This window comes from Hypanus sabinus, chromosome 16 (genome assembly GCF_030144855.1).
Source record: "Hypanus sabinus isolate sHypSab1 chromosome 16, sHypSab1.hap1, whole genome shotgun sequence".
Classification (NCBI taxonomy): domain Eukaryota; kingdom Metazoa; phylum Chordata; class Chondrichthyes; order Myliobatiformes; family Dasyatidae; genus Hypanus; species Hypanus sabinus.
Genome location: NC_082721.1, coordinates 82,918,268 through 82,984,253, shown reverse-complemented (window position 1 = coordinate 82,984,253; position 65,986 = coordinate 82,918,268). Strand labels below are relative to the sequence as shown.

At 43.9% G+C, this 65,986-nt stretch overlaps 1 protein-coding gene and 1 long non-coding RNA gene across 3 annotated transcripts; both read right to left on the bottom strand.

Annotated features, from left to right (window-relative positions):
• Positions 1-23,451: 23,451 nt before the first annotated feature.
• Positions 23,452-40,738, bottom strand: LOC132406508 (vascular cell adhesion protein 1-like). 2 transcript variants are annotated; one of them, XM_059992275.1, is made up of 6 exons: positions 40,480-40,738; positions 29,994-30,269; positions 28,940-29,251; positions 27,070-27,363; positions 25,236-25,517; positions 23,452-23,867 (listed from the first exon to the last, which is right to left on the bottom strand). In XM_059992275.1, exons 1-6 carry the CDS (start codon positions 40,544-40,546, stop codon positions 23,758-23,760), a joined length of 1,341 nt encoding a protein of 446 aa, XP_059848258.1. In that variant the 5' UTR covers positions 40,547-40,738; the 3' UTR covers positions 23,452-23,757. The 2 variants fall into 2 exon arrangements, with proteins under 2 accessions (XP_059848258.1, XP_059848259.1); XM_059992276.1 differs by lacking the exon at positions 29,994-30,269.
• Positions 40,739-44,193: 3,455 nt separating this feature from the next.
• Positions 44,194-58,941, bottom strand: LOC132405881 (uncharacterized). Its single transcript, XR_009515991.1, has 3 exons — positions 58,260-58,941; positions 50,031-50,312; positions 44,194-46,079 (listed from the first exon to the last, which is right to left on the bottom strand). It is a non-coding gene; the product is annotated as an uncharacterized LOC132405881 (long non-coding RNA).
• Positions 58,942-65,986: the final 7,045 nt, after the last annotated feature.

Below are 65,986 nucleotides of genomic sequence, written 5' to 3'. Positions count from 1 at the left end.
TGCGTCACCTGGGAACTTTCCTAGCGCCTTGCAGAATTTTCCATTTATGACGTCCAGTCAGCTCTCAAAACAATTTCATGTTTCGGAGGTTCTCAGAGTTTGGAATTTCGTATAAGGGGTACTCATCCTGTGGTTGGTTAGAACTATACTGCCATTATGCAGAATGGGAGGTCACTCTGTGCTTGGCATGTCAAGACTGTATGCCGCTCTTTCTCCGACTTCCTGTCAGTGTGGTCTTTTAGCTCCAACCATGCATACTTTACTTTTCCCCCTCACTTCTATATTCTGGCTATCTTCACTCTGTTTTCTCAGTCCTACTGTAAGATCTTGGCCTGAAATGATGACCATCACTTTGCCTGTTGAGTTCTTTTAGTACTTTCTTTTATTTTTGCAACCAACCTGCTTAAAGTTCTCAATTTCCTTCAATTTTCAGTTTGTCATGATAGATCTTCTCTTGTTTCATGATCAGCGTACCGTTAAGTGGTGAATGTTCACTGTGACACTGATGAATCCACTCTTTCAATACCCGATCAAGATCTTCATATGTTGGGGAGGGTTTAAACTAATTTGGCAGCGGGTTGAGAACTGGAGTGAAGGGACTCAGGATAGGACGGATGGTAGAAAAGGCAAAGATAGCATACAGTCAGACTGTCAGGAAGGGCAGGACGTAATTGTATCCAGCAGGGATGCAGAATCAAAAAGGGTAGCAAATGCAGTACTCAATGCGCGTAGTATAGGATGATCTTGTTGCAATGTTATAGATTGCTAGATATGATGTTGTGGCCATCACAGAATTGTGGCTGAAGGATGGTTGTAGTTGAGAACTGAATGTCCTAGGTTACACATTGTATTGGAGGGACAGGAAGGTAGGTGGGTGGTGGTGGGGGGGGGGGTGGCATGGCTCTGCTGGTAATGAATACCATCAAATCAGTAGAAAGATGTGACATAGAATCAGAAGATGTTGAATCCTTGTGGGTTGAGTTAGGAAACTGCAAGGGTAAAAGGACCCTGATTACAGTAATATATAGACCTCCTTACAGTAGCTGGGATGTGGACCACAGGGAATAGAAAAGGCACGTCAAAAGGGCAATGTTATGATAGTCATCGGAGATTTCAACATGAAGATCGCTTGGGGAAAATTAGGTTGGCAATGGATCTCGAGAGAGAGTTTGTTGAATGCCTAAGAGGTGGCTTTTTAGAGCAGTTTGTTGTTGAGCCTCCAGGGGATCAGCTGTACCGGACTGGGTGTTATGTAATGACCTGGAGGTGATTAGGAGTTTGAGGTAAAATAACTCTTATGTGTCAGTGATCACAATACGATTGAGTTCAGCTTGAAATTTGATGGGAGGAAAGTAAATTCTGAAGTAGCAGTACTTCAGTGGAGTAAAGGAGATTACAGTAGCACGAGAGAGGAGTTGGCCAAAGTAAATTGGAAAGAGATGCTGGCAGGGATGATAACAGAGCAGCAATGGTGTGAGTTTCTGAGAAAAATAGGAAGGTATAGTATAGATGTATTCCAAAAACAAAGAAATATTCAAATGGCAAAATAGTACAACCATAGTTTACAAGGGAAATCAAAGCTAATGTAAAACCAAAAGAGAGGGCATACAACAAAGTAAAAATTAGTGAGAAGACAGAGGTTGGAATGCTTTTAAAAAACTACAGAGAACAACAAAAAGAATTATTAGGAGGGGAAAGGTGAAATATGAAAGCAAATTAGCAACAGTAAAAGCTTTTTCAAGTATGTAAAAAAATGAGAGATGAGTGGATATATATCCGCTAGAAAATGAGACCGGAGAAATAGTAACCGGACAAAGAGATGGCAGATGAACTAAGTGAGTACTTTGCATCACTTTTCACTGTGGAAGATACCAGCAGTGTTGAAGTGTGTGAGGGAAGAGAAGTGAGTACCGTTACATTACAAGGGAGAAGGTGCTTTAAAAGCTGAAAGACCTAAAGTTGCATAAGTCGCCTGGACCAGGTGAATTGCACCCTAAGGATCTGAAATAGGCAGTGGTAGAGATTGTGGAGGCATTAGTAATAATCTTTCAAAATCATTAGACTCTGGCATCCTGCCACTCCACTCTTTAAGAAAGGAGGAAGGCAGCAGTTATAGACCAGTTAGCCTGAGCTCGATGGTTGGGGAGGTGCTGAAGTCAATTGTTAAGCATAAGGTTATTGGGTACTTGGTGACACAGGACAAGACAGGACAAGACAGGACAAAGTCAACATGGTATCCTTAAGGGAAAACCTTGCCTGTTGAACCTGTTGGAATTCTTTGAGGAGATTACAAGTAGGGTAAATAAAGGAGATGCAGTGGATGTTGTACATTTGGACTTTCACAAGGCCTTTGACAAGGTGCCACACATGAGGGTGATTACCAAGTTAAGAGCCCATGGTATTACAAGAAATTTACTGGTATAATTAGAACATTGTCTGATTGGTAGGAGGCAAAGAGTGGGGATAAAGGATCCTTTTTCTGGTTGGCTGTCAGTGACTAGTGGTGTTGGGACTACTAGCCACTATATCAATGAATTTAATCATGAAATATATGGCTTTGTTGCCAAGTTTGCAGATGATACGAAGATTGGTGGAGAGGCAGGTAGTGTTGAGGAAACAGGTAGGATGCAGAAGGTACTTGGACAGATTAGGAGAATGGGCAAGAGAGTGGCAAATGAAATACAATGTTAGAAAATGCATGGTCATGCACTTTGGTAGTAGAAATAAATGTGCAGACTATTTTCTAAACAGGGAGAAAATCCAAAAATCTGAGATGAAAAAGTACTTGGGAGTCCTTGTGTAGAACATCCTAAAGGTTAACTTGTAGGTAGAGTCAGTGGTGAGGAAGGTAAATGCAATGTTAGCATTCATTTCAAGAGGTTTAGAATTCAAGAGCAGGGATGTGATTCTGAGGCTTTATAAGGTACTCACCTTGAGTATTGTGAACAGTTTTGGGCTCTTCTTTTAAGAAAATATGTGCTGGCACTGGAGAGGGTTCAGTCTGTAGTTAAGAAAGCATATGTTGCATTGGCCTTCATCAATTGTGGAATTGAGTTTAAGAGCTGAGAGGTAATGTTGCACTATATAGGACCCAGGTGGCATAGTGGCATTAGCACCAGACTTCAGAGCGAAGGCTCATGAGTTCGAATCCAGCTGGCTCCCTTGCACGCTTTCCATCCGTGCTGTGTTGAGCGTGGAGCTAGCAACTCGGCCTTGTAAAAACAAGAAAGCCTGCTTAAAAAAATGCTGTCATGACAGTGTCCCGATGATTCCACTTGGAGCTAAGGGCTTTCTTCTTCTTCAGACCCCACTTGGATTACTGTGCTCCTTTCTATGTGGAACCCAAAGAAAGGATGCTGCCTGTATTGGGGAGCATGTTATGAGGATAGGTTGAGTGAACTCAGCCTTTTCTCCTTGGAGTGACAGAGGATGACCAGGGTAATGAAACAGTCTATTGTGCACGTTGGACATAACGAGTTTCCCGTCCGTTCCTTCTCCAATGATTTCTCCCTAGGTGCCATCGACTCCCAACCCCATTCCACGTCCACTCAGTCCCGCAATCTATGACCTCTCCATTCTGGTATCTTCTCCATCCCTTTTCCGCTGAACAAAAACTCACTCTCGGGTACACAAGAAAGAAAAACATTCCCTTCCTTGGGCGCGCACATTCTAAAGCCCCTGTTATGATTTACCAAGGGTAAATCATGCTTGACTAATCTATTGGAGTTTTTCGAGGATGTAACCAGGAAGTTAGACGGGGAGATCCAGTGGATGTAGTGTACCTCGATTTTCAGAAGGCATTTGATAAGGTCCCACATAGGAGATTGGTGGGTAAAATCAAAGCTCATGGCATTGGGGGGAAGACATTGACATAGATAGAAAACTGGTTGGCAGATAGAAAGCAAAGGGTAGCGGTGAATGGGTGTTTCTCGGATTGGCAGGTGGTGACTAGTGGGGTGCCACAGGGCTCGGTATTGGGACCACAGCTGTTTACGATTTACGTCAACGATTTAGATGAAGGCATTGAGAATAACATCAGCAGGTTTGCTGATGATACTAAGCTGTGTGGCTGTGTGACATGTGATGAGGATGTTAGGAGAATTCAGGGTGACTTGGATAGGCTAGGTGAGTGGGCAGATACTTGGCAGATGACGTTTAATGTGAATAAGTGTGAGGTTATCCACTTTGGGAGTAAGAACAGGAAGGCAGATTATTATCTGAACGGTGTAAAGTTAGGTAAGGGAGAAATACAAAGAGATCTAGGAGTCCTTGTTCATCAGTCACTGAAGGTGAATGAGCAAGTGCAGCAGGCAGTGAAGAAGGCTAATGGAATGTTGGCCTTTATTACAAAGGGAATTGAGTACAAGTTCAAGGAAATCCTCTTGTATTTGTACAGGGCCCTGGTGAGACCACACCTGGAGTATTGTGTACAGTTTTGGCCTCCAGGGTTAAGGAAGGACATCCTGGCTGTAGAGGAAGTGCAGCGTAGATTCACAAGGTTAATTCCTGGGATGTCAGGACTGTCTTACGCAGAGAGGTTAGAGAGACTGGGCTTGCACACGCTGGAATTAAGGAGATTGAGAGGGGATCTGATTGCAACATATAAGATTATTAAGAGATTGGAAAAGATAGAGGCAGGAAATATGTTCCAGATGCTGGGAGAGTCCAGTACCAGAGGGCATGGTTTGAGAATAAGGGGTAGGTCATTTAGGACAGAGTTAAGGAAAAACTTCTTCTCCCAAAGAGTTGTGGGGGTTTGGAATACACTGCCTCAGAAGGCAGTGGAGGCCAATTCTCTGGATGCTTTCAAGAAGGAGCTAGATAGGTATCTTATGGATAGGGGAATCAAGGGATATGGGGACAAGGCAGGAACTGGGTATTGATAGTAGATGATCAGCCATGATCTCAAAATGGCGGTGCAGGCTTGAAGGGCCGAATGGCCTACTTCTGCACCTATTGTCTATTGTTATCTCTAGTCATAACGCAAGCACTGCTGCTACAGAGAAGCCATTATAGTTTTGTCTTGTTTGTGTTAAGGGAGCTCTTGGAACCTGTGTTGTGCAGTTTGGAACTCAATTGAACAATCGAGCACTCTGCTGTGTCCTGACAGCAGAGATCAGAGACAGAGACCCAAAAAGGACCGAGAGTAGGAGCTGACTCACGGAAAAGACCAGAGACGGGGCTCGGGGTCATGAATTTCTCCATCTCAAAGCAGTGAGGAAGACTGAAGCACCAAGCTGAATGCGGTGGTTGCCGGCGATCGTTCCCAACAGAAGCCACTGAGGCGACCATGTCAGACGCAGCGTGGTCACCCTTCATGGAAGGACTGGATTTGTGTGGCCGCTTGTCTCCTATGCTGATGGAAAGATGCGAGTGAGGGGGTGGGATTGTAACTGTGGTTGCTTTTTTTTCTGCAGGAGCTGTTGGGGATTTGTGTTGGGGATTTGTGGCTATTTTATTTCCTGTGGGGGAGGGGTGGGTTTTTGGAGTTTTGCTCATTTTCTTTCATTTTCTTTCTCGTGCTGGGGATGGGGAAGATGGAGTTGATATCTTTCCCTTCAACAGCTTCCACGGTCTTCCTGCATTTCACAGCTATCTGGAGAAGACAAATATCAGAGTTGTGTTGTATATACATACTTTGACAATAACATTAACCTTTGTACCCTTTCAACTTTTGAACCTCTGACCACGTGAGTTTCCTCCGGGTGCTCTGGTTTCCTCCCACAGTCCAAAGGTGTTCTGGTTGGTAGGCTAATTGGTCATTGTAAATTGTCCCATGCTAGGCTAGCATTAAATTGAGGGATCGATGGGAGGTGTGGGTCGAAGGGCTGGAAGGGTCTCTTCCATTCTGTAGCACAATAAATAAATAAATACTCTCTCAATGTCGTTATGGAGAGGCTACCGAAATGAAACAGTAGGACGTTTTGAGGTGGACAGAAACTTTCAGGCGTTGATGCTTCCTGCTTCCCTTGTGGTTGAGATCAAGGATTTGAAAAATCCTGAGGATGGAATAGAAGGTTATATTACCAATGATGTGCAGTAACAATTATGGTGATTCGACAACTTTTTTTTTTGGAAATCCTGATACTCCACTATCTGGAATGCAGTGTATTTGGCCAGGGGCAAGGGTTGGGAGTGCAGCCCAAGGTAGTGGTCCAGGTCGACCCACTATGGGAATGATGTTTAGGCTTTGGGAAGGGTGCAGAAGAGGTTTACCAGGGTGCCTCCTGGTTTATGGGGCATGTACTATCATGAGAAGCTGGATAAACTTGTGTGGCTTTCTTTGGAGCGGCGGAGGCTGAAGGGAGATCTGATAGAGGGTTACAAGGTTATGAGCAGCATGGATAGAGTGGACAGGGAGTATCTGTTCCCCAGAGTTGAAATGTCTAATACCAGAGGCCATGCATTGAAGCTGAGAGGGGGTAGATTCAAAGGGGAAGTGAGCAGAAAGTTTTTCACTCAGAGAGTTGTGGATGCCTGGAATGCCCTACCTGGTATGGAGGCAGAGACAAACACTTTAGTGGCTTTTAAGGGAGATTTAGATAGGCACAAGGAGGTAAGGAAGATGGAGGGATGTGGACATTGTGTAGATAGGAGGGATTAGTGTTTGGGTGTTTTTGATTTGCTCTTTAGCTGGTTTGGCACAACACTGTGGGCTGAATGGCCTCTTACTGTGCTGTACTGTGCACTATTAAGTTCACTAGAAAAGATATTATATTATTGTGTAAATATATAAAAGCTGAAATAAAATTGTTTGGATATTAGGAGTAATATCCAATAGCCCAGCAAATTAATTTGCCTGCCACCACCAAATTCCTGAAGGTGCCAAATTATTGGAATATTTACTGGAGTTTCTGTATGCCAGAGGTGGAGGAGGTGAATGTTTTATACATCAGACAATGTTGTGTGAACCTAGCAAACTGGGTTGTTCTGATGACGTTGGAATTTCTTTCTTTCTTTTTTATTAATTTTTGGGATCTGGGTGCTGCTGGAAAGTCCAGAATTTAATATCTTTTTCTAATTAACCTTGAGAAAGTGTTACAAGACACCAACTGAAGCCACCGTGATTTTTCCAATAAAGGCATCCCTTGACACCTATTTCAGATTGATCACTTCGAGGGACAGTTGAAGAGAGCAGTGTTTATATATGCCTGCTCCCCTTGTTCATCTTGGTACAGGGGTTGCTGTTTTTGGAAGATGATATTGAGGTAGTGTAGGCGAATTAGTGCAGACAGCGCTAATCATGAATGATACGACAAATAACAAACAAATAGATCATGAACATCTAGTAAACAAGAAGACAAAAAAGAATTATTTCGTTCAATTTTCTGGATCTGTGGAGGAGCTGTTGTATTAATTTTCTCTAGATCTAGACCAGCAATGCCAGCATTAATTGTGCTTACGAATGTGGTGTTGAGTCGACTTCTTGAACCACTGAAGTCCCTCTGGTGAAGATACTCCCAGAATTCTGTTGAAAAAGATTCGAGGACTTTGACCCAGTAACAATGATATCTCTTCTGTGGCCACTTTATTAGATGCACCTGTACACCTGCTTTGTTCATACAAATATCTGATCACCCTATCACGAGGCAGCAACTCAATGCATGAAAACATGCAGATATGGTCAAGAGGTTCAGTTGTTGTTCAGACCAAATATCAGAATGGGGAAGAAATGTGATCTAAGTGACTTTAACAGTGGAATGACTGTTGGTTTGAGTATCTTAGAAGCAGCTGATCTCCTGGAATTTTCATACACGACAGTCTCCAAAATTCATAGAGAATGGTACAAAAAACAAAACAGAAAAGAAACATCCAATAAATAGTAGCTCTTAAAGCAAAGACACGTTGTTAATGACAAGAGAATAACCAGACTGGTTCAAGCTGATGGAAAGGTGACAATAACCCAAATTACCACTGCACCAGGATGCCACCTGTACATCACTGTAACTCTTCTGTACATCACTGTAACAAGGTTATGAGCATTACAGTGATGTACAGAAGAGTATCTCTGAATGCACATCACTTTGAACTTTGAAGTGAATGGGCTACTGCAGCAGAAGACCACAAACATACACTCAGTGGCCATTTTATTTGGAAATTCCTGTACCTAACATAGTGGCCAGTGAGTGTACTTCCAAATCAGATGGAGTGTGACTTGACAGAGGGGTTGGGTATCATCCTGCTGATTGTGTTCCCAAGCCCTAGTGCCATTATCTGCTTGGTAGCAGTCAGGGTTGGGAGGTGACAGAATAGCTCAGGCATTTTGTAGATGGATCAGTCTGTGACTGGTGGGGAGAGTATCAGTGTTCAGAGTGGTGAATGTGTGGCATTCAGGTGCACTGCTGCATTTCCTTTCTGTTTTGTGGAGATCTGTGCAGTGTAACAATATCAGGTTAAATATTCTCTGATATTAAGTTGAAACATGTGAACCATTTCTCAAAGTCTTTAACACAATACTCAATACAAAGATATCTTGATGTTAATCGCTGACTTTGTCTTTGAAAATTAGCCCTGAAGTGCATATTTGGACCAAGTCTTTTACAAGGGTTGAAGCATTGCAACATGTGATACTGGAGAGGAAAAAACTGTGAATTACATTAAGTATATGTTTACTAAACAATTAAATTAAATAAGTAGTGCTAAACTAGAAATATAGAAAGTAGTGAGGTAGTGTTCATGGGTTCAATGTCCATTCAGAAATTGGATGGCAGAGGGTAAGAAGCTGTTCCTGAATCATTGAGTGTATGCCATCAGGCTTCTGTACCTCCTTCCTGAACAAGGTATGACCTGGGTGATGAGGGTCCTTAGTGATGGACACTGCCTTTTTGAAGCATTGCTCCTTGAAGATGTTCTAGATACTACGGAGGCTAGTGCCCATGATGGAGCTTACTCAATTTACAATTCTATAGCTTATTTTGATCCTTTGCAGTAGCCATCCCCCACCCCACCCCACTCCCATACCAGATGGTGATGCAGCCAGTTAAAATACTCTTCATGGTGCATCTATAGAAATTTTTGAGTGTATTTGGTGAGAAACCAAACCTCCTTAACCTCCTAATAAAATATGGCAGCTGTTGTGCCTTCTTTGTAGCTGCATGGATGTATTGGGCCCAGGTTAGATCTTCCGAGATGTTGACACTCAGGAATTTGAAACTTACCACTCTCTCCACTTCTGATCCCTCTGAGGACTGGTCTGTGTTCCTTCTTCTGACCCTTTCTGAAGTCCATAATCAGTTCTTTGGTCTTACTGACTTTGAGTCCAAGTAATTCTTAGTGGTTTTTACAGTTTAGGCAGTAATTTGATGGATTGGATTTGTTGGAGTGTTGACAGGACAGTGTTGTAACTCTACTAGAACAGTTTGACTGGAGACACAGCTAGTCCAGAGATGAAACACTCAACATAACAATCAGGATGTTATCTGTTCCATAACCTTTGCTACATTCAGTCTTCTTGGCCATTTTATACAAAAAGGACTGAACCAAATTAGGTAAATCTGGATCTCAGGAGGAAGGTGAAATCCATTTGACACTATGGATTAAACATGGGAGCAAATATTTCAACCTTGTCTTTACCACTCACACACTGGACCCTACCATATCTGCCCATGGGAATATTCTTGAAGTCTCTTTGCTTTAGATAGCTGATTAGCGGCCACCATTATTCATGGTTAAGACTGGTAGGATCACAGAGTTTAATCTAGTTTGTTGGTTGTAAAATAGACTAATTCTGAGTAGGCCACACTTGTCTTTTGCTTAGCGAGGTCGAGGTCTTGCTTTTAGCTATGCCAAGTGCTGCCCTTCTGCATTCCCCACTGAAATCCTGAATTCTTAGTAATGTTGGAGTGAAGGATATGCTGGACTGTGTCGTTACAGATTGTGTTGGTGGAATCTGTTGCCACGTGGAGGCCAAGTCATTGGGTATGTTTAAGGTAGAGTTTTGTAGATTCTTGATTAATCAGGGAATGAAAGGATATGGGGAGAAGGCAGGATTTTGGGGTGGAAAGGGATAGTTGATCAGTCATGATGAAATGGCAGAGCAGACAAAAATGTCAGGGTGCTTGACGAAGCAGTCCCCCCAATTTACAACGTGTTTCACCAGTGTAGAGGAGGCCATATTGGGAGCACTGGACACAATAGCTGATTCCAGCAGATGAGCAGGTAAAGTGCTGCTTCACTTGGAAGGACTGTTTTGGGGCCCTGGATAGAGATGAGGGAGGAGGTGTAGGGGCAGGTGCAGGACCTCGGCCACTTTCAGGGAAAATTCTTGGGAGGGATGTATGGACAAGACAATAAGGGAGACAGAGATCCCTGTGGAAAGCAGAGGGGGGAAGGTAAAGATATGTTTGGTGGTTGGATCCCTTTGGACGTTGTGTAGAGTAACGTGTTGGATGCAGCCACTCATGGGGTGGTGGGTAAGGGCAAGTGGAACTATCTTTGTGAATGTGGTGGGTGGATAGGGTGCACACAGATGTTTGGGAAATGGAGGACATACAGGCGAGGGAAGCATCAATCGTGGAGGAAGGGAAGCCCTGTTCTTTGAAAGAGGAGAATACCTCTTACGTCCAGGTCATAGCTGGGGCAGAGACAAAGGAACTGAGAAAAGGGAACAGTATTTTTCACAGGTTCAGAAGTGGTATGGTCAATATAAGTCGGTAGGTTTATAAAAGATGTTGGTTGACAGTTTGGCTCTAGAGATGGAAACAGAGATCAAGAAAGGGGAAGTTGGTGTGGGTGGAGTTTGGAGGCAAAGCTGATGAAACTGATGAGCTCAGCATGGTTGCGTGAAGCAGCACCAGTTCAGTCATCAATGTAGTGGAGGAAGAATTGGGGAGCATTAACAGGGAAGGCTTGGAACAGGGACTGTTCAACGTGACCAATGAAAAGATTGGCATAGCTGGGGCCCATGTGGGTGCCCATGGCAATCTCCGATTCTGAAGAAACTGAGGCAAGTTGAAGGAGAAATTGTTGAGGCTGATTAGTTGAAACAGTTTAATTTTCTCGGCCCAAAACATTGACTCTTTATTGATTTCCCTGGATGCTGTCTGATCTGCTGAATTCCTCCAGCATTTCATGTTTTTCCTTGGATTTCCAGCATCTGCAGATTTTCTCATGTTTGCTGTTCAAGAGGGAGCTGTGCCACATGACAGCGACCTTCGCTGTGCTGCAGAAGGAGAGACTGAACGACCAAAAGTCCCAACCACTAACCACAACCACTACTTGCTCGTGTGTACACTGCACCAGAACATGTGGATCCCAGATCGGCCTCTTTAGGCACCTGAGGAACCAGCAAGGAGAACTTCTTGCTTGACTCGAGTGATCACATAACTCCTCTGTCTACAGTTTGCTCCGTACACTAATCTTGAATCAGTTCGCAACCTCAAGCCCTCTCCTGCAGTGTTCAAACCCAGACACTCTGTAGCAGTGAGGAACTTCTCTGCCTGATGAGCAATGCAGGCAGGAAGGCTCCAGGGGCACAGGCAGAAAAGCCCTGGGATGAGTTACAGATCAGCCCTGTTAGTGTTCTACTTCCTGTGCACGAAAATGGAAGATAAGGAAAATATGGGTCAAGGAGAACTTTGTAAAAACAGCTCAGCTCTCCGGATTGATTATGGTGAATTGTGACTTACTTACTGCCCATTACACCACTGGTGTTTAGGGCAGCAATGAGGGTTTTTCACCTCTGGCGGTGTTCAGGGCTTCCTTCATCATGTCAGGAGTTTCCTCTCGGTTTTCTCTGCTGTCGGTCACGCAGGTCCTGGGTGGTGACTCAGGAATACCGTTGGACTCAGATGTAGAAGGATTCTTCACTGCTGTCTCTGGAACAGTTTTGTTTTACAAGTCAGGGTTGTTGGCCCTGAGCTGAACCCCTGAACCTGGAGAATCAGTGGACCACTCTTAGTCTGGCCTCTACCCTTTGACCTGTTTGGCTTGGGTGGCCGACCAAGAACCAAAACATAAAGCCCTGACTCCTGCCAATGTGGCAGACTGCATTATTAAGGCACAGAAACCTCAAACTACGACAAGATGTGTGCATTGTGAATAAGATATCAACATAATAGATCTTCACTAATTTGAAAATATAATTCCACTTCCTTCACACAAGTTTCCTGCCTAGACATGTACATTGCTCAGGAAATGTGAAGAAATCAGGTAGGTCAGCCTCCATGATGCTGCCCTGAACAGGAGAGGGGTGTTTCTGCTGGAGCTGTAGGCCTCTGTAATCTCATCATTAAATTCATCACTTTTACTGGAAATCATGACACAGTCTTGTGGTTTTTCTAAGAAAAGTAAAACGGATACAAAAAGAGCAGCCCTTCTCAACGATACCTCACGACATATGTCCTCTGATAAACATGAAACCCAAACTAACAACATACTGATTCATCTGTCAGGAGGGATTTCAGAGCAGGTCTGGTGCCTTTGTTGCATTGTAGTCCAAGTTCAGGTAAAATTTGGTTTACCCAGTGAAGTGTTATTTTATACAGTCAAGTGAGAGGCTGTGTCAGGACGCTGGAGCAGGGATCCAATCGCAGACCCAGTACTGTGCACACAGTGATATAAATGAGTAACAAATCCCAAGATACAAAGTTGGAGTCAAAGTTTAGGCAGAGATCAAAACATCCAGAGAAATCCAAAACCCAGAATTGGGAAACAGGCAAAGTTAATATTCAGATGGCTAGAGCACAGATACAAATGTTGAAAGGCCTCAGGAAAATTCACTGGCACAATCTGGCAACAAATAGGTGAAAACACAGGACTGAAATACACGGAGCAATGAACAGAGAGACAGGTGACAGGTGGAGCACAATGAGACACAGGTGGCAGCGATACAGGTAATAATGAGAAACAGGTGAGAGACGGATAGTCAGTAATACAGGGGCTGGAGTTGAGCAGGAGCGGGGACAGGAGCACATGGGGCATGAAAACAAATGAGCACATGGCAATAAAACCCACAGACTGACGGTTGGGGGAGACACACGAAAAGATAAAGATCAACTGGAGGTACTGACAGGCTGCCTCAAACTGTAAGAAACTCAGCATAATTCCTCTTGGCTGTGACTGCTTAAGGTTCCTCCAGAGAGAGAGCTTTCATAACTGTCAGATCCAGGTTTCGATCCATTCGTTTATCACATGTGAAACGTGGCAGTGAAACGTGTAATTTCTGTAAACGATCAACACAGCCAAAGAACATGCAGGGGGCAGTCTGCAAATGTTAACACACATTCCGGTGCCGATGAAGAACGGCCGCCATGTTCCACAGCAGCAGACAAGCAACAAGAACAACACAAGAGAAACAACAAAACAAGCTCTTTGCTCACCCTCAATCCACCCACTCTCATACACAAACCTTCAACGTCTGATACCTAGCCTGGACTTGCAGTCGTCAGGCCTTTGAGCTCTAGGCATGCTGACTTTCGTATCTTGACTATTTGACCTTCGAAATCCAGACTGTTGCACAAGAGCAGGAAGAGTGAGTTCCCGTGCAACTCCATTTTTCAGTGTGGAGGGATTCTTAAGCCACTTTTCTGCCTAAACGTTGTTCTACCACAATGTTCCTGACTGGGTCCAATGAAGATTCATCCGCTTTCATCCACAAGCTGGGGAAGCAGGATTCTACGAGCTGGGGAAACAGGTATACTCAGTAGACTAGGCAGCAGCTTGTTTATTCAAAGTTATAATCAACAAGAATAAAGACCACAATTCCCTTCAGCTAATGGATCAAATAGTACATCTACAATGTTCTCAACTTAAAAATAACTAAAGCAAAGACTCCGCAAGAACACAGCTCACTACTCTGAATTAAAATAGAAGGTTTTGGAAACCTTCAGAAGATGAGACAACAGTTATCATTTTATTGTGAAGATCCTTCTTTAGAACAGTTCGGTCAAATGGTCTGCGGTCTGAATTGTTGGCATTTCTCCTTCCATAGATGCTGCCTGACCTGATATTTACTGTCTCTATTTCAGATTCCTAGCAACACCCCCCTGAACAAGAAGTCACAGCAGCGTCTCCACTTCCTGAGAGGATTCAGGTTAGCATGGCTCCCTACCCCCATCTTAACTGAATTTTACAGGAGCACCATTGAGAGCATCCTGACAAGCAGCATCCTGACAAGCTGCATCTCCATCAGGTATGGGAGCAGCCGAGCATCGGACCAGAAGTTTCCACAAAGGACTGTGAGAACAGCTGAGAGGATCACAGGGGTCTCCCTACCATCCATTGGAGACATTTATCAGGAGCGCTGCATACACAGGGCCCTTGGCATTATTAAGGAGCCCACAATCCATCCAGCATCCTCTTTGCCTTTCTACCATCAGGCAGGAGACTCTGATGCACAAAGACCAGAGCAGTGAGATAGGAAACGGTTTCTTCCCTCTGACCACTGGGTTGATGCTTTGCTGCTGGAAGGGGGAAGGTTTTTTGGAGTTCTAGCATTTTCCGTCATTCATTCTTTGGGTTTAGTTCTGTTTCGTAGGTGTCTGCGTATAGTAAGAATCTCAGGTTGTTTATTGTATACATTCTCTGATATTAAATTGAAACATTGAAATAATATTTAAATCTTGAGCTTTGAAAACAGAATCATGGTTGACAAAAGTTTATATTTGAACAGACCTTGCTGATTCAGGTGGTGTATTTTCTCTCAGTATTCGGTGTGTAGGGTTGTGCATGTGATATGAATGACTAATACTGGGGGTACTTTTAAGGTGATTGGAGGAAATTATAGGGGGATGTAAGAGGTTAGACTTTTACAGAGAGACTGGTGGGTGCATGGAATGTGCTGCCAGGGGTAGTGATAGAGGCAGACACATAAGGGGCATTTAATAACATCTTAGGCCCATGAATGAGAGGAAAATGGAGGGATATGTAGGATGGAAGCAGGGATTCCTACTGTGGGATCTACAGACCTCTTGCTTACTGCTATTGATGCCTGGCATAAAAAATGTTGGGAACCCCTGGAATGAAGGATGGGATTAATCAGAGTAGGATAGAGGATCGGCACAACATCGTGTGCTGGTGTTCTGTGTTCTATAGTCTATGACCAGCAAATATAATCCCAGTGATAAATGTGACTGTGATACTTTATGGCAATTAAAATTTTACTGATTCTCCCGAGCTCACACTAAAAACGAACCTGCACCTTGGACCCCAAAACCATAAGACGTAGGAGCAGAATTAGGTCATTCAGCCCATCGAGTCAGCTCCGCCATTCCACCGTGTCTGATCCCGGATCCCACTCAACCCCATACACTTGCCTCCTCGCCATATCCTTTGGTGCCCTGACTGATCAGAAAACAATCAACTTCCATCTTAAGTATACACACAGACTTGGCCTCCACCATAGACTGCGGCAGAGCATTCCACAGATTTACTACTCTCCGGCTAAAAAATCTCTCCTTACCTCTGTTCTACAAGGTTGCCAGTCAGATTTGAGGCTGTGTCCTCTAGCTCTGGATACATCTACCATAGGAAACATCCTCTCTACATCCACCCTATCTCGACCTTTCAACAGTCAACACACACAAAATGCTGGTGGAACACAGCAGGCCAGGCAGCATCTATAAGGAGAAGCACTGTTGACGTTTTGGGACGAGATCCTTCGTCAGCACTAACTGAAAGGAAAGATACTAAGAGATTTGAAAGTAGTGGGGGGAGGGGGAAATGCTAAATGATAGGAGAAGACCGGAGGGGCTGGGATGAAGCTGAGAGCTGGAAAGGTGATTGGCGAAAGTGATACAGAACTGGAGAAGGGAAAGGATCATGGAACGGGAGGCCTAGGGAGAAAGAAAGTGGGGGGGGGGGGGAGAGCACCAGAGGGAGATGGAGAATAGGCAGGGTGATGGGCAGAGAGAGAGAGAGAAAAACACAAACAACTAAATATTGTCAGGGATGGGGTAAAAAGGGGAGGAGGGGCATTAACGGAAGTTAGAGAAGTCAATGTTCATGCCATCAGGTTGGAGGCTACCCAGCCGGTATATAAGGTGTTGTTCCTCCAACCCGAGTGTGGCTTCATCTTGACAGTAGAGGAGACCATGGATAGACATATCAGAATGGGAATGGGATGTGGAATTAAAATGTGTGGCCACTGGGAGATCCTGCTTTCTCTGGCGGACTGAGCGTAGGTGTTCAGCGAAACAGTCTCCCAGTCTGTGTCGGGTCTCACCAATATATAAAGGACCACACCGGGAGCACCGGACGCAGTATACCACACCAGCCGACTCACAGGTGAAGTGTCGCCTCACCTGGAAGGACTGTCTGGGGCCCTGAATGGTGGTGAGGGAGGAAGTGTAAGGGTAGGTGTAGCACTTGTTCTGCTTATGATAAGTGCCAGGAGGGAGATCGGTGGGAAGGGATGTGGGGGGGGGAATGAGTGGACAAGGGAGTCGCGTAGGGAGCGATCCCTGTGGAAAGCAGAAAGAGGGGTGAGGGAAAGATGTGCTTTGTAGTGGGATCCTGTTGGAGGTGGCGGAAGTTATGGAGAATTATATGTTTGACCTGGAGGCTGGTGGGGTGGTAGGTAAGGACAAAGGGAACCCTATCCCGAGTGGGGTGGCGGGCGGATGGGGTGAGGGCAGATGTGCGGGAAATGGGAAAGATGCGTTTGAGAGCAGAGTTGATGGTGGAAGAAGGGAAGCCCCTTTGTTTAAAAAAGGAAGACATCTCCTTCGTCCTGGAATGGAAAGCCTCATCCTGAGAGCAGATGCGGCGGAGACGGAGGAATTGTGAGAAGGGGAATAGCATTTTTGCAAGAGACAGGGTGGGAAGAGGAATAGTCCAGGTATCTGTGAGAGTCTGTAGGCTTATAGAAGATATCAGTAGATAAGCCGTCTCCAGAGATGGAGACAGAAAGATCAAGAAAGGGGAGGGAGGTGTCGGAAATGGATCAGGTAAATTTGAGGGTAGGGTGAAAGTTGGAGGCAAAGTTAATGAAGTCGACGAGCTCAGCACGCGTGCAGGAGGCAGCACCAATGCAGTCGTCGATGTAGCGAAGGAAAAGAGGAGGACGGATACCCGTATAGGCTTGCAACATGGACTGTTCCACAAAACCAACAAAAAAAAACAGGCATAACCAGGACCCACGCGCATGCCCACGGCTACAGCCTTGGTTTGGAGGAAGTGGGAGGAGCCAAAGGAGAAATTATTGAGAGTAAGAACTAATTCCACTGGACGGAGGAGAGTGGTGGTAGAGGGGAATTGGTTAGGTCTGGAATCCAAAAAAAAAAGCGAAGAGCTTCGAGACTATCTCGGTGGGGGATGGAGGTATAGAGGGACTGGACGTCCATGGTGAAAATAAGATGGGGGGGGTTCAGGGAACTTAAAATCATTGAAAAAATTCAAAGCGTGTGAAGTGTCATGAACATAGGTGGGAAGAGATTGAACAAGGGGGGAGAAGACAGTGTCAAGATATGCAGGAATGAGTTCAGTGGGGCAGGAGCAAGCTGAGACAATAGGTCTACCTGGACAGGCAGGTTTGTGGATCTTGGGTAGGAGGTAGAAACAGGAAGTGCGGTGTGTGGGAACTATGAGGTTGGCGACAGTGGATGGGAGATCCCCAGAGCTGATAATGTTGGTGATGGTATAGGAGACAGTGGCCTGGTGCTCCTTAGTGGGGTCATGATCAAGGGGTAAATAAGAGGAGGGATCAGAGAGTTGTCACTGTGCCTTGGCCAGGTAGAGGTCAGTACGCCAGATAACAACAACTCCCCCCTTATCAGCTGGTTTTATAGTGAGGTTGGGATTGCTGTGGAGTGAGTGGAGAGCAGAGCATTCGGAAGGAGTGAGGTTGGAATTGGAACGGTTGGTAAAGTCAAGACGGTTGATGTCCCGTTGGCAATTAGCAATAAAGAGATCCAGAGCAGGCAGAAGACCAGAGCGGGGTGTCCATGAAGAGGAGGAGGGTTGAAGATGGGAGAAGGGGTCATCGGTGGGGGTAGGAGAGTCCTTGCCAAAGAAGTAAGCTCGGAGATGGAGCCGGCGGAAGAAGAGTTCAGCATCATGGCGTATGCAGAACTCTTACTTCTTTGGCAAGGACTCTCCTACCCCCACCGATGACCCCTTCTCCCATCTTCAACCCTCCTCCTCTTCAGGGACACCCCGCTCTGGTCTTCAGCCTGCTCTGGATATCTGGATCAGCCAAAATATCTTCCTTGGGAAATCCAGAAAAGAGTGCATTACAGCAGTCTGATCGGCTGAAAACAAAAGCCTCTATCAGTTATTCTGCATAGAAACATAGAAAACCTACAGCACAATACAGGCCCTTCAGCCCACAAAGTTGTGCCAAACATGTCCCTACCTTAGAAATTACTAGGCTTAACTATAGTCCTTATAACATCTTGAGATGTTATAAGAAATCAAACTTTTGCAATGTTTCTTCACCCAAAGAATGCAGTCTTAATAATAGGGCTAATATGTGATTTGAAATTTAGCTCAGAGTCAATAATAACACCCAAATTCTTTACTTCTGGCTTGATTTATTTCTAAGCTTCATGCTTTTTATTGCTACCAACAACCAAAATTTCTCCTTTTTGTTGAAATTCAAACTCATCCATTCTTTAATGTTAAGGCACCAGAGCAGCAGGTTTGGACTACAGCCTCGGGGTCTTCGGGCGCAGTTGTGTGTTCATGTGGTCGCGAAGGTTCTGTTTATTATCAGAGAAAGTATATGGTATGCAACCTGAAATATTTAGTCTTTGCAGATATCCACGAGAAACAGAAGAACCTCCAAAAGAATAAACAACAGAAAAACCAAAGCCCCCTCTCCCCCTCTCCGCACAAGCAACAGCAAAGCATCAACACCTCCCACCCCCAGCACCCATTCCAGCAAAAATCATCAGCACCCCCCACCCCCAGCACCCATTCCAGCAAAAAGCATCAACACCCCCCACCCCCAGCACCCATTCCAGCAAAAATCATCAGCACCCCCCACCCCAGCACCCATTCCAGCAAAAAGCATCAACACCCTTCACCCCCAGCACCCATTCCAGCAAAAAGCATCAACACCCCCCACCCCCAGCACCCATTCCAGCAAAAAGCATCAACACCCTTCACCCCCAGCACCCATTCCAGCAAAAAGCATCAACACCCCCCACCCCCAGCACCCATTCCAGCAAAAATCATCAGCACCCCCCACCCCCAGCACCCATTCCAGCAAAAAACATCAGCACCCCCCACCCCCAGCACCCATTCCAGCAAAAATCATCAGCACCCCCCACCCCCAGCACCCATTCCAGCAAAAATCATCAGCACCCCCCACCCCCAGCACCCATTCCAGCAAAAAGCATCAACACCCCCCACCCCCAGCACCCATTCCAGCAAAAATCATCAGCACCCCCCACCCCCAGCACCCATTCCAGCAAAAAGCATCAACACCCCCCACCCCCAGCACCCATTCCAGCAAAAATCATCAGCACCCCCCACCCCCAGCACCCATTCCAGCAAAAATCATCAGCACCCCCACCCCCAGCACCCATTCCAGCAAAAATCATCAGCACCCACCACCCACCACACAACAGCCAAGCACCCAAACAGAGACCATGATCTACAGTCAACACAAACTATTGTTTCCCAACACTTCCACATGCCTCTGTCTCTCTGTCTGTCTCGACAGAGCGATGCCACCGATTTCACAGCAAATGGGAGACAAACCTGAATAGCTTTTGTAATTCATTTCGCGTTTTGAAATATTCTGGCATACTGGGAGCATGAAGAGTGGGAACAGCAATGGCCCAAGAATCAATCTTTGTGGCACTCAAAACACAATCTCATGGATTTTGGACGCACAATCACCACAACTAACAAAGAATTTTCTTCTTGTTATATAAGATTGAAACCAGCTTAAGACAGCATGAGAAAGACCTGCCCATTAATTAAGATGGTTTATGAGAGCGCTGTGATCTATGGTATGAAATGCTGTGCTCTAATTGAAGAGAACAAGACCTGATGTTACCTGTGTCGGCATTATGCCATTGGTCATTGACCACTTTAAGCAATGCAATTGCTGGACTATGATTTAATCTAAAACCTGATTGTCACTCAGACCATGGCAGATGCCTGGAATACGCTGCCTGGTGTGGTGGTGGAGGCAAATACATTGGATGCTTTTAAGGGACATTTGGATCAGCACATGGATGTACTGTAAAGAAAATGGAAGGGTATGAACATTATGTAGGTAGGAGAGGTTCGTGTTTGGGTGTTTTTGATTTGCTCTTTAGCTGGTTTGGCACAACATTGTGGGACGAAGGGCTTGTTCCTGTGCTGTACTCTTCTCGGTTCTATAACACAAGTGGGTAGTTTTAGCTGAGTGATTATTTCTTGAAGTTGAGGTGAACTTATTTTCATAAAGGACTTTCGCTCACCGTGATGACGTGTTTGAAGTTCAACAAGGTTTATTCTTGAGGACTGTGTTACATTACATCTTATTTGTTTTTTTTGTGTAAAAAATGCAGCAAAAGACTCACTTTTAGCCTCATCTGCTTTCAGCAACCGTTCCCTCAAAGGAGCTGGGTTTAACAGATGATCAGTTGAAAACAATACTCTTGGATTACCCGGACTGTCATTAATAACTTTAGAAGAGTACGACTGCCTCTCAAGATGAACTGCTGTGTTGTATTTCACTAAATGAGCTGTCAAGATTTCATAGTGAACTGTTAGTTTAGTTCACGGTCAGCCTTAAGAACATTCTCTTTTGAATTGACAGACTACTTGAGTCTCCCATGGTATGATGACAGTAGATGATATTTCACAGCAAACTCTGTCGGCCACTGCCCTCGGTTTGGCATTAAAATTTTCTACCTTATTATTTACAAAGCAGGCTGGATTCAGGTAAACACTAACTTCAGACTGACTTAAGAATATTAGAAAGTCAAGAAGCAGTTGTGATATTGTACAGAATGTCTCTTTAATACTAAATAGCGAGCACAATCCAGTCTGTTAATTCTAACGTCTGCAGACTGTGATCTTGTGGTATTTATTCCACTGATCAGAACACCAGGTAAATTCAGAGACTCTCTCCATTCTCTATCTTGTCCACTGGCTCACCTGGCAGAGTGCCTTAAGGATAACATTCTCTACAGTGGGGTGACGAGCCTTTCTGAGAACATGAGGCTCAGATTGGTAATAGTCTTCTAAACAAAATTTCTCTTCTGCCATGGTAATTTTGAGCAGAGATTATCAGTGATTAATGAATTTGTAACAACAATTATGGACCAGCGTCCATCATTAAGGTCCCCCATTACTGAGGACATGCCTTATTCTCATAACTACCATCAGGAAGGAGGTACAGGAGCCTGAGGGCACACACTCAATGATTCAGGAACAGCTTCTTCCCCTCTGCCATCTGATTTTTGAATGGACATTGAACCCATGAACTCTCCCTCGTTGACTTATTTTGTTTCATTTTTACGCTACTTATTTAATTGATTAATACACTTACCGTGACTCACGTTTTTCTCCATTATTATGTATTGCATTGTACTGCTGCCACACAGTCAACAAATTTCACAGCATTTGCCAGTGATGTTAAACCAGATTCTGATTCTTTTTAAGGAAAAACTGAGTCATTTTTGTTATTTATATACATTCATCATTTTACTCTTAATAAAAGTATAACAGGCATTGAATTAAAAGAAGCATTTTTAAAAACCTGTTCAGAAATTTTGAATATTAACTATTTAAAAAGACAATTGAAAGATAACAGAATTCCTAAATGGTATTGCATTTGTAACTGTTTACTGATGTGTTCACCAGGTCTGCGAAGAATTCAAAATGAATCCTCCATCGTCACGTGTTCCTGCAAACAAACTGGTGTGAGACAATTCCTGTCAAAGCATCTCTCTGCTCTTGGGTTGTAAAACATCATTTGCTGCTTCATTTCGCAGTGAAGATAATCATTATGCATCTTTTTTTTATAATGAGCGGGGTTTGAAAGATCAAGGGGCAGCGCAGCATCATGTATTGTAAAGTTCATTGTACTCAATTACAGAGTTCCATTGTCGATGAGCAGAGGGGACAGGTGAATGCGCCAACAGGCAGTGAAGGAGCCACAGCCTGCTTTCCGAAAGAGAAAATTCTCTTTTCAGTAGCAGTAATAAGTTTTAGTTGAAGGGGATAACTCAAAAATGGACATCATGTGCCTGAACTGATTGGTCAGTGAATGGCTGGACCTTTCTTCTTCCAGATTCTTCATGTCCTTTTGTCAGCTCACTCTCGCAAATAACTTTTCATAATCTTTACATCAAGCAACAGCATTTTTCACAGAACATCTGGAAATCCAGTATTCCTATTATGTATACTTACTGCTCCTTCCCCTCAGTTACTCTTATATTCTCAAATGAGTTGATGGATGACGTAAGCTTTAGTTCCATCTGTAGGCTTCTACATTGTTGGATTCTAACCACCAACCAAAGCGATCCATTAGCCAGTCCTCAGTGAAGGATCGGAGGTGGAGAGGGTCAGTACCTTTAAATTCCTGGGTGTTACGGTCTCAGAAGACCTGTCCTGAACCCATCGTGTAAATGCAATTGCAAAGAAAGCACAGCAGCTCCTCTGCTTCGTTAGAAGTCTGCAGAGGTTTGGAATGACATCAAAATCTTTGACAGACTTCCATAGATGTGTAGTGGAGAGTGTATTGACTGGCTGCATCACAGCCTGGTATGGAAACACTGATGCCATTGAATGGGAAATCCCACAAAAGGTAGTAGATTCAGCCCAGTAGATCATGGGCACATCACAAACATTGAGCACATCTACATAAAAAATTGTCGCAGGAAAGCAGCAACCATCATCAGAGATGCTCACCACCCAGACCATGTTCTTTTCTCACTGCTTCTATCAGGTAGAAGGTTCAAGAGGCATAGAAATTGCACCACCAGGTTCAAGAACAGTTGCTATGTCTCAAGCAACAGGTTCTTGAACAAGAGAGGATAACTACACTCATTTGAAAGGTCTCGGTCTGAAACGGCGACTGCACTCATTTCCATAGATGCTGCCTGGCCTGCTGAGTTCCTCCAGCATTTTGTGTGTGTTAAACAAGTTAAGAAGTGTTTAAGGAAGTTGGAGATGCATTAGGATGTGGGAAAGTGAGAGGTTAAATATTTCGAAGGGAATTGATGGATGTGAGGGTTACGCATCACCCACCCTTGCGATTTGTGGGCAGTGAGCTCAGTCTGAGGAACGGAATGGTCACCTGCTTGAATTCCTTGGGCTCTTAAAGTTAGATACCATTCCACACAAGGGGAAATTACTTGCAGTGATAAGGCCTTTGTCAAGAAGATGGGTTTAAATGAGAATGTTAAAACAGGAGAGGGAGGTACAGAGACTTAAAACATCAGCAGCTGAAAGCCTCCTTGTGGAAAAGTGGCAAAAACCAGGACTTGCAGTTTTTCAAGTTCAGAGACCAGAATTTGAGCAGGAGTGAGTCCTGGGAGGGTTGAATAGCAGAAAGAGATTACAGAATACTGGGAACTGGAAATATTTATAAGAGGCTTCATCATTACAGAGACGCTAGTGAAATATATCATCTCACACTTCATCTTCATCTTGTCTACTTTGTAACATGTACTTATTGAAGACAATGACATTTTTTTAGATTTGCAGCTCAATAATATCATTGGAGTATCAGTCTGGAATTTATCTGTTTTACCATTTTAAATTTAAATTTTGTCTGAATACTTGTAGATGACAGTACAGTATCTTCCAGATATAATTTTCTTTCAAGGAGATGCTTCCATTGGGTTTTGTCCCACTACTGTTGGCCTTTGTTTATGCTCTTTGTTGGGTTCTTCTCTTGTAAAGGCAGAATACCAGACTAGCACCAGCTAAACATGCAAGGATAGCCACCACATATTTCCAAGCTGAAGATCCAGGTTGATCTATAAAAACAATCACAAAATCAACAGTACAAGTCATTGACGGTTCCAGTTAAACACTTTATAACAGATGTACTCTTCTCTTCTGATCACTCTTACCTCTGAGAATGCTTCCTCAGTAGACTCAAGTGTCAGGTGAGTTTATAATGATCATCTAAAGTAAACAATCAATCTATCTATATATTTATTTGTTTGTTTATTTATCTATTTGCTTACTTCCTTATTCAGATCCAGTGCAGAATAGGCCTGAATAGCCCTTTGAGCCAGGCTGCCCAGCAGTTCTGATTTAATCTGCACCTAATCAGAGAACGATTCACTAAGACCAGTTAACCTACCAACCTGTACGTCTTTGGATTGTGGGAGGAAACCGGAGCACATGGTCACAGGGAGAATGTACAAACTCCTTACAGGCCATGACAGGAATTGAACCTGGGTCACCTGTACATGTAACATGTTGTGCTAACCATTACACTACCATGAGGAAGCCTTACGTCCCACACCCCCTGATTCAGGAAGTTATTACCCTACAACCAACCTTTGGCTCTGGAACCAGGGAGGTTAACTTCAATCATCACTAATCTGAACTGGTTCTACAACCTACAGACTCACTTTTAATGACCTTTACAATTCTTGTTCTCGGTATTTTTTTATTTGCATGATTTTACTTCTTTTGCACTTTTTTTTTAGTTTTTATGAAGTTATGCATAGTACTTCATGAAATTCCACTATATTTCTACTTTGCCCTCATAAATTCCTGCAGGGAAATGGATCTCAAGGTAACACTGGGCAACATATACATACTTTGATAACAAATTTACTTTGAACTTCGATTAGAGTCAGGATTTAAAACATCGAACATGCTGAGTCTCAACAGCGAAACATGCAAATCTGTCGGCTGTTGTGTCCGGGAACTCTGTCAGCTCTCAGTCAGTTGTTTCTGATTTCAGTCGCATTCTAGCAATTTGAGTGTAAAATCTCAGCTGAATATCTGATGTGGTACTGAGGGATTACTGAGTGCTGTCTTTTGATAAGATGCTGAATTAAGATTGCATTATGTAAAAGACAAGAGAATCCCTTCCTTATATTCTGTTCAATAATTTTTCCCTTATTGGGTTGGACTGTGCAATAACGGTGCCCAGGCAGAGAATAAATAAGCCTTACTACTTGGAAATCTCATTTCCTTAAAATAAAATCTTTGTGCTAATATACAAATACTATAGGTCACTGTGAAGTTTGTGCTGACAACGGTGCGCCTGTTGGACTGATGGGATGTGGATCCTGAACATCTTTTCCTATCTTGTCCCTGAACCTTAGAAAAGATAACCTCAGACCATCACAAGTCCTTAGTGCTGATCTGTTGCTGCTACTCACCAGGGACATCGAGAGTGGCAGACTGTCGTTTAACAATGGTGTTGGAGTGAGGGTGAAGTGTCAGCTCGGCCTCGCAGGTGAACTGCTGTCCATTCAGCTCTGCTCGTGGATTCACAGTGTGGTAGATGGTCAGCCCAGTACTGGCTGACCTGTTCACTAATATCTTACTTCCCTTCTTCAGACTGAGTTGAAGTTCCCCTGAGACGTTAAACACACTGCAGGTAATATTCACCGGAATACCCTCAGTGGTGTTCATGATGTGGATTTCAGGGTTGGAGAAAACTGTAACAACAGAAAACATTGTTAGAAACTTTCTCAAAACAAGTCCCGCATTCCCTGTGCCTGACTGGACTAATGTAGATAAAGCAACTGTGCGGTCAGCCTCTCCCATGCGTGAGGAGTTCACATACTGTACAAGCAGAGGGTTATCATTACTGTTCAGTTGAGACTCCTGCATGCTGATGTCCTGGTGTACAATTTTAGCTTTCATTACATTGGAAATTGTGACTGATTTACAGTTCTTCCTGGTAACACAAACAAAATTCAGGAACTCAGTGATCAGCCACAATCAATGGAGAGGAATAAACAGTTGAAATTTGGGTCAGGACTCTTCATCATGATGGGATCGGAAGAGAGAAAATAATAAGAATAAGAAGTTAGGAGAGAGGAACGTAGTACAGGCTGGAAAGCGACCTGTGAAGCCAGGTAAGGGAGAAGGTGGATGGGGATGAAGTAAGAAGCTGTCAGGTGAGAGGTGGAGAATGGAAAGGGCTGAAGGAGGAATCTGCTGGGACAGGAGAGTGGATCATGGAAGAAAGGAAAGGAGGAAGGGGGAACGGAGGCAGTTAATTGGCAGGTGAGACAAAGAGGGGGTATGAGGGGATCCAGAAGGGGAAATGAAAATGGACAGAAGGGGGAGAGGAAATAAATGACCAGAAGTTAGAGATGGGGATGTTTATGCTATTAGATTGGAGGCTACCCGAATGGAATAGCATGTGTTGCTTCTCCAACATGAGTGTGGCCTCATCGTGTCACAGAGAGGGGCCGACCTGTCACAATAGGAATGGGGAGTTGAATTAAAATGGTTTTCCACCAGAGAGTCATCCCTGTTGTGGACAGATGAAAGGTACTCGAGAAAGTGATCCCCCAAAGTACATCAGGTCTCACTGATGGAGAGGAGGACACACTGGGAACACCGGATACTGTAGACAACCCTGACAGACGTGCAGCTGAAGTGTTGAGTCACCTGGAAGGACAGATTTGAGACCTCAGTGGTAGTAAAGGAGGAGGTGAATGGGCAGATGTTGCACTTGTTCCACGTGCAGGGGTTTGTTCCAAGAGGGAGATCAATGGGGAGGGATAAATGGACAAGGGGATCACATAAACAGTGGATCCTGTGAAATGTGGAGAGTGGGGTGTGGGCGTGCGAAGGTATAGATGTCCCTCGCGCAAGGATTCTGCTAAAGATGGTGGAAGTTGTGGAGAAATTTGCTTACAGTTAACTGCTTCTCAGGTAAGTATATTCAGGAAACATCATCAACCAAAGATGAAACAAGGAACAGAACCTAATGACACGGCCCAATGAGCCTGCTCCACCACTCTGTAAGATCAAAATTCAATATAGATCTGCAGCTTTATGCTCATCTTTCCTGAGCACCAGTTTTCCAATTAAAACCTAGTAATTTCACTGGGAAATGGACCCATTGACTGGGGTTGTTTTGTGACTCGGACTAATAGTTCAATCAACAGAGACACAATCACTTGAGGAAACACCACTGAGAAACAACAGGAAACTGAGTTCTGGTCCTTGTCTGAGTGTTGTGAACATACTCACCGTAAACCTCAATGGAAATGTTATTGATCTTCGGTGGAATTGATGGATAATCCTCAAAATCTGCCATGCAGGAGACTTCAGTCACATCGGTCTCTCGTGGTGTCCATGTAGTTGTTGCCCTGACAGTGGTGGCATCTGACTGATTTGTTACTGAATTCTGTTGTTCACTGTCCCAAAACCATCGTACTCTCATCTTCGCAGCTGGATAGACGTTTGGGACCTCACATGTTAATGTAACATTCTGATTCACTTCTACAGGGTCACTGCTGAGGATCCTCGGAGGCTCTGGAAAATCTGCAAGACACACAAGAAATTCACTGCAGTTCAGTTTGCAGTGGTAAATACAGATGGACGGAGCTGGAGACTGGCTGGGTCACACATCTGGGAGCCCTTTATACCTAATCCACCAATTAATGGCCACATGCTTCATTAGAACATTTTCTCTTATTTTCAGCTTCTCACTCTGTCTGGGGCTCACCACAAGCTGTGGTATGTACAACATCCTGCACTCATGAATCAATCTCAATGTAACCTTAACTTGAATCTTGTTTTCGCATCACAGACGAGACTTAAATTTTCTCTTTCTGTCTTTAAGCCAATTTTTACTCCTTAGTCCAATTGAGCCGAATATTCCATGAGCCGCTTTCACTCACCACTCTTCAATAAGGGACTATGTCAAACACAGTGTGAAAGTCCTCAACAGGATATCACTCAATTTCATCATCATAAAAACTAATTTCATCTACAAACTTGTTATTATGTAAATTCAGCTGTCTTCGTGCCTTCTAAGTATTCCCACATTAACTTTTCCAACACATTCCCCATCACTGCGACTATAATGATGGACCAGCAGCTTCTGATGACCTCCTTATGACCTTTCTGTCATTTCCCGCCTCCCTGGCACCTTCCCTATTCGGGGAGAATCGAGAGATTATGTCAAGCCCCTCCACACTCTCCATCCTTCTCTATCCTCTCTGCACCAGGTGAGTTACAAACTTCGAGCATGGTTATCTTACTAATAACTTCCCTTTCATATTTACCCATCCATTCTCATTCTTTCCTCTGCTTTCTCTGAGTGTTGGCATCATATTCCCCCTTGGTAAAGAGTGAACAAAGTATTCTTTCTGTATTCCATTCCCTCTGCCTGTAGGCACAGGTCCCTTTCATGCTTTCTGCGTGATTCCAGTCCACCTTCACCACCCACATACGATTTACACATCTGCAGAGTTTTCAATTACTTCATGGTGTTAACTTTTGTTTTTATCCTCAGAGTTACTGTTTTCCCTTCTATTCAGTTTCAGCCTATTTCCTGCTGCTACAGGAAGCCTGGATCTCACTTCCTCTATTGGATTAGCCAGCTTGCACCCTCAACCTCTGTTCCATAAAGATTGGTTGTACTTATGACGCAAATCTCCTTTCCTCCAGTTGAAATTAGGCCACCTTTGCCAATGGACCTTTTCCCCATCAGAACAGGTCTGGTTTGGGCAGACCATGTTGATAGCTCACGTGGTCCACTACATTAGATACATGGACATTGAGGCAATGCTTGAGCTCAGAGTCTGAGCTCTCAACCTATGGGACAAGCAAAGTCTTAAATACTTCAAAATTCTCTCAGTTGCTTAACTAACCAGAGTTTGGTCAGGATGTTAAATAAATGTGCAGGTTATTTACATTTACACTAAGAAAAAAACTTTTGGACAACTTCAAAAATACCCAGGTTCTCACTTCACAAGATCTGATGGAATGAATCAAATAGGAATAATAAGAAAATGATCAGAAGGTAGCATCTTTGTACTGTATTTATTTTTAACAAAATATTTCCATTCAAACTATTCCCAAAGCTGCAGTAAATTGTTAAAGTGGAACTTACAGTAAGTCTGCAGAGTCAGAGAGGCACTTGTGATGGGTGTTGTGGAGTTAGAGTCCAAGTTCAACTCTGCCAAGCAGGTGTACACCATTCCACCATCTGAAATACTTGGAGTGAAATTCAGAACATTCTTCAATGGACCATCTTCCGGGAACCCTGGGTCCTCTGTGGAAATACGTTGAACAGTCTCACTCCCTCTGAGCCAGGTGAGTACGAGTCTGTTCTGTGGATAGACCTTCGGGCCAGTGCACTCCAGCTGATATGGTTTGTTAACTTCCAGCACTTCAGGAGGTGGAACAATGCTTAAGTTTCGATCTGTCAAAGGAGAATTATGACTGACAGTAGAGATTGGAACATTACAAATCAAAAATTAACCCAACAACCAATGTGCCTGTGGATCTTCCCACCCTATGACATTCCCAGTTTGATGAATCTCTTCAGTCTGCACCAAAAGTCAGCTTTTTCTGCGTGTGCGTGTGGGGGGGGGGGGGGTTGTTACGTTGCTGCTGCTTATGCATGTGAGGGGGAGCTGGGGGGCTTTGGGGTTCTAATATTTAACTGTCATTCATTCTTTGGAGCATTCCTCTGTTTTTGTGGCTGGTGAAAAGAAAAAGCATTTCAGGATGTATATTGTATATATTTCTTTGACATTAAATGAACCTTTGAAACCTTTGAAGAAAACCATTCACCTGTTAGTGTGGCTCAGCTGTGAAAACCCATTAACCAAATAATCCTGTGACTCAGCACATTGGTCCAACATTTTGGATTGTGAAACAGCAACACAATTTTTCTGACCTGAGACTCTCTGAACTTCCTTTCCCCATTTCTGTAGAATTGTCTCTGTTCAATGTCATTATCTAAATCCCTTTCAAACTGTGAACTCATTGTGGGGAGTGAAGTGTAAATCCATTTCCCAGCAGGCCATTCTCTACCTCCCCTGATACACGACAGCATCTTTCTGTGTAATGTTTTCAAGTGATACATAATCGTATTTAGCCGCCTTTCATCCTGTTGTACTCTGCTATGGGATGTGTTCTGAGCAAGAGATTTCACTTACTGTACACTGGGACCACCTGTTTGACTTCCTTCATTGTAGTGTTATCAGATCGACAGATTACAGTACAGGGTGCTGAGAAATCCCATTGCTGGACACTCGGAAATCGGTCTGTAATCCACTTATCACCACGAGTGCTGTTGGGATTTATCCCTGGTTTATATTCCACAACGATCGTTGAGTTGTTACATGTTGTACTGCAGATCACCTCCAGAGAGTGTCCAAATTCCACTGCTGGGGGGTTTGTTTTGACCGAAACCTCAAATCCATTCAGTTTGCCTGCCAGAGACACACAGGGAAATGGAATCTGTTCAGTGAAGTGTTGTGTGCAGTTCAGTCTCAGCTAAGAATGGATAAACTTCCAGTTCAGACAGTGAGGGGACGGTTCACCAGACTGATTCCGGGGATGGCAGGACTGGTACTTGAAGAGAGACTGAGACAACCATGTCCACGTACATTGAGGTTTGGAAGAATTGGTGAAGATTGAATCAGATGTATGTTGTTTTGACTGATCTCGAGAGGTTGAATGTAGGAGATACACTTTCCCTGGCTGAGGAGCGTAAACAAGGGGTCACAGTTTTGGGATACAGAGGGATGTGTGGAGAAAAATCTTCACACAGTCGTGGTGGAGGGCACCTATTCTATGCAGTCAGTTTCCTGTCTATTTCCACATAACGTAAGTGTTTATCAGCATAATTTTGGCCCTCGTGTGTTCAAACAGAAAGAATAATTTCAGTCATTTTCTTTTTCATGGGAATGTGTTTTCTCTCTCGTCACTTTGGGTGCTCGACAGTCTTTTTATACAGATTCTTTTGGGTTTCCATGTTTTGTGGCTGCCTGTTAGGAGATGAATCTCAAGGTTGTATAGTGTGTACATCCTTTGATAATAAATGTAATTTGAATCTTTGAATAAAGTCATTAAACATCACTCTGTTCTAACATGGGTGGATCTGATTTGACTCCTCCCTAAGATCTGATTTGCCGAATTGCAGTTTCAGGATGGAGGGATCAAGCTGCAGAGAAAAACCTTCAGATAGATGTAGAGAAAGGTCAAGTTACTGAATGTATTCAAGAAAGGAGAGGTAGCATTTGAGACATCAATGACGCATTGAGTTATTTAGAGAACACAGGGCATCTGTTGTTCAAAACTCTAGATTGAAGATTGTTTAATATCATTTCCTGTACCTAAGAGTGAGGGGGAACAAAATAATTGTTAGTTCTGATTCGATGCAGGTGAAAAAGAAAATATGAAAGATAAAACAATAAATAAAACTACATAAGATGGCTTATACACACAGATTGATTGTATGTCTATAAAACAATGTTAGGCTATACGAAGGTGACTTACAAGAAATAATAGAGCACCGTTGGAGCCTCACTTCTTGGGTAAAGTGTCTGTTTTTGAAATTCAAAGGTTCAAAGGCTCATTTTATTTTCAAAGTTTGTATGCAGAATACAGCTCTGAGATCTGTCTTCTCCAGATAGCAATGGAATACAGAAAACCATAGAAGTATTTGTAAGAAAGACATTAATCCTCCCTCACCCTCTCATTGTATTCCACCCCTCTCTCTCTCTCTCATACACACACACACACACACACACACACACACACACACACACACAGACACACACACACACACACACACACACACACACACACAGACACACACACACACACACACACAGACACTCACACACACACACACACACACACACACACACACACAGACACACAGACACACACACACACACACACACACACAGACACTCACACACACACACACACACACACACACACACACAGACACACAGACACACACACACAGACACTCACACACTCACACACACACACACACACACACACACACGCACACACACACACACACAGACACACACACACACACACACACACACACACACACACACTCACACACACACACACACACACACACACAGACACACACACACACACACACACACACACACACACACACACACACTCACACACACACACACACACACACACACACCACACACACACACACACACACACACACACACACACACACCAAAATAAACGTTTACTCACAAAACTGAAACTGTCCACCTAACCTCTCCCTTACTCAAAAACTAGCAGATCACCCACATGGAGAAACAAGAACGTCAAACCCCAAACTCCCAGCTGCCAATTGGCAACAAGAAAGAATGGGTGAAAACACACAAAAATCATAGAACTGAAAGGGGACAAAGTGTATTACAGCCCAATACAAATTTATCAGAATATTGATAACATCTCTGAGAGCACTGGGGTCCAGAAGCCCCTCATAGGGCAGTGACACGAACCAGTGGCCCCTCCCAGGGCTGCAACTCGAAGCATGGAGTCGATCACAGCCCCGGGTCTCGTCTCCGAGCTTCTCCTCGTGGTAGCTCGTGTTTGCGCTTCACTCCTGGAGTTCTCTCGGGGACAGCAGGGTGTGAGCTCACTCGATTGAACTACAGACAGGAAGTCACAGGCTCCAACAGTATCAAAAACAAAATGAGGATAAAAAGAAGTAGAAGATGTAGAAAAACTGAAATGGTTGGTGGTCCTGGTATGGATGCTCCGTAGCCTCCTCCCTGATGGGAGTGGGACAAACAGTCCGTGAGCAGGGTGGGTGGGATCCTTCAAGATGCTACTGGCCCTTTTCTGGCACCTAGGCTGGTGCGGCCGGTGCAATGGACAGCCCTGACTTTGTTATAGGTCCTTCCTGTCCGTCACGGTACAGTTTCTGTACTATGTGGTGATGCAGTTTGACAGGATGCTCTCCACTGCGCATCTGCAGAATGCCATTGGTCTGGATGTACAAAGCTCAGCTCTCTTCCACCTCCTCAGAAAGTAGAGGTGTTGATGAGCGTTTGTGACGGTGGCGGATGTGTTGTGGGACCACGAGAGGTTATGAGTTATGAACACCCCCAGGAGTTTGAAACTGATCGCAGTTTCCATCGCTGTGCCGCTGATGTAATAAGGGGTGTGAGTTCTCCTGAAGTCCATAACCATCTCCTTTGTCTTGTTGACATTAAGGACCAGTTTATTTTCCTGACACCAGTCCCTGAGCACTTCGGCCTCCTTTCTGTAGGCCATCTCATCATTGTTGGTGATGAGTCCCACCACTGTGGTGTCATCGGTGAACTTGACAATGTGATTGCTGGGGTGTCTGGCCGTGCAGTCATGTTTGAGCAGAGAGATCAGCAATGGGCTCCCCGGGGGTGGGGGTGGTGAGAGTGGGGGGCAGAGCAGCTATGCTGTGGATGATAGTGAAGGAGGGACGGTTGTGCATTCGGACTCTGATATCTGTTTGGAAGTCCATCACCCAATGGCACAGTGGTGTATTCAGACAGAGAAGTAGGAATTTGTTCACCAGGGTCAATGAAGTTAGATGCCTGCACCCCATTTCTATTTCCGCACAATATAAATGTTTGTCAGTATAACAATGCCCCTTCCACATTAAAACAAAAAATATTGTCAGTCATCAGATCGTAAAAATGCCACAGGTGAGTCTGTAGTGAAGATTTGTTTTGTAGGGATTTCCCAAACTAATGGAAGGAACAATGTCACAGAATGGTGCCAGAGAGCGGAGACATTTTGTTTGGAGCTCCCACGTCAATCATCAAGTATTCTTGTTTAAAACTAAACAGCTGAAATCTACAGCCACAGAGACTAAAGTCAACCACATTTTTGAAAGTCCAGGGGGGCAGTTGAAGTGGGTGGGGGTTGGCTGCGAAGACGAGATTCTTCGGGACCAGTGAGCCTCCAGGTGGCTAGGGATCAAGAGGTGAGACCTGGGACCAGTGCTGCTGAGACGCAAACCAGAGGCTATTGAATAAATGATGTAGTCCAAAGTGCTTTACAGTGTGACAGAAATACAAACATGACGATAAAATAAAAATAAACATTAAGTAAAAGACAAAAAGATGTTGGTTAAGAGCAGGCTTCATTAAATAGGTTTTGAGTTGGTGTTTAAAAGTGTACCCCTTATAGTTTTAGGGATTGAATTCCATAGTTTACGAGCCTATTTTTTTAAGCTGACCTGCCAATTATCTTTTGAGGGAGATTGTTTAAATTTAAGATGCCAGCAGAGGAAGACCTGAGAGCTCAGTAGGATTATAAAACAAAAGAGATTCTGTGATGTTCTCCAGTCGCAGACCATTTAAAAACAAGTAAGAGACTTTAAAATCAATTTTAAATTGTACAGGAAACCAATGCAGAGTAGCTAGTACGGGAGTGATATACTCACTCATTCTGGTTTTTGTGAACAGTGGTGCTCTGACTGAGTTGAAGTTTGTCAATAGATTGCTTTGGAAGGCTGGTAAAAAGTCATCACAGTAATTTAGTCTTTTCAATGTGACTGTGTGAGTGTTGCTACACCAGAGGAGATTGTTCACTCATTGTGGTTAGTGATCATATAAACTCAGTGGCCACTTTATTCGGCACACCTGGACACCTGCATGTCAATGCAGATATCTAATCAGTCAATCATGTGGCAGCGACTCAATGCATAAGAAATTGTAGACATGGTCAAGAAGCCATCTCTATTTCTCATCAGGAGGGCCTTAAAGCTCTCCATTTCCTTCTGGACACCAGACCTGATCAGTTCCCCTCCAGCACCAATCTCCTCCATATGCCTGAACTGGTCGTCACCCTCAACAATTTGTCCTTTGGGTGGTCCCAGTTCCTTCAAACCCAAGGTGTAGCCGTGGGCAGCTGCATGAGTCACAGCTATGCCTGCCATTTAGTTGGCTACGTGGGACAATCCATGTTCCAAGCCTGCACTGCATTGCTCCCCAACTCTTCTAACACTACATTGACGACTGCATTGCTGCTGCTTCCTGCACCCGTGCTGAGCTTGTCAATTTCATCACCTTTGCTGCTAATTTCCACCCTGCCCTCAAATTGACTTGAACCACTTCTGACACCTCTCTCTGCTTTCTCGATCTCTCTCTACATCTCTGGAGACAGTCTACCTACTGATGTCATTAATACACCCACAGATTCTCACAGCTATCTGGACTATACCTCTTCTCACTCAGTCATTGTAAAAATGCCATTCTCTTTTCTCAGTTCCTCCATTTCTGCTGCATCTGCTCTCAGGATGAGGGTTTTCCTTCTTCATAGAAAGGGGCTTTCCTTCCTCCATTATCAATGCTGCTCCCTTCTGCATCTCTTCCATTTCACGTACATCTGTCCTTATACCATCCTCCCGCTTGTCAACATCTGCCATCGCACAAGCCTCCGCATCCAGCACTTAATGCTCCATAACATCCATCATCTCTAATGGGATCTCACCACCAATCACAACATTCCCTCCCCCTGACTTTCCACAGGGATTGCTCCCTATGTGACTCCTTGTCTTCTCCTCCCTCTCCACTGTTCTCCCTCCTGATACATATCCTTGCAAGTGGGACTAGTGCCCCTCCTGCATCTACACCTCCTTCCTCACTGCCACTCAGGGCCCCGAACAACACTTCACCTGTGAGTCTTTTGGAGTCATTGACCATAACTGGTGCACTTCACTCTGTCCACCACAAAAAGCAGGATTTCCCAATGGTCACCCATTTCAATTCTACTTTCCATTCCCATCCTGACCTGTCAGTCCATGCCATGATGAGGCAACACTCAAGTTGGAGGAGCAACACCTAATATTCTGTCTGGGGAGCCTCCAACCTGATGGATTTAGCATTGATTTCTTGAATTTATGGTAATTACACCCCTCCACTCCTTCAACATGCCCCGTTCTTGTTTCCTTCTAACACCTCTTTGATTGGGAGAAGTGCACAGATGCAGTAGTTGGTCATTGTGCAAGGCCATTGAGAAGTCTCCGGGATAAAAGAGGAGACACTGCCTAGTGGAGCAGTTACCAGAGTAGCCAGAGTCAGAGTAGTAGGGCTTTGGCTCATTGGGGCTTCTGCGAGGATGGGCCTAGGTGAGGTAAGGAAGTAAGTTACTTTCATATCTCTTTTTGCCTCTAACTTAAGAACAGTGGGTATAACTGCAAGGCCAATCTTCTGTTCTGGGTGTCAGATGTGGGGTATCCAGGAGATTTCCAGCCTCCCTGCTGGCCATATTTGCACCACGTGCATCGAGCTGCAGCTTCTAAGAGATGGAGTTCAGGAACTGGAACTGCCTGTGCCATGTAACAGTGAGTATAGGAATAGAATGAGGCGGAGGATAAGTGTGTGGCTGAAGGATTATAGCAGGGGGCAGGGATTCCGATTTCTGGATCATTGGGACCTCTTCAGGGGCATATGTAAACAATCCGAGGGGGGGGGGGTTAATATTCTGGTAGGGAGGTTTGCTAATGCTATTGGGGAGGGTTTAAACAAGATTTGCAAGGGGGTGGGAACCAGTGAAGAGGTAGGGGATGGGGTGTTTGGAGCACAAGTAGAGGCAGCTTGTAGGGAGTTTGTGAGGAAGGATAGGCAGATGATGGAGCAAAGATGCAATCAGCCTGATGGTTTGAATTGTGCCTATTTTACTGCAAGTGGTATTATAAACAAGGTGGATGAAAAAAACAGTGTGGGTCAATACGTGGAACTATGACATTGTGGCCGTCACAGAGACTTGGATGTCTCAGGGGCAGGAATGGCTACTGAGTGTGCCAGGCTTTAGATGTTTCAAAAAGGATGGGGTGGGAGGCAAAAAAAGGTGGTGAGCAGCATTGCTAACCAGGGACAGTGTTACAGCTGCAGAAAAGGAGGAAGTCATGGAGGGATTATCTATTGAGTCGGTATGGATGGAAGTCAGAAACAGGAACGGGGCAATAACTCTACTGGGTGTTTTTTATAGACCCCCAGTGTAACAGGAACATTGAGGAGCAGAAAGGGAGGCAGATTCTGGAATGGTACAATAATAATAGGGTTGTTGTGATGAGAGATTTTAACTTTCCTAGTATTGACTGTCTTCTCCTTTGAGTAAAGGGTTTAGATGGGGTGGAGTTTGCTATGTGTGTTCGAGAAGGTTTCCTGACACAATATGGAGATAAGCCAAGAAGAGGAAAGGCTGTACTTGGTCTGGTATTGGGAAATGAACATGGAGAGGTGCCAGCTCTCTCAGTGGGAGAGCATTTTGGAGGTAGTGATCACAGCTCTATCTCCTTTACCATAGTGCTGGAGAGGGATAGGAGCAGACAATTTGGGAAAACATTTCATTGGGGTCGGGGGTAAATAAGATGCTATTAGGCAGGAATGGAGTGTAAATTAGAAGCAGATGTTCTCAGGGAAATGCACGGCAATAATGGGGCAAATATTCAGGGAACATTTGCATGGCATTACGCATAAGTATGTTCTGTTGAGGCAAGGCAAGGATGGTAGGGTAAAAGAACCATGGTGTACAAAGGGTGTGGAAAATCTAGTTAAGAAGAAAAGAAAAGCTTACAAAAGGTTCAAGAAACTAGGTATTGATAGAGTTCTGGAGAATTACAAGGTTGCCAGGAAGGATCTTAGGAATAAAATTAAGAGAACCAGAAGGGACCACAAGAAGGCCTTGGCGAGCAGGATTAATGAAAACCCTTTCCACAAGTATGTGAAAAGCAAGAGGATAAGATGTGAGAGAATAGGACTAATGAAGAGCAATAGTGGAAATGTGTGCATGGAGTTGGAGGAGGTAGCGGAGGTACTTAATGAGAACTTTGCTTCGGTGTTCACCAATGTAAAGGACCTAGGCAATTGTGGGGATGACTGAAACGTTTGAGAATATGGTCATTGAGAAAGAGATTGTGCCCAGGAGCTTTTGATAAAGCATTAAGTTAGATAAGTCTCTGGGACTGGATGAGATATACCCCGGGTTACTGTGGGAAGCAAGGGAGGAGATTGCTGAGCCTCTGACGATGACCTTTGTATCATCAATAGGGATGGGAGAATTACCAAAAGATTGGAAGGTTGCAATTGTTGTTCCTTTTTCAAGAAAGGGAGTAGTGATTACCCAGGAAATTATATATCAGTGAATTTTACTTCAGTGGTGGGCAGGTTGTTGGAGAAGATGCTGAGAGGCAGGATTTATGAGCATTTGGAGAGATATAATCTGATAAGGGATAGTCAGCATGGCTTTGTCAAAGGCAGCTCATGCCTTATGAGCCTGATTGAATTCTGTCAGGATGTAACAAAAAGACATTGATGAAGGAAGAGCAGTGTATATGGATTTCAGTAAGGCATTTGATAAGGTTCCCCTTGTGAGGCTAATTCAGAAAGTAAGGAGGCATGGGATCCAAGGAGACCTTGTTTTATGGATCCAGAATTAGTTTGCCCACAAATGTAAAGGATGGTTGTAGATGTTTCATATTTTGCATGGAGATTGGAGACCAGTGGAGTTCTGCAGGGGATCTGTTCTGGGACCCCTGCTCTTTGTGATATTTATAAATGACCTGGATGAAGAAGCAGAAGGGTGGGCTAGCAAGTTTACTGATGACACAAAAGTTGGGGATGTTGTAGATAGTCTGGAGGGTTGTCAAAGGTTACAGTGGCACATCGATAGGATGCAGAACAGTGCTGAGAAGTAGAGGATGGAATTCAACCCAGGTAAGCGTGAGGTGGTTCATTATGGTAGCTCAAATATGATGGCAGAATATAGCATTAATGGTAAGACTCCTGGTAGTGTGGAGGATCAAAGGGATCTTGGGGTCTGAATCCATAGGACATTCAAAGCTGCTACACAGGTTGACTCTGTGGTTAAGAAAGCATACGGTGCATTGGCCTTCATCAACAGTGGGATTGACTTTACGAGCCAAGCGGTAATGTTGCAGCTATATAGGACCCTGGTCAGACTCCACTTGGAGAACTGTGCTCAATTCTGGTCACCTCACTACAGGAAGGAAGTGGAAATTATAGAAAGGGTGCAGAGGAGATTTACAAGGATGCTGCCTGGATTGGGGAGCATGCCTGATGAGAATAGATTGAGTGAACTCAGCCTTTTCTCCTTGGAGCGATGGAGGATGAGAGATAACCTGACAGAGGTGTATAGGATGATGTGGGGCATTGATCATGTGGATAGACAGAGGCTTTTTCCCAGGGTTAAAATGTCTAACATGAGGGGGCGTACTTTTAAGGTGCTTGGAAGTAAGGGGATGTCAGAGGTAAATTTTTCACACAGAGAGTGGTAGGTGTGTGGAATGCACTGCCAGCAATGGTGGTGGAGATGGATACAATAGGGTTTTTAAGAGAGACTCTTCGATAGGTACATGGAGCTGAGAAAAATAGAGGGCTATGTGGTAGGAAAACTCTAGGCAGTTTCTGGAGGAAGTTATATGGTCGGCACAATATTATGGGCCGAAGGGCCTGTAATGTGCTGTAGATTTCTATGTTCTATTCCTTCTTCTCCAGCCCCTTAGCTCTTTCCCCAATCGAATTCCCAACTCCTTACTTCACCCCTTCCCACTCTCCCGGTTTCACCTATCAGCTGCCACCTTTTACTTCTGACTTCTCCCCTTCCTCCCCAGACCTGATGAAGGGTCTCAGCCTGAAAGGGTGACTGCCGACTCGTTTCTGTGGTTGCGTCCTGGCCTGTGGGGTTCCGCCAGCATTTTGAGTGTACTGTAAGAGGCTCAGTGGGAGTTTAAACCAACAGACATAATGGGAAAAAGATGTGGTCTAGGTGCCCTTGACCATGAAATAATTGTTGGGATGTTTTGAGTATCCCAGAAAGCGCTGATCTGAGACTTTCACTTATTCAACAGCCTTCGCAGAGAATGTTGCGGGGAAAACATCCAGTGAACGGCAGTTCTGTGGGTGTAAAAGGCTTGTCCATGAGGTCAGAGGAGAATGGCCAGACTGGTTCAAGCTGACAGGAAGGCGACAGTAATTCAAATAACCACACATTTACAACAGGGCTGTGCAGAAAAACACAGCACGTCGAACCCTAAGATGGGTAGGCTGCAGCTCTGGAGAACGCGTTCACTCAGTGGCCACTTTATTAGGTACAGGGAGGTAAGTGATAAAGTTGCCACTGAGGTTGTTTGGACAACAAACAAAAACTGGCCCCATTGTATCTGTGATCATTTGAATCTTGGCGGCTGATCCACAGTTTTACGCTCGGACGGGGAGTGGGAATGGATCATCAAGAGGCGCTTGGTCTGGAACATATCAGCCCGCGTCCGGTCCTCAATACCGAACGTGGGAGGAGAGAGCAGTAACCCTGAAACAAAATGCCACGCTTCCGACATCATGGGCGTGTAAGATTCATTAAGTGTGCAGCTGTTTTAAAGCTCGTCTGTGAATTGCGCCCATTCCACCCCCCCACAATTTTTTTTCTCTCCAGCCATTCTGCAGTTTAAGTACAAACCAATGTGAAATTTCTCTTTTGTTCCGCCAAACAAAAGACGACGAAGTAAAACAGGAAACGAGTAACGGTCCGCAGAATAAACCGCAAAAAATGCAGTTACTAAGTACAGTTACCATCTAATACTGTGTGAGTTCGCGTAAATACATGTATATTGAATATTTAAAAAAAGATTTTACCTACCTGTTACGATAAAAAGTAAAGTGAAAGCGAAAATTGATTCGCTCAGTGAAATCGGCCTGAAATTCATAGCTTCTGAAATCGCCGCAGGATATGTTGTTTTGTCAAAACCCTCAGACTTTGATAAATGTCAGAAAGCTCCCGAAGAGAAATCTGTTCGTCACGACTGACTAAGAGCGTCTCTGTGTCTCAATGAGTTCACGAAGCTCCAATACTCCGAGGAAGTTCGGTCAGGCGATAACAGACGGAAATGCCTGGAGCTGACTGTCTTACAATCACCTGCAGATCTCCAGCTCACACTCGCGTTAACGCCCAAATCCAGGCAGAGAGTCAAAAGCTGAATTCTTTGTTAACTTTTTTGAATTATCCGATTGAAAAGACCAGCAACATTGCCCACCCATAATTTGCCTTGAGAGGCGGTGGTCAGGCAGCTCTCTGAGCTGCTACAATCCTCTGGTGAAGATTCCCTCCCAGACCTCCACAGCAGGTTCTCACAGTGATGATGGTCAATGACAGTGGGTTCCCATGTCAAGGTGGTCTCTGACATAGGGGTGGGGAGAATCTGAAGGAGGTAATATTCCAATGTACCTACTTGTAGAATATACCACACCAGTTGGCATGAAATACTATTCTGTGACATCATTACTTCTGAGCCTCGATTAACCCTACAAATGTTGATCAAACTGCAGCAAGATAATTCATATGCACCCAAAAAGTAGCATTCCTCGAAGATAGACCAGTAGAACACAGACACAGGCCTCTTGGCCCACGTTGTCTGCACCGATCTTTTTCACCTGGGGCAAAGTCTCTGACTACACACCTATCTCTTCTGTGATATACCAGTGAAAACAGTTCCACTTTATTTATTGATTTTATACGCTTTCAGAGATACAGCATGAAATAGGCCCATCCAGATCAATGAGTCACACCACCCAGCAGCCCACTTTTTTAACACGAGCCTAATCCCAGGATAATTTTAACCTACTAACTGGTACGTCTTTGGACTGTGTTGAGAATCTGGAGCATCTGGAGGAAAACAAGGCAGAACAAGGGAGAACATTTGGTGCTGAAATTGAACTTCAAAGTCTAACACCTCAATCTGTAATAGTGTCACGCTAACTGCTACACTTGTTGGTCCATTCTCTCCTGACAGGTAATACACTCCAATCCAGGCATCATGCTGGTGAACCTGTTCTGTGCCCTCTCCAAAGCCTTCCTGAAAGGTGAAAACCAATTCTGCGCACAGAACTCCATATGTGGTCAAACCAAAGCTGCACCAGCTGCCACGTGATTTCCCAATCTTTATACTCAATGCCCTAAACAATGGCAGCAACAGGAGAATCTCAAGGCATTTTACAGGTGTATTGGAGGCAAGATGGTGGGAGTCAAAAGGTTATGTGCAACCATGGACAATGCAGGGCATTCGGTCACAAAGGCAGAGGAAAGTGGGTGAGGTCCTTTTCATTGGTGTTCACCAGAGAGAAGATCATAGAAGATGGTAAGGTTAATGGGGAATATGTTGATTTGGTAAAGGATAGACTTATTAGCCACGTTCTGCCTGGCTTTCTCATGGGGAGGTCCACTCTCAGAAGCTTGACTGGATTTTTTGAGGGAGTGATGCAGATAATTTGTGATGGTTGGACAGTGGATGTTGTCTATATGAACATCAGTACAGTACTTGACAAGGTACCTCATGGACTGGTGGTCCAGAACACAAGGGGATCTGCAGACATTGAGCAACACACTTTAGCTAGATGAACTCGGTAAGTCAGGCAGCATCTATGGTGGAGAATCCACAGTCAACATTTCAGGCCAAGACACCCATCTGTTGTAAAGTCTCTGCACTAAATATAGTCTGGTTCAGAGGATTTAACTAGATGAACTCATCAAGTCAGGCAGCATCTTAGGCAGGGAATACACAGTTAACTTACCAATATTTAGTGCAGAGACCCTACAACACATGAGTTTCTTGGTCTGAAATGTCGACTATAATCTTCACCAGAGCTGCTACCTGATTTGCTGAGTTGGTCTAGCTAAAGCATGTTGCTTAAGATTTCCAGCATCCGCAGATCCACTTGTGATCTGGACCATCCTACCATTAGGTAGGTACCTTGTCAAATACTGTACTGATGTTCATGTAGAGAAATTATCTGTGCCAGTCTCTCAAAAATTTCAGTCAAGCTTGTGAGAGTGAATCTCCCCATGAGAAAGCCAGGCTGACTATTGCAAATAAGTCCCCTTTACCAAATCAACATACTCCACCTTAATTGAGTGCGGGCCAGTGGGACTAGGTGAGAGTAAGCGTTCTGCATGGACTAGAAAGGCTGAGATGGCCTGTTTCCGTGCTGTAATTGTTATACGGTTATATGGTCTATGATATTCATCAATAAAAAGTTCTCTTTAAAGACCTCACCCACTTCCTCTGCCTTTGTGAACAAATGACCTCTATTGTCCAAGATTGGACCAACCCTTTTGTTTCCTATTATCTTGTTCACAATGCACCTATCCAATGCCTTGTAATTCTCTTTAATCCCACTTGGCAAGGACATTTCTTAGCCCTTTTAATTCACCAAATTTCTGATTGAATTTCTTTCCTGTGTTATGAAGGATGAACAGCTCTGATGGGCAGAAGGGTGCAGAGTTGCCCATGTTCCCCCCCCCCCCCGGGAGAATCACAAACCGTTACTGTTGCTATGCTGCTAATGAGAGAGACAGATGTAAAAGAAAACATGAGAGAATGTATGTTACAGATAATAGAGAGATAAAGCAGGGGAGTGAGACTTGTTGATTCACCATATCATGACTTCTGAGAGACTTATGGCTTCTGAGATGGTTATTTATCTTATACCATTCTATTCATTAAAATTCCTCAGTGGACAGCCGGAGTGGGCTGGTTTGATGGACACAGCCATTCAAAATTGATTGACAACTGAGACCCCATGAGTATGGATAAAAGTGAGGTCTGGGGAGACACCCCTCAGACACACCAGGAGACACACTATTGGACACTGATTGAGTGTTGGAACCCACGGGAAGGTGTGGGGCATCGGGGACCGAACAAGGAGATCGGTCAGTTAAACTCACAGTGTTATAGCAGGGCCGGTGGGGGCTTATGTGTGTGTTCACTCATGCCAGAGTGACGAGTCCACCACAGAAGAACGGTCTAGCTGAAGGACAGAGGGGTCATAACTGAATGGCCACAACACATCAACGGATCAAGAACGTAAAGGAAGGTTTGCCTGCCTGTAGCTGTTACTGCTCTCTCTCTCTCTCTCTCTCTCTCTCTCTCTCTCTCTCTCTCTCCAAGAATTACAACACAACAATCAATATCTACCTCAGCACATATGAACTGAATTGAACTTTATACTTTTATACGACAATTCATTATCCCCTAGACATCGATAGAGCTTGTTTATTATTGCTTATTATTATTCCCACATTTTTGGGTTTACTATTGCTAATGTTTATTATCTATATATTCACATTATTGATATTGATGTGCTTATTTTACCAATAAACACTTGGATATAGTACCACCAGACTCCAACGGATTCTTCTTTCTCTGCTGGTTAGACGCCCAGTTATGGGGTACGTAACACCTGCTTCCTTTATATTCTCAAGGGCTTTGACTGATTTCAGCTTCCTAAACCGTACATATGTTGCCTTTTTATTGTTCACTAAATGTACAAGAACTCTCGTCTTTCAAGGTCACCAGGGTTACCCATGTTTTATTTTCACCCACTCAAGGATAATCAATTAGCCTTTAAGATACACTCATCTGTGGACAAGACCTTAATAAAATGCACAGTACTTCATGAGAACAGTAAATTAATTTTATATGGCAACAATTTTTAAAGCCTAAGTAAAGGCAATACGCAATAGAGTAACCAACTCCTGCATTAAATATTTTCAACTTTTGCAAGTTCCTCAGAGAAGCTTATCAAAAAGCATAGATGTCCCAGGAAATCTAAAAACGTGAGGACTGAAAGCAGTTTAGGAAGCAAGGATGTTGGCCATGATAAGATAAAGGGTGAGTATTTAGAACAAGAATAAAACAGAGAAAGAAGAAATTAAAATAATTGTCTTCTTCAAACAAACAACTGGTGGAACTGTGCAAGTCAGTCCAGCAGTGTCCGTGGGAGAGAAGAAAATGGTGTTGTTTCAAGTTGAAGCCCTTCATCAGGACTGAGAGTGGGAGAAGTGAGATGGTCTCTCAGGAGGAACGACGATACAGGAGTCAAAAGTGATTACTGGGCTGAGGAGAGTTGTATGACGATAGACAGCTGCGCCAGGGAATGGCTTGGAGTGGAGTTAGGAGATAATGGAAGATGAATAAGATGGAGGCAGAAAAAGAGGGGGAAAATGAAAGACAGATGGAGCAAGGTTGGAGGAGGGGAGTGTAAGATCTGGAGACTTCTACAGCAGGTAGATAAGCAGAAATACAAAGGGCCACCAGTGCTGGTACCTGGTGAGAATGGGATCTATTAGTGGGGAGGTGAATGGCAGGTGGTGGACTAGATAGAGGAGAGAGGGCAAGTGTATTAGCCAACTGTGTGTGGATGGAACAAGGATGGTGAATAGAATATAAATAGATCATGGGGTTGATGGACTGAAGGGGGTGGCGAGGGTTGTTGCATTTGAGGAAAAGGGGACAAAATGGGGAGAACAGAGAAGGATTGGAGGAAGGGGTCAGAATAGATCTACCAGCTTGAACAAGACAGATTGGTTCATTGCAGTAACATTTTTGCCAGCTCTTTTTAGAAGAATCAAGCCTGTGCTATTCCTGGCTTTCACCTCGGGGAGACTGAAAAGGACCATGTGGACCTTAAAGTGATTACCATCACGAAGGATTGAATTCTAGAGAGTGAGGAGAGTAAAACCCGACCAGTCCCACTGGCCTGACAGTCTTTATCCCGGGGAGTTAAAGAAATGGCTGCAGAATAAATGGGTGCAGTTTACGGTGCCCCAAAATCCCCACAACTCTAGAACAGCCTCAGTAAACTGAAAAGGTAGAAAATGTAACTTTGCATTCAGTAAGACAGAGAGAAATACACTTAAGTAAACTGTAGTCAAATTGACATCAGATTTTGCTACTTGCTCGAATCCAGTCTTCAGGATGTTTTGAAAGAGTTCAAAGTAAATCAGGAACATCGTTGATTCAAACTTCATTACATTTGATGTGCAGGACCACTGTAATCTGTGGCTTTCATTGCTGTTCCAGTTGGCAGGTGATGATCCAGTGTCTGTGGGAATCATTGTAATACATGGGTTCAGATTGGACCCCCAGCGCAGAGCATTCTCAGCAATGAGCAGGTAAAGTGGGGTTACGTATTAACACTGCAGTCAGAAGCTTCCCTCAATAAGAATACACCATCGCTAGAATATGTGTCCATAATCAGCATGTTATTGCATTCATATTAAATATTCTTGACTTCAATATTTGTGCATTATGTCATAATCCCGGCATCATTTCCAGAGACTCTCAGCTCACCGCCTTTGGCGCACGCATTTCTTGTAGACGATCAGTGTCAGAGCGAGTGGAATTCCAACAATTACCAAAGGTAGAACGACTAGAATTATCCATGTTTATAACCTGGGTGAATCTATAAAAACAATCACAAAGGCGGTGATACAAGACTGACAATTGGAAACAAACACATTAATTATAAAGCTATTGATCATTTTTATAAACAGACACTTCCCCTGCTTTCTCACATTTCCCACTCAATACTCATGCCTTATATTCATTTCCACATCTTCATGTTCAAAATGGACTTACATCTACATAATGAATTTCACAAAATCCTACTGTGTTTTACAGCTAACAAATAAAATTTTGAAGAGTATCTGTTGTCAGAAATTCAGAAATCAATATGTATACTAAAAGAACCCAGAAACAAGAAGACCATGATGAATCTATGGGAGGTAACTATTAACTGGTAATTACAAAACGTTAAACAAATTCAAAGGAAGACATTGGAGTCTGAAATGTGGGTGCAAGTTTGAGTTTACTTCGAAGTGAGGGCTGCACGTGTCACGTGGTAGCACGATGATGTATGCAATTAATATATTGTTACATATAATCTGTAATTAATTACTTAGATGAACAAGAATACATAAACAATATCTATACAAGATTACTCAAATGTAATTGAAATAATAAATACACAAAACTCCTCCCTGCTTAGTGATAAACTCCAAATCAATATAGAATGCATTCAACTATATAGAGAATATACTGTATAATACAGCTACTATATACAGACATCTACAGCATAGTAAATTTTTTGAATTGTCCCATTCAGGCCTGAAGATGCAATTGCCGTAAATGGCTTTCTTACTCTTGTAGAATAAGATATCTACTAACAAGGGAGATATCATTCTGCTTCGCGGGTGAGTCTTGTGGCTATGAAATCCATCTCGGGTTCTGGGTCCCCTCCGTGGTGATTGTGGGATTTGTTTGCGAGACTGCAGGATCCTCCTTCCTCAATTAGTTCACTGTATTCTCTTACTAATCCTTCTGCTGCTCCTTAAGGATTGGATCTCACCTCTTTGTTTCCTCATCCACAACATCATCTGACAAATCCTCTGTTTTCATATTTCCATTGACTCCTTCCCTTCATCCAGCTGGGCTTTGGTCTTTGCATCTACTTTTACAAACAGCTTTTTGTCTCCCACTTGAAATTCATGCAATAACCTTAATGGACACTGTAGATTCTTCTTTATACTCACAAAAGTCGAATGCTTGCAACTTAACCTGAAGCTCTTCAAACTCTTTCAGCTTATACCCAAGTGATACTTTGCAATTAACTGCCTGATTAAATATCAGAAGCTTTCTCAGACATGTCATTGACAAAAATTGTCATAGTTGGACCATAGCTTTCATCACTTTCATGATTCATCTGAACAGCATGGTTCTTCCATAGTCCAATTTGGTTTCCAACCAGAGGCACAGAAGTTGGCACCAACACCTGTCTGTCCTTTGTTGGATGGCGGTTCATGGTGTTCAGCATGGAGACAGCTGTGGCATCATCCAGTCCCTTTCTCATTTCAGATTCGGATGGCTTCATTGCAAGGAATGTGGCATGAGAACCGTGGATGGATCTCCAATCAAGTTGCAATTGTCTCAGCCAATCACATCTCCACAGTGCTGATCCTCTTGTTATTACCACATACAAGTTCTATGTTGTATGTTCTATGTTGGTTGTTGTTCTACGTTCTATGTTGTATGTTCTATGTTGGTTGTTGCGTTTCACTGTTATGGATGTCATTCCCACAGGAGATACCTTTTCTCCAGTATAAGTTCTTAGTTGGATATCTGCAGGCTTCAGTTTAGTATCTTTGAAATAATATTCAAACTCATTTTGCAGAACAACTGAAACAGCTGAGCTAGTGTGAAATTCCATTTAAATGAATTTGCCGCTCCCTCTGGAGTGCGCCATATTGCTTGTCTGTTGTTAATTTTCACACTAAATCTCAAGGCTACAGACCCAAGTCACTCTCATTATTATCAGATTTTTCATCAACAACATGCAGATTGGTGTTCTTTTTCAAACTGCAACTTCTCTTTTTAATCTTCGTCTTTTCCCCGTGCAGTCAATTTATTTATGTCTACACAACAGGCTCTTTGTACGCAATCTACTTTGTTGCATTTTCTGTGAGTTTCTCTTTTAAATCTGGATTTGTTTGATCTGCATGAGCCCCTGCCACAACAGTAACAAAATTTATTGTCCAGGCTGGTTTCTGTTTACATGCTACAAATTTATTCATGCTCACTTTCATTCCCGTCTTCAACTCAATTGCTTCTGTCTGCTGTTTCCATTGAAACAGCAATTTAAACTGTTCCTTTAAATTCAAGTCATGCTTCAGTTAGCAGCAGCTTTTGGATGCTTTCTTTTAAGATTCCACAAACTAAATGATCTCTCAGTGCATCATTACCAAACTGACAATATTCAGACAGATAATCCCTGAATTCCGCCACATACGCTCAAAAGGACTCCTTGTCTTTGACTACACTTGTGAATCCTAAAGCGTTCTGTAATCAACAGAGGCTTTACAATAGACAATAGACAATAGGTGCAGAAGTAGACCATAGGCCCCTCGAGTCTGCACCGCCATTCTGAGATCATGGCTGATCATTCACTATCAATACCCAGTCCCTGCCTTGTCCCCATATCCCTTGATTTATAGTTCCAAATGTTCCTACATTACTTTGACAACATCAGCAAAGCTAATTTTGAATGGCTTAGTTGGAGCATTCAAACTTCAAAGCAAACTGTATGCCTTTCCACCCCATGTACTAGCAAAATAGGTACTTGTTTCTCATTGGCGATTATATTTGCCTTGATGTTACTGTATGTGTTGGGCCACGTATTTTTGCTCACTGTCTTTTGTTGTAGTTCAAATGTCTCGCTGTAGTTTAACAAGTCAATAGCTGCCTTGTGTTCATTTAAAAACCTTGTTGCCCATGTTATGTTTTGTAACTTCAAAACATTGAACTAATTCAAAAGAAGATACTTGAGTCTGAAATGCGGATCTAGCTTTGGGTTAATTTGCAAGCAAGTGCGCACCTATGGGACTGATGGGATGAGGAGCCTCTCTCCACAGCTGAGTATCACCACAGGCATGTAACAGGAAATTAGCCCCGTGCGGTTGTTTTCACTGTAACTGGAGTTGGTAACTGTGAGGGAAAAGTGCTGGGATGTTATGGACAGGTCAGAATTGATGAGTTTCTTTTGTGTCTGAAGTCAGCAGTGAGCTTGCAGAACCATTCCCCAGGTATAACTGTCATTCAAACATCCCTGTGAACACATCCAAATGAAACAGCTTTCCTCCGGGGCCAAGGTGCAAAACACAGTCACATGCAGTGTGTACAATTATGATAGCAGAAAAACATACAATTACAAAAGTATAGTAAAAATTGATAACATAGCACAGTGGAGTAATCACCGAGAGTGAGAAAGACCTGAGGCTCGACTGATTTAAGCACCGGGCCGAATTGCAAAAGTTGGGTGCACGCTGATTTGAGGCCTAAGCCTAATGTTTGGATGACTTAAGTGACGTCCTGAATCAGAAAGATTGGGTACAGGCTGAATTGAGGTGGCAGTGTTCAGGCCACAGAGCGTATCGAAGCGATTGAACTTAATGTCTGGACAAAGGCATGGGGCCAGATTGAAGCGATCAGGGTGTGGTTCAGGCCAGTTCAGATCACTACTCATGAAGCTTACTCGTCTCTGCGCTGAACTAAGGGTCTGTGGACGGACTCTGCGGACTTTAGCTCATTTGATTATATATATGCACTTTGACAATAAATGAAATTTGAGCTTTTGAGTGTCATAGCCCACTGTTTACTGAAAGCTTGAACTTCAGACTTGGCTATTGATAATTCCTGTAGTTCTATGCTTTCTTCAACACATATCCAGAATTCTTATTTAAACCTTCTGCTTAAAGAATCACTGACATATACCACAAAGGCAACAAAATAAAATGAAAATAACTAACAACAGATAACCTCACACATCACTACCAGGTGGTACCAGTGTGATGTCACTCACCAGGGACATCGAGAGTGGCGGACTGTCGTTTAACAATGGTGTTGGAGTGATGGTGAAGTGTCAGCTCGGCCTCGCAGGTGAACTGCTGTCCATTCAGCTCTGCTCATGGATTCACAGTGTGGTAGATAGTCAGCCTAGTACTGGCTGACCTGCTCACTAATATCTCACTTCCCTCCTTCAGTCTGAGTTGAAGTTTGCTTGAGACATCAAACACTCTGCAGATAATATTCACTGGAATACCCTCAGTGGCGATTGGGATGTAGATTTCAGGGTTGGAGAAAACTGTAACAACAAAAAACATTGTTAGAAGCTTCCTCAAAGCATGTCCTGCGTTCCCTCTGCCTGACTGGACTAATGTAGCTAAAGCAACTGTATGGTCAGTCTGTACCATCACATCCACTGTCTGTGTGTCATGTGGCTGATAATGATCAAAATCCCCACACAATTCCCAATATCCCAGACAGCATTCATCCCTGACCCAGAACACTGGATTTCTGCCAGTTTTAAAACGTTTTTCGATTGTCTTACTGCAAATTGCTTCTTTATTTCTTTGCGAGATGTTTGTTTCTTCATTTTGATTGTTCAGTTTCAGCTTTAACTACATAGGAAATTCTGAATGAGTTACTTCCCGGTGTTGTTAATAGTGTTATTCCTCTGCCACTCCCATGTGGGATGAGTTCACATACTCTACAAACAGAGGGTTTGTTGAGTTTCCTGCATGCTGGTGTCCAACTTCATCTTTCATTACACAGGAAATTCTGACTGATTTACAGTTCTTCCTGGTAACACACACAACATTCAGGAACTCAGCTGATCAGGCAGCATCTTTGGAGAGGAAGTGACTTTTTGGGTCAAGACTGGAGAGGAAATGGGGGAAAATCAGAATAAGAAGGTAGAGGGAGGGGGAAGGAGTAAAAGCTGGAAGGTGATAGATGAAGCCAAGTTAGAAGTTAGGTGGGGATGAAGTCTTGGAGTTGCTAGGCGGAAAAGGTTAAGGTTTGAAGAAGGAGTGGAAAGTGATAAAGGGGAAGGAGGAAGGGTGTATACAGGGAGGTGACTGCAGGTGAGGAAGAGAAGGGGTATGAGATGAATCCAGAAGGGGAAATGGAAAAGGGGAGGGGAAATAAATTGCTGGATGTTGGAGATACCGATGATCATGCCATTAGGTTGTAGGCTACCTGAACGGACCACCAGGAGTTGCTTCTCCAACCCGAGTGTGGCCTCATGGGAGACTCTGGGAGTTGGAGCATCAAACCAAGAACATACCTTCTTGCACTGACTGCACCACGCAAAGTTTGTCCCTTCCCTCCGGTTTATGGGAAGGTTATGCTGGGACAGCCAAGGGTGGCTGATGATCAGGAATAATGTGAGGAGACTCAATGATACAGAAACTAATGACCTCTGCATGATCCTCTAACCTCATTTGCAAGACCAATGCCGGCTAACAACCAGCTTCAATAGGTACATTTAGTGTCAGAGAAAGGTATACAATAAATTATTTTTCTTCTCAAACATCACAAAATGCTCCAGGAACTCAGCAAGCTGGGCAGCTTCTATGGAAAAGAGTAAACAGTCGACCTCTTGGGCCGAGACCCTTCATCAGGATTGAAGAAAAGAAGATGAGAAGTCAGAGTAAGAAGGTGTGGGGCAGAGGAAGAAATACAAGGTAGTGGGTGATAGGTGAAACCGGGAGCGGGGTGAGTGGTGAGATGAAGAGCCGGGAAGCTCGAGAAAGGGGAATCTGAGAGGAGAGGACAGTAGGTCATAGAAGTAAGGGAAGGGGGGGAGTACCAGAGGGAGGTGACGGGCAGGTAAGGTGATAAGGTGAGAGGGGGAAAAGGGGATGGGGAATGGTGAAGGAAGGGGGCATTACTGAAAGTTTGAGAAATCAATGTTCATGTCATCGGGTTGGAGGCTACCCAGATGGAATGCAAGGTGTTGCTCCTCCAACCTGAGTGTGGCCTCATCACGGCAGTACAGGAGGCCATGGACTGACATGTCGGAACGGGAATGGGAAGTGGAATTGAAATGTGTGGCCTCTGGGAGATCCCGCACTTCCTGGCGGACGGAGTGTAGGTGCTCGGCGAAGTAGTTTCCCAAACCATGTTGCATCTCACCGATACACAGGAGACATGCCAGGGGAACCGGACACAGTCGATGACCCAACAGACTCATAGGTGAAGTGTCACCTCACCTGGAAGGAGTGAGGGAGGCGGTGTAGGGGCAGGTGGAGCACTTGTTGCCTTGTTCTGCATGCAAGGACAAGCACCAGGAGGGGGATGAGTTGGGAGGGACGAATGGACAAAGGAGTTATGTAGGGAGTGATACCTGTGGAAAGCAGACAGTGTGTGGGTGGGGGGGGGGGGCGGGATCCCATTGGAAATGGCGGACGTTACAGGGAATTATGTGCTGAATGTGAAGGCTTGTGGGGTGGTAGGTGAAGATAAAAGGAACCCTGTAACCCTGTCCCTGGTGGGGTGGCAGGAAAGTTGCACGAGGGGAGACGTACGTGAAATAGAAGCGATGCGGGTGAGGGCAGCGTTGATGGTGGAGGAAGGGAAGCCCCTTTCTTTGAAGGGGGACACTTCCTTCATGTGCAATGAAAAGCCTCATCCCGAGAGCAGATGCCATGGAACTGAGAGAAGGGGATGGCAGTTTTTCAAGGAACAGGATGGGAAGAGGTTTTGTCCAGGTAGCTGTGAGAATCAGTGGATTTATAAAAGGCATTGGCAGATAAGCTGTCTCCAGAGGTAGAGACAGGTAAAGGAAGGGGAGGGAAGTGTCAGAAATAGATCAGGTAAATTTGACGGCAGAGTGGAAATTGGAGGCAAAGTTGATGAGCTCCACAGGGGTGCAGGAATCCACACCAATGCAGTCACCGACGGAGCATAGGAAAAGTGGGAGAGTGATACCAGTGCAGGCTTGGAATATAGACTGTTCCATGTAGCAGGAACCCATATGAGTGCCCATTGCTACACCTTTGGTCTGAAGGAGCTGAAGGAGAAATTATTGAGATTGAGGACCAGTTCCACCAGACGGAGGAAAAGTGGTGGCGGAGGAGAACTGGTTGGATCTGGTGTCCAGAAAAAAGAATTGGAGAGGGCTTCCTGGTTGGGGGACTGGACAACTAGAGTGAAAATAAGGTGATCAGATCCAAGGAACTTGAAGACGTTGAAAAGATCAAGAGCGTGTGAAGTGTCACGGAAGTCTGCTGCTGGATCTGCCCGGAATCAAACGGAAGGCCGTCCAGGACAGTAGCGGGCAGGGGCTGGCTCAACTCCTAAGTGGTATGTTGAGCCAATGGGAAGTCTCCAAATCCAGGAAATTACCAGCTGCCCCTGGGCCCAAAAAGAATTCACCTTTCATGGATTCTTTCCCCAGGAGATCCCAGCCTTCAGCGTGACACCGAAACCCATGGGGTCGGGGGTAGTGGCTGCAACTATCACAGTCCACCCAACACCGAACTTAACAGTTCTCCTGTCAGCTGCAGCTTCGGACATTTGGCCCGGAGGTGACCTGCTTCCCCACAGTAATATTAGCAACCTCAACTCTAACGCTGGAACCTCTCATCGACGGACAGTCTTGTGTGGCAGGTTTGCGTGGGTTGACAGGATCCTGAGCAGGAGATGGGCTAGTCATTGTCAGAGGTCGGGATGTGGAACTGTGATGTGTTGAGGCTGGGCTCAGACTCCTCTCTGACCTTTTGAGGCAGGCCTACTCTCGCTCTGCCAAACGATTATCAAGGCGATGGACTGATCAATCAGAGCCTCTAAGTCCTCTACCAGCTCCCCCAAGCCAAGGGCGTCCTTTAGTTCACTTGGGCGGCTGTGGCGGTAGAGAGTGACCAAGGCCGCTCTTGGACCAAAGTCCGAAACTCAATGGCGTAGTCAGCTCCTGACTGACTACCCTGACACACCTTCACCAGACGGTCTGATCTCTGCTTGCTTCAGCGGGATGAGGGAATGCCCTCCTCATGGCATCCATGAATTCCTCCAAATCCGAGGAAATCTCCGACCTTCGCTCAGGCGAGGCTCCTGCCGGTCAGGACAGAGATCATTAAGGCCACCTTTCTGCTCTCCAAAGGGTAGTGTCATGGCTGGCGGTTGAACACCAACAAGCATTGAGTAAAGAAGCCGCGGCAAGAGACCAGGTCATTACCGAATCTCTCTGTGGCCGGAAGTTAACTTGGCACCGCAGAGCGACCGACAGCCTCACCTCAGTGACTCTGGCATTCTCCCTGTGATAGTTAGCACATGACGACCTGGAGGTGGTGTATCTCCAGGCTCCGTCTTGACTTTTTCTTCCTGTGGCTGGCCACAGCTGACAAAAGGCACCAATACCCCAGTGGATCTATGTTGGCTAAGTCGTACCACAACGACACCCCTAGGCAAGGATAGTAAGGATACAAGTGTTGGAGTATTTGAGACAGGATACGAGACGGGGAGGAAGGCAGGATTCTAAACTAAATGCAAGATAAAGATGCAAAATCGAACTGACAATTGAGCACAGAACCTTCTTCTTCTGACTCTTAATGGCAGTTGGCAGTCCAACTTAAAGATGCATTACCGCTACCAACTGGACTGGAGTGGTGTAGAGAGTTGGGAAATAAAACCCCTACTAGTTTGTTATCAACTGAAAACCAAATCACCCCAAAATGCCCTGAAGATTTTAAATAATGGTTTTTTCACAATGTTGTTTCCTGGATTGCCTGGATTGGAGAGCATGTCTTATGAGAATAGGTTGAGTGAATTTGACCTTTTCTCCATGGAGTGATGGAGGATGAGATGTGACCTGAGAGAGATATATAAGATGGTGAGAGGCATTGATTGTGTGAATAACCAGAGGTTTTTTCCCCAGGATTGAAATGGTTAACATGAGGAGGCATAGTTTTAACGTCCCTGGAAGTAAGAACAGAGGGGATGTCAGAGGTAAGTTTTTCACACAGAGAGTGATTGGTGCGTGGAATGCACTGCTGGCGGTGGTGGTAGAGATGGATACATTAGGTTCTTATAAGAGATTCCTAGATAGATACATGGGGCCTGGAAAAATAGAGGGCTATTGGGTGGGAAAATTGTAGGCAATTTCTAGAGTAGGTTACATGATTGGCACAGCGCAGTAGGCCGAAGGGGCTGTAATGTACTGTAGATTTCTATGTTCTATATTCTGTGTAAATGGTTAGGGATTTTTTGTGTAGCACCCCAAGAAAACCCACATTGAAACCCAAGGCTATTTAATGCCCCTCTACATTTGTCAATTGTCTTATTGATATGGTACTTCCACATCAGCTTATAATCAGACACAGGCCAAAAAATCTTACCATTGACACTTCAAGTGTTTGACCATATACTCTCAAATTAAGTGCAGGTCTATTAAACCTCTTTGAAAGACATTTAACGTGTTTTAGCTACTGAAAGCTTTAAAACTTCATCTATTTTACTCACTACTCAACCTTTTTAATTGCAAGTTACCTCCTATATGCAGTCAAATTGAAATTTCTACCTCTGATCCATAATGCTCCATCATCTGCAAAAAGTGATTGACCCACCCCAGTATCTATCTCAGAGAAAATATCATTAATCATAATGTTAAAACAATAAAGGGCTATAAATGCTGCCCTGTGGGGTTCCATTCTCCATCTCATAGAACCTGAATATACTTCCCCTGCCTTTACCTGCATAGACAAACCAAATAAAAAAATCAGAAGAAAATTATATAGTCTTCCTCTCACTCCTAATTTCCATAATTTAATTAAAAGATCCTCTTCCCATAACATATCATTTGCATTGTCCTCAGAAAAAAAATACTGCTAATACAACTTTTATTTACCTGTGCTTTCCAAATATCATCTTTTAAACATAAAACTGAATCCAAGGTCATTCTACCCTTCCAAAATCTGTTCTGATAAAACATTATATCACCTAATTTTTTCCAAAATATACTTCAACTGCTCTATTATTGTGTGTTCCATAAGTTTACACAAGTGAGACTTTAATGATATTGGGCTATAACTAGAAGGATCTGATTGGGGTTTCCCAGGTTTTAGAATATGCACTACTATTGCCATTTTCCATGAGGAGGAAAGATAGCCTAAAGTCCAAATAAGATTCAAAAATTGTCATATGATCTCAAGAGTTGTTGGCCATATATTTAAACATATAATAACATATATCATCCTTTCCTGGAGCCATCTGATCTGCACTATTAATAGATTTCTTAAATTCACACACAGAAAATCTACTTCACCGATACTATCATTGCTATATGCTTTCCAACATATCAATTGAAAGCTTTCCAGAAGGGTTGTAAAAATTTGCTGTTTTAATGCCCCTACCTGTTGAATCAGATAATTCAATTACATCCACAAATCCCTTTCCTTATAAAACTTGCAACACCACCCTCTATACAATTTAATCTATCACAACTAACTACAATATAATCCTGCAAGGAAAAACTTAAATGTGGTAACAACCAGGTTTCCTGAATACATACCACATCAGGTGGATTTGATAAATCAGAAATAATCTTCTCAAAGTCTTGATCATTAGAAATTAGGCTTCTCACATTCTACTGCAATATGCTTATACCGATTATGTACCTTCACAAGGAGACTTCACCCATCAGAGCTTCATTTACAGTATCTATACCCAGATACTTTTCAGCAGCTTTCATAATTATTTTAATTTTCTCAGTACAATTAGATGTCTGAGCATAACAATTCACCAAATCCGTTACGAGCATCACATACTTCATTTTATCAACTAGGAAGTATCTTTAGCAAGACAAGTATGATACCGAGATATAGCTGTTGATTTCACATTCTGTCTGACTGGTAATACTTTATCAATGTTCAGTTTAACTTCTTGCAAGGCCTCTGCATAAGACACACTTTACTGTACTTTAACCTGTTGAACTTCAGCTGCCTTCACTTCCTCTCTAAGCTCCACTATGTTCTCCTCCACAATTACAACATTTAACCTTAACGCCTTCACAATTTCCATACTTATGTTCTGCACCACACTTACTACATCTTAGTTTCCCTTGACATTCTGCCACAACACGCCCAAACATCTGACATTTGTAACATCTAAGCAGGGGTGGAATATTACCTTGAACATTATATCTAACATACTCCAAACTAACTATCAGGGAGATTCACTTTATCAAAACATATCAATATAGATAAACTATCCATCCTTTCCCTATTTCTGACTACTTGCAATCTCTTTACCTGCTTCACCTTGCCTTGCAATAAATGAGGTTTAGCCTCTTCTATCGAAATTTCCACAGGAACACCCTTTATAACACCCCTATACCTCTATTTTCATTTGGTCACATAGACATAATCTTTTTGCCAAGTAAAGTCTTTAATCACAATGTCTTCTCACACTGCTTTGTTGTCCTTACAAACGATTAACACATTCCCTCCTCTTAAAGTACAAACACAATCTATATTCCCTATAGCCAATTTTAATTCTGAAATTAATTTAATGGGATTGATCAATGAAAGCTGTTCCGGGTCAAATTTAACCTGTATCTTGAAATCTTCTTTCCATTTTTTTCCAAAATACCCTGCTTTTCCTCTCTGTCACTTGAAATCGTTCCAATACTATGTTTCTTTTTCCATTTTCCAGATCTAGATTCCACTTCATTCCAACCTCCTTCCACCAACCCCCCACTCACCCAAACCTTCTATTTGTGGTTTCTTTTCCAGATCCTCCCCCCTACCTGAGCCTACACTATTTCCCAACAACCTCACACTATCCACAGCCAGCACCACTATCCACAACCTCCACTCCTCCGAGCCAAGCCCTCTCCAACCAAAAGTCGACCCGAGCCCACCAAACCTGAGCAGAGAACTTCAATTCAGGTTATCCTTAAATATTAAATACTGGAGCCAAAACAGGACTGCCAATTATCAGGGCAGCCTGAATCTTCAAAGGGTCAGCACCAGCTATCCATATTCCGGAGAGCTAGAGCGTCTAAACCCCGGAAGTTGATGCAATTGGGTGCATGTCCTAACACCTGCAGCCTTATGTTTATATCCCTTGATCACCATTTTACAATTAAGAACTAATAATTTCACTGGGAAATGGCCCCATTGACTTCTGATGTTTTGTGACTCAGGCTACCAGTTCAATCAACAGAGACACAATTGCTTGAGGAAACACCACTGCCGAACAACAGGAAACTGAGTTCTGGTCCTTGTCTGAGTGCTGTGAACATACTCACCGTAAACCTCAATGGAAAAGTTATCGTTCTTCGGTGGAATTGATGGACAATCCTCAAAATCTGCCGTGCAGGTGATTCAGTCAGACCGGTTTCTCATACTCCCATGTAATTGTTTCCCTGACTGTGCTGGAATTTGACTGAGTTGTTACTGAATTCTGTTGTTCACTGTCCCAAAACCATCGTACTCTCATCTTCGCAGCTGGATAGACATTTGGGACCTCACATGTTAATGTGACCTCCTGATTCACTTCTACAGGGTCACTGCTGAGGATCCTTGGAGGCTCTGGAAAGGCTGCAAGACACAAGAAATTCACTGCAGTTCAGTTTGCAGTGGTAAATACAGATGGACGGAGCTGGAGACTGGCCAGGTCACACATCTGGGAGCCCTTTATACCTAATCCACCACTTAAGTCACGTGCTTCATTCTTCAGGATGTTTTCCCTAATTTTCACTTTCTCACTCTGTCTGGTGCTCCAACCACAAGCAGTACATCATCATGTACTCATGAATCAATCTCAATGTAACCTTAACTTGAATCTTGTTTTCGCATCACAGACGAGATTTAAATTTCCTCTTTCAGTCCTCAAGCCAACTTTTACTCCTTAGTCCAAATGAGCCGAATATTCTGTGAGATGCTTTCACTTACCTCACTTCAATATGGAACTATGTCACAGTGTGAAAATCCTCAAGAGGATATCACTCAATTTCATCAATCCCTGTTATTACTTCATCAAGGAAGTCAGTCTCATCTACAAACCCTGTTGGTTATTTTATAAACTCATCTGTCTTTGTGCCCCTTTAGGTATTCCCATATTAATGTTTCCACCATATTCCCCATCACTGCCACTATAGCGATGGACCAGCAGCTTCTGATTACCTCCTTAAGACCTTTTTGACACTTTCCACCTCCCTGCACCTTCCCAATTCGGGAAGGATTAGGAGATTATGTCAAGTCCTTCCACACTCTCCATCATTCTCTATCCTCTCTGCACCAGGTGAATTACAAACTTCGAGCATGGTTATCCTACTAATAACTTCTCATTCATATTTACCCGTCCATTCTCATACTTCCCTCTGCTTTCTCCGAGTGTTGGCATCATATTCTCCCTTGGTAAAGAGTGAACAAAGTATTCATTCCGTATTCCATTCCCTCTGCCTGTAGGCACAAATCCCTTTCATGATTTCTGATTGATTCCAGTCCCCCTTCACCACCCAGATACGATTTACACATCTGCAGAGTTTTCAATTCCTTTATTGTGTTAACTGTTGCATCTCGCTTTCTGCTCCTACAAGAAGTCTTAATCTTACTTCCTCCTTTGGAGTAGCCAGTTCCTGACTACAACCTCCATAAAGATCACTCTTGGCTGCGCTTTACTAAAATTGTACTGTATTTATTGTCAACAGAATCTTTCAGTTCAAACTATTCCCAAAAGCAGATGTAAATTTATTGTTAAAATGGAACTCACGGGAAGTTTGCAGAGTCACAGATGCATTTGTGATTTGTTTGGTCGTGTTAGAGTCCAAGATCAACTCTGCCAAGCAGGTGTACACCATTCCATCATCAGAAATACTTGCATTGAAATTAAGGACATTCTTCAATGGACTACCTTCTGGGAATCCTGGGTCCTCTGTGGAATTACGTCGAACGACCTCCCTCCCTCTGAGCCAGGTGAGTACGAGTCTGTTCTGTGGATAGACCTTCGGGCCAGTGCACTCCAGCTGATATGGTTTGTTAACTTCCTGCACTTCAGGAGGTGGAACAACACTTAAGTTTTGATCTGTCAAAGGAGAATCATGATTGGCAGTAGACACTGGAAAATTCTAAATCAAAAATCAACTCAACAACCAGTGTGCTGTGGATCTTCCCACCCTGTGACATTCCCAGTCTGATGAATCTCTTCAGTCTGCACCAAAAGAAAACCATTCATCTGTCACAGCAAACTATGATTCTGTCACCGTGAGACTCAGCTCTGAATATCCGTTAATCCGCTAATCCTGTGAATCAGCGCATTGGTCCAACACTATGGTCTGTGAAACAGCAACACATGTTTCCTGACCTGAGACTCTCTACAGAATTTCTGTAAAATTGTCTCTGTTCAATATCAATTCCTGAACATGTCCCAGACTGCGAACTCATTGTGGGTGAGTGAAGTGTAGATCTATTTCCCAGCAGGCAGTGCTCTGCATCACGTGGTACACAACAGCATTCTTCTGTGTAATGTTTTCAAGTGATACATCATCTTATGTTGCTGCCTTTCATCCTGTTATACTCTGTTCTGGGATGTATTTAGAACAAGAGATATCAGTTACTGTATACTGGGACCACCCGTTTGACCTCCTTCATGGCTTTCAGATCCATAGATTACAGTACAGGGCACTGTGAAGTACCACGTCTGGACACTGGGAAATTGGTTTGTAATCCACTTATCAACATGATTTCTGTTGGGATTTTTCCCTGGTTTATATTCCATAATCATCGTTGGGTTGTTACACGTTGTACTGCTGGTCACCTCCAGGATGTGTCCAAATTCCACTGCTGGGGGGTTTGTTTTGATGGAAACCTCAAATCCATTCAGTTTACCTGCCAGAGACACACAGGGAAATGGAATCTGTTCAGTGAAGTGTTGTGTGCAGTTCAGTTTCAGCTAAGAATGGATATACTTGCAGTTCAGACAGTGAGGGGACAATTCACCAGACTGATTCCTGGGGATGGCAGGACTGAGATATGAAGGGAGATTGAGTCAATGTGGCCCAGTTACATGAAGGTTTTGAAGATTTAGTGAAGATTGTATCAAATGTATGGCGTTTTGACAGATCTCGAGAGTTTGAACACAAAGGGTATTCTTTCTCCGGCTGAGGAGAGTAAACAAGGGATTGCAAATTCGGGATGCAGAGGCATGAATGGAGAAAAGTCTTCACACGGTCGTAGTGAAGGGCACCTATTCTATGTATGCATTTAGTTTCCTGTCTATTTCCACATAATATAAACAATTGTCAACATAATTTGGGCCCTTGTGTGCTCAAACAAAGGGAATATTTTCAGTCATTTTCTTTTTTTATGGGAGTGTGTTTTCTCTCCCGTCACTTTGGGCGCTGGATAGTCTTTTTATACAGATTCCTTTGGGTTTCCATGTTTTGTGGCTGCCTGTTAGGAGATGAATCTCAAGGTTGTATAGTATGTACATCCTTTGATAATACATGTACTTTGAATATTTGAATAAAGACATTAAACGTCACTCTGTTCTAACATGGGTGATTCTGATTTGATTCCTCCCTAAGATCTGAATTGCAGAGATGTGCCAAATTGCAGTTTCAGGATGGAGGGATTGAGCTGCGGAGAAAAAAATTCAGACACATTTAGAAAAAGGTCAAGTCACTAAATATATTTAAGAAGGGCAAGGTAGAAATTGAGACATCAGTGACACATGGAGTTATTTAGAGAACACAGGACGCCTGTTGTTCAACACTCTAGATTGAAGATTTTTTAATATCATTTCCTGCGCACAAATGTAAAGGGGAACAAAGTAATTGTTAGTCAGGATCTAATGCAGCTACAGAAACACAAGAGATAAAAACACAATAATAATTAAAACACAATAAATCTAAATACATAAGATCGCTTACTGAATATACGTCCATTGACTGTCTGCCCATAAAGTGACGCAGAAGGTGACTGACAAAGAGGCGGCGGAATTACAGGGTGGAGGTATTAATCAGGGTAAGTACCTGTTTTTGAATCTGGTGGTCCTGGTATGGATGCTACGTAGCCTCCTCCCTGATGGGAGTGGGACAAACAGTCCGTGAGCAGGGTGGGTGGGATCCTTCAAGATGCTACTGGCCCTTTTCTGGCACCTAGGCTGGTGCGGCCGGTGCAATGGACAGCCCTGACTTTGTTATAGGTCCTTCCTGTCCGTCACGGTACAGTTTCTGTACTATGTGGTGATGCAGTTTGACAGGATGCTCTCCACTGCGCATCTGCAGAATGCCATTGGTCTGCAATTGGCTCAGCTCTCTTCCACCTCCTCAGAAAGTAGAGGTGTTGATGAGCGTTTGTGACGGTGACGGATGTGTTGTGGGACCACGAGAGGTTATGAGTGATGAACACCCCCAGGAGTTTGAAACTGATCGCAGTTTCCATCGCTGTGCCGCTGATGTAATAAGGGGTGTGAGTTCTCCTGAAGTCCATAACCATCTCCTTTGTCTTGTTGACATTAAGGACCAGTTCATTTTCCTGACACCAGTCCCTGAGCACTTCGGCCTCCTTTCTGTAGGTCATCTCATCGTTGTTGGTGATGAGTCCCACCACTGTGGTGTCATCGGTGAACTTGACAATGTGATTGCTGGGGTGTTTGGCAGTGCAGTCATGTGTGAGCAGAGAGATCAGCGCAATGGGCTCCCCTGGGGGTGGGTGGGTGGGGTGGTGATCAGCTGTGTTGAGAATGATGGGGAGGGAGGAGCGGCGGGTTTACATCTGGACTCTCTGATATCTGTTAGGAAACCCAACACTCAGTTGCACATTAGTGTATTTAGACAGAGATTTGTTCACCGAGGTCTGGTGAACTCTGATTTCTATTTCCACACAATATAAATGTCTGGCTGTATAAGCCCCCCCCCCCCCCCCCCACCCCGTTCACGTTAAAACAGAAGAAATAAATACATAAATAGGCCGTGTTGTATCTGGGATCATTTGGATCTTGGCGGCTTACGCTCGGACGGGGAGTCGGAATGGATCATCAAGAGGCGCTTGGTCTGTAACATATCAGCCCGTATCCGGTCCTCAATACCGAACATGGGAGGAGAGCAGTAACCCTGAAACAAAATGTCACACTTCCGACATCACGGGCAAAATGACGTGTAAAATTCAATAAATGTGATTGTTTGAAAGCCGGTCCATGAATTGTGCAAGTATTTACTCGGTGCCCATTTTCCCATTTGTCTCTCACTCCGCAGTTGAAGCACAAATCAATGTGAAATTTCTCTTTTTTGTTCTGAGAAGCCAAAGACAAGGAAGGAGAACGAGGAACGAGAAACGGTCCGCAGGATAAAGCGCACGTTGTGAAAATGCGGTTACTTATACGAGAATATCGGCCGATGCTGGGAATTCAAGCAACACACACAAAATGCTGGAGGAACTCAGCAGGTGAGTCAGCATCTACAGAAAAGAGTAAAGAGTCGACGTTTCGGGCCGAGACCCTTCATCAGGACCTGTATTTTGTGTGTGGTACAGTTATCGGATTCTGTGCAGTCCGCGTAAATACGTGTATATTGAATGTTTTAAAATCACTTTACCTACCTGTTACGATAAAGAGCAAAGCGAAAACGAAAATTGATTCGCTCAGTGAAATCGGCCTGAAATCACTAGCTTTGGAAATCGCCGGCGAATTATGTTGTTTTGCCTAAACCCTCAGACTTTGATCAGAGAAATCCATTTCTCACGACTGAATATGAGCGCCTCTTCGGTTTCAGTGAGGACACGAAGCTTGAGAAAGTTCGGTCAAGCGATAATATACGGAAATGCCTGGAGCTGACTTTTTTTTACGAACACCTGCAGCTCTCCAGCTCACACTCACACAGTGGTTGTTAAAGTTCTATGAACTCGGACAATTTCCACAAAGTCTTCAACTTTCTTCCGACACCTCAGCTCTCAGACTCTCCCAAATCATCGGCGCCGCTTCAGTTCGTCGGGGAGTTTTCCTCCCGCTTGGCCTCTCCATCCCCGTCGCTGAATCGAGTCCAGCCCAAAGGCAGAAGCCAACTGAGCTGACACAATGCGTGGTCTGATCCACTCATTCCCCGAACCCTTCCCGCAATGAGTGGGTGTTCGTGCTGGTTCCATAGGACCATAAGACATAGGAACAGAATTAGACCATTCGGCCCATCGACTCAGCTCCGACATTTCATCATGGCTAATGAATTTCCCTCTCACCCACAGTCTCTTGCCTTCTCCCCGTGACTCATCAACAACCTATCTATCTCTGCCTTAACTTCGCCCAAACACTTCCCCTCCATCGCGACGAATATGGCAAAGAATTCTACAGATTGACCTCTCTCTGGCTAAAGAAATTCTTCCTCATCTCCGTTCTAAATGGACGCCGCTCTCTTCTGAAGCTGTATTAGCACCATAGAACCATAGAACATTACAGCACAGAAAAAGGCCTTTTGGCCCTTCTTGGCTGTGTGGAACTGTTTTTCTGTCTAGTCCCACTGACCTGCACCTGGCCCATATTCCTCCATACACCTCTCATCCATGTACCTGTCCAAGTATTTCTTAAACGTTAAAAGTGAGCCCACATTTACCACTTCATCTGGCAGCTCATTCCACACTCCCACCACTCTCTGTGTGAAGAAGCCCCCCCTAACGTTCCCTTTAAACTTCTCCCCCTTCACCCTTAACCCATGTCCTCTGTTTTTTTTTCTCCCCTAGCCTCAGTGGAAAAAGCCTGCTTGCATTCACTCTATCTATACCCATCATAATTTTATACACCTCTATCAAATCACCCCTCATTCTTCTACACCAGGGAATAAAGTCCTAACCTATTCAACCTTTCTCTGTAACTCAGTTTCTCAAGTCCCGGCGACATCCTTGTAAACCTCCTCTGCACTCTTTCAACCTTATTAATATCCTTCTTGTAATTTGGAGACCAAAACTGTACACAATACTCCAAATTCGGCCTCACCAATGCCTTATACAACCTCACCATAACATTCCAACTCAATAGATTTATAAAGGCCAATGTACCAAAAGCTCTCTTTACTACCCTATCTACCTGTGACACCACTTTTAGGGAAGTTTGAATCTGTATTCCTAGATCCCTCTGTTCTACTGCACTCCTCAGTGCCCTACCATTTACCTTGTATGTTCTACCTTAGTTTGTCCTTCCAAAGCACAATACCTCACACTTGTCTGTGTTAAACTCCAACTGCCATTTTTCAGCCCATTTTTCCAGCTGGTCCAAATCCCTCTGCAAGCTTTGAAAACCTTCCCCACTGTCCACTACACCTACAATCTTTGTATCATCAGCAAGTTTTCTGATCCAATTTACCACATTATCATCCAGATCATTGATATATATATATATATTCTCTGGTCTTAGACTTCCCCACATAGGAAACATCCTCTGCACGCTATAGGGAACATCCTCCAATGCCTTTCAACATTTGATAATTTTCAGTGAGGTCATCCCTCACTCTTCTGAATTCCAGTGAGTTGAGGCCCAAAGCTATCAAGCATTCTTCTTATGATAACATAACTCTTTCCATTCTGGAATCCTCTCCAATGTCAGCACAACTTTTCTTTCGATAAAGGGCCCAAAATTGCTCATGATACCCCAAGTGAGGCCTCACCAGTGCCTTATAAATTCTCAGCAATCCATCCTTGTTTTTATATTCTTGTCCTCTTGAAATGAATGTTAACATTGCATATAACTTCCTCACCACTGACTTAACCTGCAAGTTAACCTTTAGAGCAGGTGTGCTCTCTGCTGTCCTATCAGATTCCTCATTCTTCAGCCCTTTACCTTTCCCACCTGTCACCTGTCAGCATCTCACTCCATTTTCCCATTCTCCACCCATCTCGCTTCTAGCTAGTATACATCCCCTCTCCCTGAACCACTTAGTCTGGCTTCTTCCCTCTTTCTTTCTAGTCCAACAGAAGTACTTCATCCTGAAACATCAATTGCTTCTCCATAACCATAGCTGATGCCTGACCTGCTGAGTTCCTTCAGTAT

Coding starts and splice junctions, on each gene's coding strand:
- LOC132406508 (XM_059992275.1), bottom strand. CDS start 40,546: ATGAATTTCAGGCCGATTTCACTGAGCGAATCAATTTTCGCTTTCACT. Junction 30,270..40,479: donor TTTACTTTTTATCGTAACAG/GTAGGTAAAATC, acceptor TGTCTCTGGCAG/GCAAACTGAATGGATTTGAG. Junction 29,252..29,993: donor ACAGGTGGTCCCAGTGTACA/GTAAGTGAAATC, acceptor CTCCTTTGACAG/ATCGAAACTTAAGCATTGTT.